The sequence below is a fragment of the Arachis ipaensis genome, chromosome B1 (assembly GCF_059453495.1).
Source record: "Arachis ipaensis isolate K30076 ecotype BB chromosome B1, ASM5945349v1, whole genome shotgun sequence".
NCBI classification, from domain to species: domain Eukaryota; kingdom Viridiplantae; phylum Streptophyta; class Magnoliopsida; order Fabales; family Fabaceae; genus Arachis; species Arachis ipaensis.
The window spans coordinates 16,282,099-16,354,187 of record NC_142436.1 but is presented as its reverse complement, the minus strand read 5'-3'; the positions used below and the strand labels follow the sequence as shown (position 1 = coordinate 16,354,187).

The 72,089-nt window shown below is 34.1% G+C and overlaps 5 protein-coding genes, 1 long non-coding RNA gene and 1 pseudogene across 7 annotated transcripts; 2 read left to right on the top strand and 5 right to left on the bottom strand.

The window, feature by feature from the left end:
- Positions 1-16,157: 16,157 nt before the first annotated feature.
- On the top strand, positions 16,158-20,374 carry LOC107626209 (uncharacterized). The gene is made up of 3 exons (XM_088501139.1): positions 16,158-16,429; positions 16,520-16,835; positions 16,982-20,374. Exon 3 carries the CDS (start codon positions 17,167-17,169, stop codon positions 19,966-19,968), a length of 2,802 nt encoding a protein of 933 aa, XP_088357265.1. The 5' UTR covers positions 16,158-16,429; positions 16,520-16,835; positions 16,982-17,166; the 3' UTR covers positions 19,969-20,374.
- A 9,625-nt stretch (positions 20,375-29,999) lies between these two features.
- Positions 30,000-38,472, top strand: LOC107647141 (large ribosomal RNA subunit accumulation protein YCED homolog 2, chloroplastic-like; annotated as a pseudogene).
- A 215-nt stretch (positions 38,473-38,687) lies between these two features.
- LOC107626184 (uncharacterized) lies at positions 38,688-45,033 on the bottom strand. Of its 2 annotated transcripts, none has more exons than XM_088501137.1 (2): positions 44,693-45,033; positions 38,688-39,393 (listed from the first exon to the last, which is right to left on the bottom strand). In XM_088501137.1, exon 2 carries the CDS (start codon positions 39,346-39,348, stop codon positions 38,812-38,814), a length of 537 nt encoding a protein of 178 aa, XP_088357263.1. In that variant the 5' UTR covers positions 39,349-39,393; positions 44,693-45,033; the 3' UTR covers positions 38,688-38,811. The 2 variants fall into 2 exon arrangements, with proteins under 2 accessions (XP_088357263.1, XP_088357264.1); XM_088501138.1 differs by lacking the exon at positions 44,693-45,033 and adding an exon at positions 40,888-41,027.
- LOC148575820 (uncharacterized) lies at positions 41,601-44,684 on the bottom strand. Its single transcript, XM_088501136.1, has one exon. It carries the CDS (start codon positions 42,979-42,981, stop codon positions 41,602-41,604), a length of 1,380 nt encoding a protein of 459 aa, XP_088357262.1. The 5' UTR covers positions 42,982-44,684; the 3' UTR covers position 41,601.
- Positions 45,034-55,928: 10,895 nt separating the features above from the next.
- On the bottom strand, positions 55,929-57,692 carry LOC148575819 (uncharacterized). The gene is made up of 7 exons (XM_088503353.1): positions 57,243-57,692; positions 57,069-57,155; positions 56,825-56,953; positions 56,600-56,734; positions 56,352-56,464; positions 56,188-56,281; positions 55,929-56,102 (listed from the first exon to the last, which is right to left on the bottom strand). Exons 1-7 carry the CDS (start codon positions 57,690-57,692, stop codon positions 55,929-55,931), a joined length of 1,182 nt encoding a protein of 393 aa, XP_088359479.1.
- A 1,103-nt stretch (positions 57,693-58,795) lies between these two features.
- LOC148575818 (uncharacterized) lies at positions 58,796-59,286 on the bottom strand. The gene is made up of 4 exons (XR_015902360.1): positions 59,220-59,286; positions 59,073-59,141; positions 58,923-58,997; positions 58,796-58,849 (listed from the first exon to the last, which is right to left on the bottom strand). It is a non-coding gene; the product is annotated as an uncharacterized LOC148575818 (long non-coding RNA).
- Positions 59,287-63,396: 4,110 nt separating this feature from the next.
- Positions 63,397-69,420, bottom strand: LOC107626175 (extra-large guanine nucleotide-binding protein 1). Its single transcript, XM_016328994.3, has 8 exons — positions 67,991-69,420; positions 67,752-67,889; positions 67,527-67,631; positions 67,226-67,411; positions 66,744-66,924; positions 65,949-66,184; positions 64,733-64,896; positions 63,397-64,177 (listed from the first exon to the last, which is right to left on the bottom strand). Exons 1-8 carry the CDS (start codon positions 68,939-68,941, stop codon positions 63,577-63,579), a joined length of 2,562 nt encoding a protein of 853 aa, XP_016184480.2. The 5' UTR covers positions 68,942-69,420; the 3' UTR covers positions 63,397-63,576.
- Between the last annotated feature and the right edge of the window lie 2,669 nt (positions 69,421-72,089).

The window sequence follows — 72,089 nt, the reverse complement described above, 5'->3', positions numbered from 1 at the left end:
TTTTAATCATAAAACAATACTCTGAAGGGATTATAAAATCATGTAAATCATATGAATAAGTAGGTAAAGGTTTGATGAAACCACTCAATTAAACACAAGATAAACCATAAAATAGTGGTTTATCATATATCCACACTCAACCAAATTCAAACCTACTCCAATTACACAATTCAACTCAAATTACATCAATTTCACATCTCAATCTTCCATTTCCAATTTCCTAGCAATCATTCCTACTTTCCATACATTCATTATCAAATTTCCAGTCAATCACATACATCATCACACAATGCACCCATCAACTTACCGTTCTTACATTTTCTGGCCAATATTCATTAATTCAATATACACATAACTCATAATCATGCAATTCATTATTCAACATCAATTTCCATTAACACAACAATTATGCATCATCCAAATAATCAATTTTCACAACATACCTTCTACACATATCAAATCCATCCAAATACACAATTCAAACTTAATCCTAGGAGCATCTAGCCTAGGATTTCATACTATATTGTACGATATTTAAATGAAACTAAAATTGCACCTCTTGGAAGTCAAAATTCAAGCTTTCACTTGTGAATCTCTACCAAACCTTAGTTCCAAGCTCCACCCAACACTTCCACAAGCAATTTTCAAGTTTCAAAAGTGTACCAAATACTCTAATACACACAATTTTATACATGCTTCAACCTAAGGTTCATAAAATTCATGAATTACAAGGGTTTGAGAATTTCTTATCTTAACCCACAGAATTGGTTGATGAAACTCACCAATGGCTCATACTAGAGCACCTCTAAACAACCAAAACTACAAAATTTTTCAAAACCCAAAGCCCTCAAAATTGAATGGGAAATAAAAACTGGGCATGAGTTTCGAAATTTCTTAGTACAATACCTAGATAGACTTGAATAGCTCAACGAGAGCGATGCGTGGCTGCAAACGGCTCGTCGATTGGAGCTCCATCGAGGAAGTTATGGTGACTTGAATGATTTGGGGGTTTAGGATTTCTATCTCATTATCTCTTCTCCATTTCAGCACAATGGTGGAAATGAATGTGTTTTGGTGCTGCATGGCCTTAATGAAGGCTATACATAGGTTGGGATTGGGCCTGGTTGGCCCAATTTTGGGCTAAAATCTTTAAAATTAGTATTTTAATGTGCGTTTTAATTATTTTACCATCCCAATTACAAATTTTGACTTTTTAACATTTCTCACTCATAAATTAATTTTTTCAGCTGCAGTACCGGACATATCTCAGCCGGTACTGCCGGTTAAATTTTCGATTCATGTTTTTACGCAGAAAACTATATTTTTTGACTCAGAAAAATTCATTGAGTCCAATTATCATATCAAAACGGTCAAATTATGATTGTTACATTTTCTAATCATTTTCTCCCATATTTAATTTATTTCTTAATTACTTTATGGTTTGACCGGATTTTACACTGTAAGATTTGGTAATGTGTAACGGTGATAAAGATGGTTTATTTGTTTTTGATTTGCATATTTCGTCTAATTTTAGGAGTTAAATACATACATGGCAGCTAAGCTTGAATATTTTTCCAAAGTGGAAAATTCCATTCTTTAATTGAAGTATTTCTTTTTTTTTTATTTTGTGGTTATTAGACACTAATATTTATGTCTTTTAGTTTCATTCAGATATATAGTTGGAGACCATGAAAAAATGAAGCAAAGACTATTTTTTTTACAACAAAGATTGCAAGGCTAATATGGAAAAATGAAGCAAAGTCCGGATGCCGTTTAGGAATTAGATTAGTTTTTTTCTAATATAGAATTGTAATTTTTTTAAATATTTATTTTAGAAGTTGAATTCATTTTTTCTTTAACGTTTCATTCATATTTTATTATGTACATAATTCAATAAATCAATGGAAGATTAATGTTTTAGTATTTTATTTTAAAGATTAACTTATTAATATTTCTAATTTTTTTATTTGAAAAAATTAGGTCACGCTTTGAAAGCGTGGCTGTATGTCCATTTTCGTCATGTTTTAAAAGCGTGGCTATAGAGTATATATATGGCCACGCTTTTAAGCGTGGTAATCTGTAAAAGTATGGCAAAAAATAAAGCGTGGTGATAGGTCACCAAAAGCGTGATGATAGAGCAACCGGCACCCTTGCAGATGTGATCCTTTCTAAAGCGTGCTGGTAGCTCAAAAAGCGTGGCAAAAAGTTATCTCCAGACCTTTTTCAGCTTTTCACAACGCTTTAAAAGCTTGGTAATAGAGTTATTTGCTTGTAGTGAAAGTTACAAAAACAAGAACAAGAACTATGAGAGAAGAGAGAGGAATTGTGAAGATTTTCTCATTGAAGTAGAAAAGAAAATCACAAAAATTAGTGTTTTGTTTTATGACATGGTGAAGGCCGAACACCCGGCCCACACACAGAAAGACCTAAGTCCCAGACCTACTTGACCAAATCATCCTAATTTGAACTACGTCTCCCTCTCAACATTAGTCTCTCACCTAATACATTGAAGCAATAGAAGCTGAACCAATATATGTTAATTCCCCAAGGCTAACGTCTTGAGAGATGGAAGAGGTTGTCGCTATTGCATCTCGATTATTGAAGATGACCAGGCTCGCGCCTATGCTGCAAGAAAGATGGACGACGGAGATCGCACTACTGCTTTGATGCTAATGGAATGTATGCCTCTATGTAGCACTCCTCTGTTTCTCTAATTCAATGCTGCTAGAAGTGACATGCACTATTACATTTCCAATATTATTGGATTCCAGGCTGTCGCCTCTACTCCGGCAAATGTGAATTCAGATGGGATCGCTGCAAGCTTGCAAGGCTGAGACAGCTCTATGTTGATGGTGTCTTTTCCTTCTTCCTGATCCATTCCTCAAGTACTTGAGCTCTGAGTCTGCCTTCAATTTTGCTGATGAGAATTCCGGAGATGATGTCCAATTCTTTCCCTTCTAATGATATCTGCAATTTGAGGCGCGGGGGGGGGGTGTTGACCAAACAACGGGGGTTTCAGAGTTGCTAGTGAATGTGCCAGTCTGTTTCCTTCTCGAGAGGTTCAGGTGAATTCACAATTTGAAAGTCTTTTCTGTATGGATTTTATGTCTTAAATGATTGGATCTATCTCCCAATTTGTCTTTCCTGATTTGAGAGTCTGAACAATCTGTAGATAATTTGTTTTAATGGTGGCTTTTTGAATATTGAAATTTTTTACTAGAATTACATCTTCCCTTACTGCTTGTGCTTCTGTTGACAGGCTTGAGCTTGCTTGGATCTCTGTTGCTGATCCCCCCAAGATTTTCCTTCTATGGTCTCTTATCACTGATGTTATGGCCGTTGAATTGGTCCCCTTGGAAAAAGAAGCGTCGGAGTTTATCTTGAGCCATCTTTAAGGAGGAGGTCTCCATTTTAACAGGTATTGCATTACCTTTGTTATCCTCTCTGACTTTGTAGGTATTATCATTTGTTTGGCTATTGTACTCTTGCTCTATTTTCCTTACATGATTGATGGTAGACTCTGGGTTGGGCTCTATGTTATTGTATACCTGGTTGTTCCTTGCCTTCCATATTGTCCACATAGTGATGCCTATTCTACTCCAATTCTGGTTTGCTTCTGCTCTGCTAGCTTTTTTTGCAATTCTGGAACATTTGCTGTAGCCATTCACCCACTGATCTGAAGTTTTGCTTTGATGGCATACATTGTGATTGTAAGTTGAACCACACTACTCTAGTCCATTCCAAAACAAAAGAGTGTGCTCGCTGGTCTCTTCCTCTTGCAAACAGATCGGGCAGATACTATTAATCAATAATCTCTTTTTTTTTATTTTCTCTTACCGGTATGATGTTGTGTGCGGCCTTCCAGAGAAACATTTTAATTTTTTAGTGTGCCTTCATATTCCAAATCCCATCCCATAGATCCTCCATTGGGAGCTTGATGAGAAGCTATTGTTGAGGATTCTTTTGTCTTCTCTTTTTTTTTCCACATAGTATCCTATTTTGGTTGTGAATTCTCCATGCTTCCTGAAAGGCCACAATAACCTGTCCGCCTCTGAGATTCTGCTAATTGGAGTCTGAATTATTTTTTCTGCTATAACCAGGGGGAAACTCCTTTGGATTTTCACTCTATCTCAATCTCTAGAGGATGTGAGAAATTCTTCTACTCTTTGATTGTCAGTGCTTCCTCTATTGAGTGGTTTGTTGATTCCATGAATCCAGTTATCTCCCCAAACTTTCACTCCATTTCCTTTCCCTATGCTCCATTTTTCTTTGCATTTTAAAAGCTCCCTTCCTTGCAATAAGTTGTTCCATACCCATGTACCCTTTTGGTGTTTTGGCGCTTCCCAAAAATTACAATCTAGAAAATATAGGGCTTTGAGCACTTGTACCCATATAGCTTCCAGGTTCCTGATCACCCTCCAAGCCTGCATGGCTAATTGCGCTCTGTTTTAGTGGTGAAACTCTTTAAAGCCGAGTCCTCCTTCTTTCTTACTCATGTATAGCTTCGGCCAAGCCTTCTAATGGATCCTTCTTTCTTTTCCTTAGCTCCCTTACCAAAACTTCGTGACTTTAGCATTTAATTTATTGCAAAAGGACTTGGAAAACCTTAGAATACTCGTGGCGTATGTTGGAACTGCTTGTATGACTGCTTTAATGAGAACCTCCTTCCCAGCTTGATTTAACAGGCTTTCTTTCCATACTTCTATTTTTCCTTCCACTTTTTTCATGATCAACTCTAGAGCCTTAGCTTTTGCCCTCCCCCAATGTGCCAAGAGTCCAAGGTATCTCCCCGGGCTATCCCAAGTTGGGATACTAAGAATCTCTTCTATGTTGATTCTGGTTTGAATTAGAATTTGGTTACTAAAGATTATTCCTGATTTTTCTAAGTTGATCACTTGTCCAGAGGCTGAGGTGTATTGGTTCAGAATTTGTACTAGTTGATAGATTTCCTCCTCCTTTGCAGCTGATATATATACAGAGCTTAAGACTAAACCAACTATGGTTAAGCTAAGCTAGGTTAACTAACTTACTAGAGATACAACTTCTAACTACAGTAACTTACTAGAGATAACAATCCAAGTTTGCGATAACATGAGTTGAAAGGACTAGAGGCAAGTGTCTTTGTAAGTAGATTTACTATCTAATTTGCAGAGGTGACAGGAAGCAACTTCAAAATTTCTTCATTTGCCTTGTCTCTCACGATATGATAGTGGGCCTTTATATACTTATTACGTTCGGAAAAAAAACCAAATTAGCAGTCATGTGTAAACCTGATTGGATGTCACTATACAAGGTAAAAGGCTTGTCATGTTCAACTCCTAGCACTCTTAGCAATCGTATGAGCCATAGACCTTCGCAAGTTGTGTTTGATAATGATCAATATATATATTCAACCTCTGATGATGATCTTGAGACTGTCTGCTATTCGTTATTTTTTCATGACACCAGTTATTTTGAAGAAACAATATCTAGATACTGATCTCATAGTGTCATGATAGGATGCTCAATCTGCGTCTGCAGAACTAGTAAGGTAAAATCATTTGCTTTTTCAAAAAATAACAATTCATAAAGTGCTTTGTTAGTTCTATAATATGATATTTGGAATCATATTTATCAGAAAGATAGCATGGCTAATGGCATAGGTCTACAACACTACAAGAAAAATGGTGAGTACCGTCGAATTTATCGTTGTAGAGTAGCAGTGGATTTACCAGCGGTGAAGGCATCGAATTCGTCAGGTTAAATTATTATCGACGGATTTACGTTTCTGATGGTAAATTCGCCGGTAATAATTAGAGGAAAAAAATAGGTGCGTAAGTTAGTATCGGATTTACTATCGGATAAATCCGCCAGTAGACCTAATGAAAATATTGTGTTTTGGTAACCCGCAATAGTTTACCGTCAAATTTTTCTAACAGTAATTTTGTCTTAAATACAAAGCGCGAATTCTCTCCACTTCATTTTGAATTCGTCTCTCTTTTTTCTATACCCTTTCTTCTCCCCCTCTCTCTCTAACCCTCTCCCTCTCTGCCGCTCTGTCATCCCCGCCGTCAACCCCGTCGCTGCCTCCTCAATCTGTCTTACTAGTGCAAACTTTCAACGCTCACGTACCATATCAAAATCTTGAGTTGTGAAAGGTTACAAGAACAAGAACTGTGAGAGAAGAGAGACTGAAATGTTAACAAAAAAATAATTATTATGAAACAAAAGTAGAGTTAACACCTAAATTATCTAAAAGAGATTGGATCAAACCAAGTCGACCTAATATTTAATTAACATATATAGTTTTGAATATTATACCTGGCAAAGTAACAAAATCTTACATTTAAAATTGAAATTTTGATAGATATTATACACTATACAAAAATAAATGATATCATAATTATGAAAATAAATGATAGATATTATATTAATATTTTATTTTAAGTTACTATGTTAGTATTAAGTGTATTAGAATTGACAAACAATTTTAAATTTTTAGAATACAAAAAATGAAAACTAATAATATTGTTGAAGTGGCAACACTACAAGAAAATCATTGAATACGGTTAGATTTACGGATAGATTTATTAAAAAAATCTGTTGGTAATCTATTTATTGTCGAATTTAGCGGCGGAATATATTCGACAGTATAAATCTTATCGGTAATTATTTATCGGTAGATATTAACTTTTAATTAGCAAAATTCTGGAACTTATTACTGTCGAATTTATCTTCCGGTAAATTCGATGGTAAATTTAATTTTTAAAATGTTTAAAAATTTAAAATATAATTTTAAATGTTTAAATTCAATCATTTTTAAACTAACAAAATTCAAACTTTTATAATTTTACATAATAATTTGTCTATAATTTTTTGTTAAAAGTTCATAAATAAGTTCACACATCAAAGTTTAAGACTAAAAAAGAAAAATAATAATTATTCGTGTAAGGAAAAATGTAGCACTATAAATATATACTCTAAATCCAGAAAAAATGAACTTACATAAAGTTTGATATGAAAAATAAGATACCTCATAATGACTAAGTAAATTACATAGTTAAAGTTTTTTAGATAATAAAATGTTAAAAGGAAAAATTAATTATACAAATAAGACAAATTAAGATTATAAATAATACATGTTTATTTCAAATGGGACAAATTAATTATACAAAGGGGAGTGCATCAGGGGTGAAGCTACGTATAAAACAGGGGAGGCAGTTGCCCCCCAAAAGAAAAAATTTGTTTACAAATATAATAAAAAATAAAAGAATGCCTCCCACCCCCAAAATAATGTCTAGTCTTCCTCTCTTTTAAAATATGTATGGTTGTCCTAATTCTCATTCAATGCAGCAAAGAATAATTAAAAAGTTGTGTTATTTAGGCTATCGGTCATATACTTAGTTAAAAAAAATCTTAATTTATATTAGAAATAAAGAATTTGAAAAGGCAGCAACAACAAGCCAACAAATTACTTCTTTCATTCTTCTCTCTTTTTTCAATTAGAAAACAAAACATCATTCGATATTTTTATTATTATTACAATTTAGAAAATAATAAGTAGTTTTTGATCTTCCATTATCATCTCTCATTTTTCTTTTTTTTATAAGTTATTTTTTATTTTTTTTTAATAATTTATATATTTATTTATTTATTTACTTTATAATCTTATAATATTAATTTAGGTTTTAAAAAAAATTGAAGATGATGATCATGTAATTATAATGTTATCCTTGTATTATTTTTTATTTTTTCTCATTATTAATTATTTGTGACATTGATATTATTAATTTACAAAAAATAAAATAAATTGAGTTTAGTTAAGTTGCATAAAGTTTATCTTATTATCTATGTAAATTCTCAATAATAGATGACTTTGAATCAAGGAAAAAATGTCGAGCTCAATTGTGTATGTAAATTACAAATTTTAACTTATTTCAGCTCTAATAATATTATTATTAATTTTTTCATTGCATAAGTTATGGTTGTAATTTAAATTATTTACATGAAGTATAATATATTTTTTTAATAATTTTGTAGAAAACGTCTAAAAAGAAATAGAATAGTATTTGAAGATTCTAAAAGCAAGTATGTAACCTATATTTACAATATTTAAAATTAGTTTTGAGATATTTGTGTTTAATTATTTTAATATACGATATATTCAATTATCTTATAAAAAGTTAATTTTAAGCCTAAGTTGTTATTTTTAATTAAAATAAAAAACTAAAAAAAAATATTACCCCCTACTAAATATTGTCTAGCTTCGCCCCTGGAGTGCATGTTATAGGCGAACGAGACAAATTCACAAAGAATCAATTAACATATCCTGATACATTAAGATTTCAAGTAATCCACTAACATGCATATGTATATCTCTCAAATGGTATATCTATTTAAACTTATACAATTTTAGTAACTTACAAACTTAGTTAGAGGTTTTGCATCAGAAACCATTAATCTGTGGACAAAGAATTACTAGTACTGTAGACCTACCAGCTACAAGCGCATTTTCTGAAATAGCAAGCTGTACACTTTCAATTGCAAACTATAAATATAATCAACATACAAATTAAACTATAAACATAATTAACACACAAATTATAATTAAACAAATAAATCAAAGTTCATATATTCAAATGAATAAATTGCAACTCAATAAAATTAACAACAATCAACTCAGCAAAATTAATTCAGAAAATAATTAATTCAGATAATAATAAACTCAGAAAATTAACAACAATCAACAATAAGTCAATAATTAACTTAGAAAATTAACAAACTAATATTAACTCAGAGAATTAACAACAATCAACTCTAATAAACTCAAAAAATATTTAACTCAGATAACAATAAACTCGAAAAATTAACAATCATTCAAAACACCATCAACTCAGAACAAATCCTAAATTACACCCTACCTAACCTAAAATTATTTAATTTCTAATTATACTAAATTAATATAATAAACTCTAATCACACACTTCATTAAAAAATTTAATAAAATACCTCACAAAATTCTAAACAAACAAAAAAAATCTGAAAAAATACAAAAGCTATAGGAAAATTATCTCTAATGGTAGCTGCAATATGGTGGAAGCATGGTGGTGACAGGAGGTGGTAGTAAAACCTATAGTAGTGGAGCTAGGGTTTAGTAATATAATAAACAACCAAAAGAAAAAAATGGATAACAACCTTACCTTTGGCGCGGTGACGACGATAAGGTGACGACCTCCAACGGCAAGGGACACCAACAGCGGCAGTACGACAGAGGCTTTCTACGGAGACTCTAGCAACAGTGACGACAACGTGCTGATCTGCGATGACAATGTGACTTACTGGCGGTGATGATAGCTCCAGGTGGTTGCAGTGCAACCTTCTTCAATGGAGTAGAGCGAGAGAGATGAGAGAGAGACGTGAGAGAAAGAGAGAGAGAGAGAGAGAGAGAAAAGAAGAGAAGAGAGATAGAGAGTTTGTAGGAGTGAGGGGGAGGGATTTTTGAGTTTGAATTTTACCCAAATTTACCAGCGGATTTACCGCTGAAAATCCGACGGTAAGGTATTCGTTATTGTCTAAACACCGTGTTTTACTAAATCTTATTATTGTCAAAATTTTCGACGGAAAATCCGACACTAATAAAATTAATTTTCGCGCCTCTATTTACCGTCGAATTTAGTTATAGGATTTTAAATCTGATAATAGCTTATTCGAGGGACAAATTTTCACTTATAACCGTCGATAACGTCTGCCGCTAAATCCAACGATATTCAGCGCATATTTTGTAATATAGACAAAAACACCTCAAGTTAAGGGGTTTTTGTGATAATTAGTAGAAGAAAAGATTTTGAAAATTAATATAAATCTTATTTGTTTTGAAAATTAACTAATTTAAATATTTTGTTTATTAAAGAAAAAACTCTATTATATATACATGTCCTTTGGAAGAACTTCAGGGCATCACCAATAGCCTAAGTTACAGCAGTAATTCTTTCCTTGAAGAACTTCAAGTGCAACTTTGGAAGGATTACGAGGAAGTTCTAGCCCATGAAGAGCTCCTTTGGTACCAGAAATCTAGATGCAAGTGGATAGAGTTTGGAGATAGAAATACAAAATTCTTTCATGGCTCAACTATGGTTAGGCGGAGGAAGAATAAAGTTCGTTCTCTTCTAGATGATGGTGGTATTTTAATTACTGATAAGAATACTTTGGAGAGTATGGCCTTTTCTTTTTACTCTAACTTGTATATGGATTGCCTCCCTGAGTGCCCTTTTGTTCTCACTAATGGTTTTCCTACTCTTTGTGAGGAGGACCGAAACAGAGTGGGAGGAGATATTTCTAATATGGAGATTAAAGAGGCGGTTTTTGCTATGGGCAGCTTTAAAGCACCAGGAAGGGATGGTTTACAAGCTGTCTTTTATCAGAGCCAATGGGATAAAGTCGGGTCTGATCTTTGTACACTTATACATCGTATTTTCCATGAGCCTGAGAAAGTTCAAGAGATCAATGAAACTCTTATTACTCTTATTCCTAAGGTGGAACCTGTCACTAGCCTCAAGCAAATGAGACCAATCAGTTTATGCAATGTCTCCTACAAAGTTGTCACTAAAGTCCTTGCTAACCGTATTAGAAACCTCATGGAAAAGTTAGTCAAACCCACACAGTGCAGTTTTGTTCCTGGCAGACATAGCTCAGATAATATCATCATTGCTCAGGAAGTCATTCATACGATGAGAAGCAAGAAGGGTCCAAAAGGGTGGATGGCTATCAAGATTGACTTAGAAAAAGCTTATGATAGAATCAAATGGAGCTTTGTTAGAGATACTCTTTTGGAGGTTGGTTTCCCAAATCATATTATCAAGCTCATTATGTCATGCATTTCAACAGCAAGGATGCGAGTTCTTTGGAATGGTGAAGAATTAGATGAATTCTTCCCATCCAGAGGTATTCGCCAAGGCGACCCCCTTTCACCGTACATTTTTGTACTGTGTATTGAACGCCTCTCTCAACTGGTTAATGCTGCTGTTGATCATGGGTTCTGGAAGCCTATCAAATTGAACAGGGATGGTTCTAAGCTCTCCCACCTCTGCTTTGCCGATGATTTAATTCTTTTTGCGGAAGCTAATCTCCAACAAGTGGATATTATCAAGAAATTCCTCAAAGCCTTCTGTGATAGCTCTGGCCAGAAAATTAGCAATGAAAAAGCTCGGGTGTACTTCTCCAAGAACGTGGGAAACCAAGTTAGAATTGAGATCAGTGAAGCTCTTGAATTCGCTAGAACAGATAACCTTGGAAAGTATTTGGGTGTTCCTCTTCTACATTCCAAAGTATCCAAGCATACCTTCAATGACATCATCAACAAGCTCAACTCCAGACTAAATTCTTGGAAAGCCTCCTCTCTTTCGTTTGCAGGCAGAACTACCCTGGTGAAATCTGTCCTTTCTTCTATTCCTCTTTATACTATGCAAACTGCTTTATTACCTGTCTCTACTTGTAATGTTATTGATCGTAAATGTAGGAGTTTTCTTTGGGGCGATACTGACCAATCAAAGAAGATTCATCTCATGAATTGGGATAAAGTTTGTCAACCCAAGAAAGCGGGAGGTCTTGGCATTAGACATGCAAGCAAAATGAACCATACATTCATGATGAAAGCTGGATGGGAGCTAGTTGAGAAAAGAGATTCTTTATGGATCACTATGCTCCGATCCAAATATAAAGCCGGGAAGGATATCATTCCTAATGTTGAGCGAAAGCCTAATAGCTCTAACATGTGGAAGGGAATATGCAAGTCATGGCCAGATGTGAAACAAAACCATATCTGGCGTATTGGGGATGGCTCTGTGATTAAGTTTTGGCAACATAACTGGGTTCCCAATTTGGGTAGTCTTGATCAGCATGTGCCGCAGGTAAGAACTAATTATGTAGAGTATTCTAGTTCATTGATGGACTTCCTTGATGTTTCAGGTAATTGGGATTTGAACAAACTCAATAGCTGGCTGCCGGAAGATATGGTGAAGAAGATTGCTGCCATCTCTCCACCATCTCCATGGAAGATGCCGGATCATGTGGCATGGAACTTGTCATCGGATGGCTCCTTCGATCTCAAACAATCCTATCAAGTACTTTGCAACACTCCTCCTTCCTATAATGGGACGTTCAATCTGGTTTGGCGTTGGTGTGGTCCCGAACGTGTTTGATCTTTTCTTTGGTTAGTTGCCAATAATGCAATCCTAACCAATGCGGAAAGACAACGACGTCACCTCTCAACCGCGTCATCATGTCCAAGATGTAACATTCACAGCGAAACGACCCTTCATGTCCTTAGAGACTGTGCATTTGCATCAGCGGTCTGGGATAACTTGCTGCCTTTGGCATGGAATCAAAGCTTCTTCAGCTCAAATCTTCAAGATTGGCTGAGCTCCAACCTCTCTACTTCAAGAAATTGGCAATGTCTTTTTGGGGTGGTGACATCCTCTCTTTGGTTTTTTCGAAATAAGTTGATTTTTGAAGGAAACTTCACTACAGTGGCCTCGACTATAGCTCAAATTAGAGTAAGGTTTGATGAGTTCAACCGTTCGTCAAGATCTAAAGTGCACCTGAATGCTCCCTATGCCAATCATGCTCGATTAATAAGCTGGAAGCCTCCTAGCGAGGATGCTGTTAAGTTGAATGTAGATAGCTCCTATATGGCAATAACTAATAATGCTACTTGTGGTGGGATCCTTAGAAATTGTCTTGGAGGGTTCATTAAAGGCTTCTCTTGCAATCTCGGGAGCTGCTCCATCATGCATGCGGAACTATGGGGGATTGTCCATGGTCTTCGGATTGCTACTTCTCTAAATCTTTTTTGTGTAATTGTGGAATCGGACTCGGCTTCAGCGTTAAAGTTCATCACCCAAAACTGTCCAGCTACTCATTCTTGTTCCTCCCTTATTGAGGAAATCAAGCTCCAAGCAAACCGCATCCCTCATGTGTACTGGGATAATGTGCCTCGCGAAGCTAACTCTGTTACAGATCAACTAACAAAGAAAGGGCAGCATTTACCTCTTGGTCTCCATACTTTTGATTCAGCCCCTTGTGAAATTTCTCATATTCTAGCTTCCGATATAGCTTTTATCCCTCTGTTTAGAGGCATTTAGTTTTCTGTCTTTTTGGGTCTTTGACCCCCACTATCACCAAAAAAAAAAATATATACATGTCCTTTCTTTCTTTTACAACTATTTTATAGTTTATCCCTATAGTAGTGAAATCTAAGGTAAATTTAGCTGGCTTTAAACATTTTGTACATCCAAAAAACATTAACGTGCGTGGATTTGCCGTTACCGTGTTTAATACACTAATGTTAATGTATATTACAAAAAAAGTGGGTGGACATGGAAAATTCAGAAGTTATGACTTATCTGGTTTGTTACATTGATAACAATAACAATTAATTAATCAATAAACTTTGTGGTTAACATCAAAGAAACGTCACAACTCATAAACCAAACAAACCGATTACTGATTGATTGTGAACTGGGCATAGGCAGGCATATCTTACTTTCAAAATTTGTAGTTTTATTGTTCCCAGTTATCACCATCCCCTTCCTAATGTTGACCCAAATATCAGTTACGAATGCAATGCACTCAGATTGTTCCTTCAATTAAAAAAGAATCATATAATATTACTATATAGCTACAAGCCTACAATACAATCAACTTGAATATATTTTATTTTGCTCGTTTGTCTCATCCAATCAAAAGAAATCGAAATTATTGATTTCTCTCTGTAAACAAAATCCTCAAGCACAAAGATACTGACACAATCAGACAAGGAAAATGGCTATAATTGTGTAAAGTCTTACAAAAGTTTATTAATGTTGTTTCTTTCAGAGGGTTAATCTTCAAAATAATGTTTTAGAAATCAAGCATAAATTTATTTACTTTTGAAAGATATTAACATTCATCGAGTTGGTCGTTCCATTAATTTATTGTTAATATATTACTATTATTACTGATGTACATTGTGCAAGGTAAAAATTATCAAATAATATCGCTTTTTTAACATGAATAATGTTAAAAAATAATAATATAAAATTATTTTATTTAATTTAATATCTATAATTATATGTTTATTATATTTAAAATTATTTATTTATTTCAACAATAATTAAGAAATAAAAAACAAAGCACTAAAAAAAGCCAAAGAAAAAAGTTATCCGTTCCTAAACTAACTCTCAAACATTTTTGTTTAATATATTATGTAATATTTAATAGTGACGCATCAAAATAAAAACTTAATGGAACTACTAAATTAAGTCATATTTATATTATGTACAGTTTTGTTAGATAGACAATAACTTTTATAAATAATATGAATAATAAATTCTAAAATTGACTAACTAAAATAAAAAAACACTCCATTTTTAAATTATTTTCTAAATTTTAACATTAGGATAACCATCTGCACACTTAGTGAATTGAACATCCAATTGTTAACTGTGTATGAATAAATCGAATCAAAAGAAATAACTATCCAATTAAAAATAATAAACATAATCATCTGCATACCTATTAAATTGAACATCCAACATATCAATTGTTCACATTGTTTAATATTCTCATTGTCTACCTATACTTTTCTTATTATTTAAAAGAGGAATGCCCAATGAACAAGTTATTTTTGTATCCAAATTCAACAAAGTATTTTTTCTTTTTTTTTTTTGTGTATTTTCATTTTTTTTCAATTAACTTTTTATTGTGTTAATAAGTTATTGGACGAACTTAGTTACCAAATTAACTTGATTGGTAGGCTAAGGATTAATTCATTGTGGATTTGAGCTACATTTTAAAGGTCTATCGCTGGCCAATAAATTACTGCTTATACAAGACAGAATTCTAATACTTACTTAAGTGAATAAGTGAGTTGACTACTTAACCAACCCACATTAATTACCAAAATTCTAATTAGTGAAGATCTAACTTGGCTAAATATCCTAAGTGTAGAGATAATTCATAGGTCTTCTTTTCATTCCTTTAAAAATTAATATTCTAACTAATTATACTTAGGTTAGTAAGAATACTCCATAAAAAATAAAAAAAATAATTACTATTTAAATATATTATACATATTATTTTATTTTATTTTTAGTAAAAAAATAATTATTAAAATAATTAAATACGATATAATATAATATAATAATAGATAAAGTATATTTTGTTTTTGAAATTTGCTAAAAGTTTTAAAATTATCCGTAAATTTTATTTTATTTTAATTTTGTTATAAAAGTTTTCAGTTTGGATAAAAAACACACTTGACGATTAATTTTTTGAAACTTTAGGACTAATTCAGTAACAATTTTACTGGAATAATTTTCAATATAAGCAAATAAGACATAATTATCATGTATTATTGTTGGATTGGTCCTAAATTTTTTAAAAATTTAACTGTGAGAATATATTTGATGTAAATTGAAAATTTATAGAATAAAATTAAAACAAAAATAAAATTTAAAAGTATTTTTAAAATTTTTGACAAATTATAAAAAAAATATGCTTTGCCTTATAATAATTAAATATTTTTATAATAATATAATTAATATTTTATAAAAAAAGCACACAGAGAATATATATATATATATATATAATAGTTGACTTTAATTGTGTATATAACATGAGTTGTAAATTAATAGCAGCTGAAATATTTAAAGGAATTTAACTAAAAGTACTTTTAAGATTTAGTTGAAAAAATTATTTAAGACTAAATAAAATCCAAAATTTTAATATATTTATTAAAATAAAAATTTAAATATTTTTATTCATAATAATTCTAAAATTTTTTTAACGCATAATTACCTCAATCCTATTTTAAATAGTAGAAATTTACTCCATTGGACTTTGGGATTGGAGAGGGTTTGGACTTTGGGCTGTGTGGTTTTTGCCCCATTGAACACATAACACATAACAGCTTTTACAAGGTAGCTGATTGTTTGACTTTTGCCATGACTTCAGCCCGTGAGCCCCACCACCCAACATAGACAAAGGGAACCTCAATTCTTAAATTATTATTATTATTATTATTATTATTATTATTATTATTATTATTATTATTATTATTAATTAACTAATCATTAATAACGGAGGCAAAATCAGAAATTGATTTTAATATCACTGACCATTTGGCGTTTGCGAGAGTCAATGTCCCCTTCTCCCTTGTTGTTAAGCAACGGTTGAAACATAGTGGAGGCAGTGTTTTCGATCAAAGGGAGAGGGAGGGAGAGAGAGCACAGAACGGGGGTTATGCTTTAATTGAAATTTCTATTCTTTTTTTTTTTCCTTCTTACTTTTGTCATCTTTTTTCTTTTTTATTTATTTTCTTTGCTGTTTCCTTCGCCTTTTGGATTTCAATTTCAATTTAGAGAAGAAAATCCTACTGTGGAAGATACGAACCTACTTATCAATTATCATACCGGTATGTTTTGTATTTACTTCTCTTTAGTAAAAGAGCATTTCATGTTTTGAGGCGCTTTGCTTTAATTATGCTGCTCTGAAATAATTACAGATTGAGAGAGAGAGAGAGAGAGAGAGAGAGAGAGAGAGAGATCCTTGTGGAGTGCCTCTCCCTCCTAATTGAAGCTCCATAGTTACTGTTACTTGTCCTAGGATTCTTCTTCAAACCCATTTCTATTTATTTTTTGGTTGGGGAGAGTTTCTTCTCTTGTGGAGTGCCTCTCCCTCCTAATGTGAGAATTGCTCTGCAAAGTTTTGGGATCTGGATTTCTAGGGTTTGAGAGTTATGAGCTTTTGACTTTTTCTCTCTCCATCTTCGGCATCACACTTTCCTTTTGTAAGAAGTTGGGTATTGAAACCTATTCCAGGTAAAATGAACTGTTTTTTCTTTATTACTTTCCTTTTTCCCCGTTTTTTTTTTTTTTTTTTTTCTTCTTGGTGATTGGTGTTCACTTTTCACCGGAAATGGTGAGCTGAGTTGTTTGTTCATTCTCTCAAAAATCACACCTTTCAGGATTTCGATCGTTGGGGAAATCCAGGGTTGTGGTCTTCGTGGAATTAGGGAGTTTTAGCTTAATTTGTTACAGGTCGATGGGCTGAACTTTACTTCTTGTCTGTGTTGTGTTCGTTCAAGTGACTCAATTCAAGCTTCCTGGTTCTCTCATCTGAAATTGATTTTTGAGAGCAGTGGAAGGTATCATGCATCTCTCACTATGGAAGCCCATTTCCCACTGTGCTTCTCTGCTCTTGGACAAGAAGAGCAGGAGGAAAGATGATGATTCCGTGGTCGAGATAAGGAGGAACCCATCAATGCTTCAGAAGCTGCAAGAGAACAAGCTTAGGGAAGCTCTTGAAGAAGCTTCTGAAGATGGATCACTCTTCAAATCTCAAGACATAGAGCCAGAGACTGTTGCCAACCAGGATGAAAGCCTTGGGAGATCCCGTTCCCTCGCCAGGCTGCACGCCCAGCGGGAGTTCCTTCGCGCCACTGCCCTTGCCACTGATCGCACTTATGAATCCGAGGAGGAAATTCCCACCTTACAAGAAGCATTTTCGAAGTTCCTCACTATGTACCCCAAGTACTCATCGTCAGAGAAAGTTGATCAGTTGAGGTCTGATGAGTATTCACATTTGGCACCTAAGGTGTGCCTTGATTACTGTGGCTTTGGTCTCTTCTCTTTTGTTCAGACTATTCACTACTGGGACTCTTCTACATTTAGCTTGTCTGAGATAACTGCAAATTTGAGTAACCATGCACTTTATGGTGGTGCTGACAAAGGAACAGTTGAACATGATATAAAGGTTAGAATCATGGATTATCTGAATATTCCTGAGAATGAATATGGCCTTGTTTTTACTGTTAGTAGAGGGTCAGCTTTTAAATTGCTGGCTGAATCATACCCTTTCCATACAAACAAGAAATTGTTGACCATGTTCGACCATGAGAGCCAGTCAGTTGCTTGGATGGCTCAGTGTGCCAGGGAGAAAGGTGCCAAAGTATGTAGTGCATGGTTTAAATGGCCAACCCTCAAACTATGCTCTACCGATTTGAGAAAACAGATTTCTAGCAAAAAGAAGAGGAAGAAGGATTCAGCTACCGGCCTGTTTGTGTTCCCAGTTCAGTCCAGAGTAACTGGTGCTAAGTATTCGTACCAATGGATGGCCTTGGCACAGCAGAATAACTGGCATGTCTTGCTTGATGCTGGATCATTGGGGCCTAAGGACATGGATTCACTTGGGTTGTCCCTATTCCGGCCAGATTTTATAGTTACATCATTTTACAGGGTGTTTGGGTATGATCCAACAGGTTTTGGATGTCTTCTGATCAAGAAATCAGTTATGGCAAGCCTGCAGAATCAGTCTGGGAGTACTGGCTCTGGAATGGTTAAGATTACTCCCGAATTTCCAATATATTTGGGTGATTCAGTTGATGGATTGGATGGATTGGCTGGTATTGAGGATGAGGAAGTCATTGCTGCTGGTGATAAGACTTCTGAAACTCGTCAGGGCTCTCAATTACCTGCCTTTTCTGGTGCATTTACGTCTGCTCAGGTCAGAGATGTATTTGAGACTGAAATGGATCAAGACAGCTCAGAAAGAGATGGAACTAGCACTATATTTGAAGAGACTGAAAGCATATCTGTTGGGGAGGTGATGAAGAGTCCTGTCTTCAGTGAGGATGAGTCATCGGAAAATTCATTTTGGATTGATTTGGGTCAGAGTCCAGTTGGGTCTGATGGTGTTGGTCATTTAAATAAACCGAGGATGTCTTCTCCCTTACCATCCATGTGGTTTAATGGGAGGAAGGCCCAGAAGCAACATTCTCCAAAACCAACATCCAAGAAATATGGAAGTCCTATGTATGATGACAGAGAGGTAAATCTAGGTCTTCATGATGATCGCCATGTATTGTCATTTGATGCTGCTGTCCTAATGTCACAAGAGCTAGACCGGGTCAAAGAAGTTCCGGAAGAAGAGCAGGATGAATCTAGTCACTATTCTAGAAATGGTAATTCATCAGATCATTTAGAAGCCAATGGAATATTGGAAGAACCTGGAACCAGTGAAGCAGCTCAAAATGGATCTGTTGCTTTGAAAGGATCCTGGCTCAATCAGCATCAAAGCTTCGAGAACAGCTCTACGTCTGAAATATGTGCTGATGTTAAAGAAAGTGCCATAAGAAGGGAAACTGAAGGTGAATTCAGGTTATTGGGTAGGAGAGAAGGGAATCGATATGGTGGTGGCAGGTTTTTTGGTTTGGAAGAGAATGAACACACCAGCAGGGGAAGAAGAGTGTCATTTAGCATGGAGGATAATCGTAAAGAGTACCTAAACCAGACCCTAGAGCCAGGGGACATATCTGCAGCTAGCTTGGATGATGAAGAGGCTGTCACAAGTGATGGAGAATATGGTGATGAGGAGGGTTGGGGCAGGAGGGAACCAGAGATAGTATGCCGGCATATAGATCATGTTAATATGCTTGGTCTCAACAAAACGACATCCAGGCTTCGGTTTTTGATCAATTGGCTTGTGACCTCCTTATTGCAGCTAAAGTTACCTGTTTCTGATGGGGATGAAAAAGTGAATCTTGTCCACATCTATGGCCCTAAAATAAAATATGAGAGGGGTGCAGCTGTAGCTTTCAATGTCAGAGACAGAAGCAAGGGGCTGATCAATCCAGAGATTGTCCAAAAGCTTGCTGAAAATGAAGGGATCTCTCTTGGTATTGGTTTTCTCAGTCATATAAGGATCCTTGATGGCTCAAGACAGCAGCGGGTATCCCTGAATCTTGAAGATACAACTCTTTGCAGGCCGATGGAGAATGGTCGGCGTGATGGAAAAGGCAGCTTTGTAAGGCTTGAAGTTGTGACAGCTTCACTGAGCTTTTTAACCAACTTTGAAGATGTGTATAAATTGTGGGCTTTTGTGGCTAAGTTTCTTAACCCGGCATTTATCAGGGAAGGTGGTCTTCCAACTGTTGAAGAAGGGTATGAGACATAAGTTAGCAGTGACTTTATCAGATTCTGGAAACTGAAATTGAACCTGAAACATCATTTATTTGAAGATCCCAACCGGGAGCAGCAGCTGGAAGAATGAATGTGATCATTTGTATGCTCTGCCAAAATGGACAGATGTTCATCTCTGCGTAAAGTCAGATGAGGCAAGCAGGTGGATTTCTTGATTTATGTTTCTTGTTGCTTAGATTTTTCATTTTTCTGTCCCCTTTTTTTTAGCTTCTTGTAGAGTTGGCCTTATCAGATTTGTTACATATTGGGGAGCCATGGTGTTGTTTGAAGCAATATTTTATGGGTAGAATCTCTATTGTTTAAAAACTGTTCTTCTGTTGCATACTCAACTTTTGTAAAAAGGGTAGTGTTCATTTTATGCTATAGTTACAGATCATCAATTTTGGTGCTTTCTTTGTTGGTCTTATATTTCATTATTTGTGCTAATCTATTGCATACTCAACTTTTGTAAAAAGGGTAATGTACATTTTATGCTATTGTTACAGATCATCCATTTTGGTGCTTTCTTTGTTGGGCCTATATTTGTGCTAAGTAGAAGAATCGAAACATTGAATTTGACTGGTAGATTATATTATAGAAATAGATCCAGAATGAGCTTATTGTGGCTGCTGATTGTTGGTAGACATTGTCTAACTGTTTGGTATTGTTGGAAATCTATTCTTTAATCCATCAGTATAATGGTGGAAAATGCTAGTTTGATGTGAGTAGGAAATGCTAGTGTAATGGTAGGAAATTAAGTCTAGTTTCATGTTTTGGATCCTTCAAATATTCTAATATAAGGCATAGCTTTTTATGGAATAACAAAAAGTCAATAGTTAAGTAATCTATAATGCCTAATTGCATGTCTCTCTTATGTCTTTCTCAATCAGATAATTAATTAATATATTATTGGCCATTTATAACTGTCGGATAATTGGTGGTTCAAATGATTGGATATTTAGTATTATTGGCGATGTATAACTTTTGGATAATTGGTTCAAATGATTTCCTTTCTGAGTAACAGTTAGTTTATTTATTTTATTATTTTCTTAAAATTATTGGCACTCTGTAAGTTTGTAATTAATTTAATTGGGCACCTCAACGCTCAACCAACGTGAGTAACCGAAGCTTCAAGAATGCATCTTTTGGCTTTTTCTGTAATTGATGCACCTTTTAATCTTTTGCTCTTGGTCATAGTAATTGCATTTTTCTCAAGAAAAAAACACTAACTACGTTTCTTGTTCCCTCATGATGTGTTTTTTTCTGCTTTTTATGTAGTTTATGTATCATTGTCAAAATAGTTTATATATTTTGTGGAACTTTTTTTTTTTTTTGTTATTTCTTATGAGTGAAAGTTATCATCATGGTTGGGCCTCACCTACTAAAGTATTGTTTCATAAAGGCCATTTGTCAACACCAAAAAAGATAAATACACAGACAGATAAAGGACAATTGTCAAAGATTACATTATGCATTTATGCTGTTTTTCCAACCAGCAATTGACAAATCATTGAGCCTACTCTTCAATTGGAATGAACAAATTGTTGGGTTTGGCATGAACTGCATTGGGCATCGAAGCCAACTCATGAGACGTGACGTGACATGTGTGAAAAAAAATAAAAGGAAGGAACGTGGAGAAAAAGAAAGGCCTTTGGCATCATCACTCGAGTGTTCCACTGTCCAATAATGGTCGTGTTATCAAAATTTCGACTTTTGTCGTTACAGTAAAATTCAATTTTCACTCAGTAGATGATATATGCGAGACATTAGAAGGTTTGATTATTTGAAAATAATCCGTATTTAACTATAGTTTCCGCTCTATGATTATCATGATATTGTGCATGGTGATGTGTGTTAAGTTAGAAATAATTTTTTATTTATTGTGATGCACATATATTTGGTTGGGTTAATTAAAGTTGGCTCCAATTTGTGTTATAACTAATTGTACAATTAAGAGTTTTAGGATTAGTAATTGGTTTCAATATTGATTTGGTTATAATTAGAAAAAATCAATCATCAAGAGCATAATACGAAAAGAATTTGGAAAAGATTGTTGCTGCTAATAAAAAAAAATTATCATGACAATAATGAAGAGTGATTGACAGCAATGGCTAGTAAGAATGACAAGCTACGGTTTTACTATAAGAAAAAGATCAATTATCAAGAAGCGGCAAGGAGAACATTCAGATACACAGCCTGCACATTTGAGTGTTATTATACTTTTTCATTGGGTTTCAATTTCACATATTTAATTTTATTTTTGGAAGTTTTATAGTTAAAAAGAAAAAGGATTATATTTCTGAGAGATTATTTTGAAAAAGCCTATGAAAGAAAAAACATGAACTAGGAAGAAAGGCCAAAATAATTTTAGGGGTTAATAGTCAAATTAGTCTCTGGAAGATAAGACATTCTTCAAATTCATTCCCAAAAGATTTTTTCAATCAAATTGGTCCTTCAAAGATTGCGAATTAATCATATTTGTCCTCCGGTCACTCCATTAACAATTTTCTTCAAAGGTTGATGTTGTAAAACATTAATTGATAGCATATATAATACCTAATATGTCTAATTCGATATTGACCAAATATGTTTATGAAAATGTATTAATTTAGTCATTTTTTCAATTACAAAAATCCTATTCCTAATATGACCTAGTGACTAAATTGATAGATTTTCATAAACATATTTAGTCAATGTCTAGTTGAACATGTTATGTGTCATGTATGCTATCAATTAACATTTCACATCATCAATCGTTGACAAAAATTGTAAGTGGAGTAACTGAAGGACAGATATGATTAATTCGTAATCTTTGAAGGACCAATTTGATTAAAAAAAATTTTCAGGGACAAATTTGAAGAATGCCTTATCTTTTAGGGACTAATTTGACTATTAACCCATAATTTTAGCTTAAGTTTGAATCTTTGTCATTAATTTTGTTTGGTTTTAGCGTTTTGGTTTGTCTTGATTTGTGAAACTCGGAATTATAGCTTCATTAGTCTTGAGGCAAAACATGTTTGGTTCATTTGTTATTGGTCTTGGTCCTTGAATTGGTGCTTGTGATCTTGGTGGTTGACATAGTAAAATTCTGTCATTATTATGGTAGAGACTAGACGTAGATCTAATTGCATTTCGAGATTGAATCAGAATACATGCTAGCGTCACTTTCTCTACTCTTTCATCTTTGATATTTTATTATTGCAAGAGACTAAACAAAAAATTTCTACTAGTTCAACAACACGTTTCAAATTTGAAAAGAGTGCCTTGATTCAAATCCTTTTCTCAAGGCCTATAAAACCTATAATTGGCATCAGAACTTAGGCTATGGGAATCAAGGTTAATAGTTTTCAAAGAAGACAGAGAATGGATAGAAGATGAGAAGAAAAAGTCTAAGTCAAATGCTAAGGCAGAAAACATAATGCATTGCGCCATAAGCTTCGAAGAATACAGAAAAGTCTCTCGATGTAAAACGGCAAAGAAAATACGAAAGAAATTTCAATTAACTCATGAAGGAACAAACAAAATGAGAGAAGCTAGAACCATGGTTCTAAAATTCGAACCAGACTGGCCGGTTCAACTGGGTTAACCGGGAACCGGTCAGTTAGCCGGTCCGGGTAAGCCTAGAAACCGTCTGGCAAAAAACTGATAAAAAAAATTGGTCGAACCAGAGATTAATCGGTGAACCGGTAGAACCGTCCAGTTTTTTAGAGGGTTTCCAGTTGGGAAATGCATCCTCTAAAACGTCGCCGTTTTTGTATAAAAATTAAAAAAAAAAGGGCAAATGCTGAAGTGAAAACCCTAAATCACCAATTGTCAATTGAAGCCACTCATCTCTCCTCTCTTCTCTGAGAAGTGAGAAGCTGAGAACCATTGCAGCCACCAACCCACCACCACCAGTCGAGCAGCCCACCGCCACCGCGTCCCGCAGCCACCGCGTCCCGCAGCCTTCGCGTCCCGCAGCCTCCGCGTCCCGCAACCACCGTGTCCAGCAGCCTCCGCGTCCCGCAACCACAGCGTCCAGCAGCCTCTGCGTCTAGCAGCCTCCGCGTCCCGCAACCACAGCAGCGATGGGTTTGACCACCGCAGCCTCCACCGCGTCCCGCAGCCGGTAAGTAATACTCTGTTATTCTATTCCTCCTCGCCGCCTTCTGATTTTCTGTTTCATAATTTTGAGATTTTCTGATTTATTTATTTGCTGGATTCATGATTTGATTTATTTGTTATTTGTTCATGATTTACTTGTTTGCTGGATTTTATGATTTTGGTTGCTGAATTCATGATTTTCTAGGGTTATTTTGGATTCATGATTTGCTGTTTTCTGAGGTTATTTATTTGTTTTTGATTTTCTGAGGTTATTTATTCGTGATTTATTTGTTTGCTGGACTTCATGATTTTGGTTGCTGAATTCATGATTTTCTTAGGTTATTTTGGATTCATGATTTGCTGTTTTCTAAAGTTATTTTGGTTGCTGAATTTATTTGTTTGTAAATTTGTATGTTACAGATGGAACAATCACAAAGTAACCCACAACCACAAGATAATCCTGTTCAAGATTCTCAAACTGGTTCTTCTAGGGGTAATTATTTCTTGCTGTTGAAAACTTGCTTGTAATTATTTCTTTTGAATGTAGAACATTATGTGCTTTTTTTTGTTTTTAGTAACAAACTTTGATGTTTGAAGTTGTTTGTGAACCTCTAATATTAAGTTATGGATAATTTATTATGTGAAATTTTAAATTTTATTAAGTTAGAAATTATTGAATTTATATATTTAAAATTATTTTTATGTTTTTTAATAATTTTATTTAATATTTAATTACTCCGGTTGAACCTCGATCGAACCAGTGAACCATTGAACCAGTAATTCCACCGGTTTATTGACCGGTCCAGTTCTTACAACCTTAGCTAGAACCGATATGCTAATGAAAGAATATGAATTATTCTTCATAAAAGAGGAAGAGTCCATAGACGAGATGTTTGTGAGATTCTCAATCATAATCAATAGTCTCGATGCAATGGAAAAATAATTCATTGAAAAAGAGCTGATTAGAAAAATTATGAGAAATCTCACCAAGACAAAAAGCTACTACGTACAGAAAGGAAATAATATTAACAAAATTTCTTATGATGAGTTAAAAGGGAAATTAGTAGAATACGAGACTACTCATTTGAAGACAAAAAAATTAAAAAAAAAAGTGTTACTCTAAAGTCAAAGATTGAAGCTGAATCTGATGATGATCTACCCAGTGACGATGAGATCGTATTCTTTGCAAAGAAGTTGAAGGGATCTCGAGACATAGACAAAAAAACAGGTTTTTCATCATCCAAAAAGGACAAGAAAGAAAATAACAAATTCAATTGTCACCACTACAAATAACCAGAACACTTCAAATTTGAATGCCTTTTGCTAAAAGAAAAGAAGAAACAAAAGGGAAAAGAAGACAATTCTGATGGCCTCTTAGAAAAACTTAAAAAATTACTCATCCGAAGATGATGAGGAAGAACAAAAAGCACATATTTGTCTCATGGCTAGGGACAAAGAACCCTTGAAGAGGTTTTTCTATCATCCGAAAGAAAGACATATTGTATATGGACAACGAATGTTCACGGTACATGACAGAAAACTCTGCATTCTTCATCAAATTTAATGAATATGAGGGTTGCTTTGTTACTTTTAGTGATGATGGTAAGGCTAACATAATTGCTATCGAAAAGTTGGTAAAGATTTTTCAACTTTTATAGACAATGTTCTTTTAGTTGATGATCTAAAGCACAATTTAATCAGTATTAGTCAATTACGTAATCTTGGCTATTTAGTTTCTTTCAATCATTTTGAATGCAATGTTGTAAATGAAAAAACTAAATCTGTTTTATTTACAGCCAAAAAGTGTGATAATGTGTATAGTCTCAACCTAGATGATTTGGAAAAAGAAAATGTACAATATTTCACTTCTTTTTATTCTAAAAAATAGATTTGGCATAAAATATTGGGATATGCCAGCATGTTTCAAATTTCGAAACTGATCAAGAAAAATTTAGTTAGAGGTCTTTCTAACATCAAGTTTGACGAAGACATTATTTGTGATACTTGTCAAATGAGTGAACACATAAAAATCTCTTTTAAAGTTAAGGAAGATGTCTCAACTAAAAAATTTTTGGATAAAGACAATCATAGTTGTAAATATTGGATTGGATCAACCGGTTCGACTAAAAAATCGGTGAACTAAATTCCCAACTGGTCCGGTCCAGTCTCAAGACTATTTAAGGACGAAAATCGGTAAGAACCGGTCAAAGCCAATGAAAACCGGTCAAAATCGATAGAAATCGATGAAAAACCGATCCAATCGAACCGCTCAAGAGAAAATTCCAAAATTGATGAAGATGTGGTTTAAACCCGGGTCCTCCTTGTTACTACATACTCCCCTTGCCACTAAACTAAGTTATTCCTTGTTATTTTATATGCTAATTATTAATTATATAGTAAAAATGCACAATAATTTTTTAGATATTATTTTAATTTTATACTCACTTTTATTTAAATTAATTATATTTTTTATTATTCATAATTATTAATATAAATTTTATTAAACATGTATAAATAAAAAAATCAAATGTTTTTATTAATTACAATATAATTATCTTTTTATGATTATATAATATTTATTAGGTGAATGCTACCCAACCCCCTCTAAAATAACATGTAAGTTACCCTTCATTATGTGTCACATTGTAATTGGTCCTTATCTTAACCATAGTTGGAGCGCCAACGTTATCGCCATCTACTGCCCTCCCACACAGCCTCTCTTCCCAGTATAGCCAGCGCCTCTTTTTTGCCATGGATCACTCCTTACACACATAATTAATGGTTAATTTGGTTATTAAATTTTTTTATTAAAAAAATATATCTTTATTTAATTATGTGATGGAACATATATTTATATGTAAAATATAATTAAATAATAAAGTACGAATAAATTAAAAATTAAAAGAATAAAAATACTATAAAAAATACTTGTAAGAAAGTTAGATTTTATCATTTTAAACTTGTGTTATTAATTTTAACAATTTATTTTTTTAAAAATAATTTATGTACGATAAAAAATATATTTTTTCTGATTTTAATTATACTTTTAAGTACTCTAAATAGAGTTATTATATTATATTTTACATATGAATATATGTTCTATCGTGTAATTAAATAAAGATTTGTTTTAATAAAAAAATTTAATAACCAAACTAAACATTACTTAAGTATGTATTTCATATTTATCTCTTAAATATTTATACAATTTATTTTTTAAACTGTTATATTAGTCTCTTCTCTAATATAATACATAAAATAAATTTTCATAAAAATAATTTGTTTAATTATTAATTAAATAATAAAGTACTAATAAATTAAAAATTAAAAAAATAAAAAATACAGTAAAAAATACGGTAAAAAAGTTAAATTTTATCATTTTAAATTTCTGTTATTAATTTTAATAATATATTTATTTTTTAAATAATATATGTATCATAAAAAAATATGTTTATTTGTTTGGAGTACAAATTTTATTATTATATTATATTATATTTTACATATAAATATATGTTCTATTACGTAATTAAATAAAGATATATTTTTTTAATAAAAAAATTTAATAACCAAATTAACCATTAATTATGTGGGTAAGAAGTTATCCATGGCAAAAAGAGGCGCTGGCTATACTGGGAAGAGAGGTTGTGTGTGAGAGGGCAGTAGATGACGATGACGTTGGCGCCCCAACTATGGTTAAGATAAGGACCAATTACAATGTGACACATAATAAAGGGTAACTTACATGTTATTTTAGAGAGGGTTGGGTAGCATTCACCTATTTATTAATATTATTTTTAATAAATACATATCATATATAACAATATAATAAATATAAATTAATTAATTAGTTGTTAAAATAAAAAATAGTTACTTTAATATAAAAATAAAATTAAAAATCTTTTATTATGATAAAATACTAGAATTTATATATGTATTTAATAATAACCGGATTATAATTTGTTGATATTTGATTGTTTTTAAAATATTAGTGAAGATATGTATTTTAAATTTTAATTTTAGATTTTTGACTATTTTATATATTTTTTTAGATGCGACTGGTTCTGCCGGTTTAACCAATAACTCATCGATTAAACCAATAAACTAGTAAACTAGTAGTCTGATTGGTTCAACCATGATTTAGTTCTGACAACTGGAGACAATTATATCTTTAGATTATTTTCTCATTTATTTCTTTCTGATAAACATATTTCCTCTTTAATTACCTTCGATATTCAAATTCTTATTAATAATATACCTTCATCTACAATAAAAAAATTTGTTGCTGGAGATCTCTAATTCAGTGTGATGGATGCCTCTGTTATTTATCATCTCCTATTCTTTTCTAGTGTCACCAAACTATTTGTAAATGATAGATAGCATTTGAAAGATTCATGAAGAGAGGGTGGGCTTCCATTGCACAATGCTTATGGAAAGACTTCCTTTAAATTCCTACGTGCAAATCCAAGGTTCAATAGCACTTTACCATCATAATGCACAAGACCCTTAACAATTACATTGACTTTGAGAATCTCTAATCTCTCGTTGATGGTGGTGGTGATACCGACGTTGTTGTTAACATAATTCAGTTCAAATATCTTATTAAGGCCATTCATTTTGAGTTATCCCATGTCATTGAGGAAGCTCTCTCTATGTTGTTTAAGACATGTTTATTAGAAGACTTACTGATGGTGGATGAATAGGTTGCAGCAATCTTTTTGTTTTTTTTTTTTTGGATTATAGATAAGGGTCACTCTCCGATACAGATCAAAGTTGATATAAATATACAGAGACTCGTTATTTGGTTGACGCGTGTACTGTCATTGCAGGATGGAGCAGGCTTTTACCAGCAATTGTCCCCCTAATCCACGGCTTGATGGTGAAGCCAAATGTAACTCACCCCTCTGTGTGTTGGCCTCTGTAACGGGCAAATTGGTGAGTTGGTGAGTTTGGGTTATGGGTCTCTTTGTTCGTTCGTTTTTGGGCCATGGGGATAGTCTTAAAAAAGGTGTTGGGTTGGGGAGGAGGATAATTGATGAAGTCACCGTTGTGTTCCGTGGATTAAGCAGAACCGCTAGCTTCGTCGTCGTTCTTTGCAGGAACTCTTCTTCTCCCTCCTACATGGATATGCACCAGAGCTTTTTGTGTTGGAGGAGACCATACCCGGCGACTTGGAGCATCATCGAAAGACTCATCTTTTGTCATGTTCAACTTCGGCATTTCCGGCCTCGCCGCGCAGAAGGTGAGAACATTTACTAAACGTGGAGCAGATTTGGTGGCAATGGAAACTAAATCAGAGCTACTCCTTCTTCTGCGTTGTAAAGAATGATAGAACGAGACAGAAGCACGGTGAGGGAGAGGAGCAGACGGAGTCGCCAATTGAAGGAAGAGCGAGCAATCATTGGAGCGCATCAGAAAAGGCACGGGAAAAATGATAATTTGGGTTGAGGTTTGTTTAGGGATAGCAACAGATCCTACTCATGGGGGACGGAGACATGCCCCCCGCCCCGTGGCTCCAAAAAGCCCCCGTCCCTGCCCCACATCCGCGATGGGTAATGGATACCCGATATCCGCCGGATGGATATCCCTCAGATCTTTCTTAAAAAAAATTAAAGAATTCAGATTTAAAAAACAATGCAGATTTCATAATAATGCAGATTAACAATATAGATTTTAGAAAAATTTAAAAAATCCCAAATCTATCATCTATATAATGCAGATTAACAATAGATTTCAAAAAAAAATTAAAACACACAGATCTGTAGATGACGAGGCAGTTGCAGTCAGCAGTGACGAGGAGCAAACCCGAAGATGAAGTAAACGGTGACAAAAAATCGGCGATGCGCAAATAGCAATGCACAAATCTGTGGTGGAGACGGCGACGGGCAAATCTGTGGCGCTGATGATCTAACGAGGAGGAGGAGGGATGGCGCGCGAGGAGGAGCTCTGATGGGAAAAGGGGAAAAGGGAAGGCAGAACTTGATGAGAAAAGGGGAAAAGGGAAGAGGGAAGGTGAGGCGACCTTACCGAAGGAGGAGGAGCTCGCCGGCAAGTCTAGGAAGTGAAACGGAGGTGGCGGCAGTGATGAGGAGAGGATCTGAGAGTGAGGCTCGGGCAGAGAGCGTGAGTGAAATGGGAAATTGGGAATAGGGTTTGTTAAAAATATATGTATATACTGGGAATATTTTGGTAAATTGATATTTATGGGTATTAAACGGGTATCCATGGGGTGGGTATCTCTATCCCCGGCCCCGCCCCCGCCCCGTTTACTAAATGGATACCCATTCTCCGTCCCTGCTGGGGGAAATTACCATCTCTAGGTTTTTTGGGGATGGGTCTTTTTGTCTGGGTCAGGTTCTTCTTTGATGTTGTGATCCGGCCCAGTTGGACTTCTCTAACTAGGTTGTACAATTAATGCTGATTGTGTTAATACTTTTGTTAATAATACTGAATTTAATAATACTGGATTTATCGATTGTCAGATTCTGAGTTGTCGAGTTAATAATAGTTAATACTGATTCTGTTAATTTTTACTTGTTCCAAGCTGCTGATTTTTTAAAATAATAGTTGAATTGAATAATTCTATTAAACTTTTCTTAATACTCGAGTGATACACAACTATTGAGATTGTTGCTTCTTAACTTTGTTGAACTTGTGATTCACTGAGATGAAATTTTATTTGTATTCCTTTTTTTCTGAAGCACAACAAATTTTTCATTTTAAAGCTCTTGCATTTTGACTTTGTAAACAACTATCATGGAATATTACGTGTTGGAAGTTAGGTTTTGCTCTTTCATATTAATTAAGGCTAATATTAGTATATTATCCTTCTAAATATTTATTCCATTTCTGAATTGCCACAATGCATACATATATATCTTTTGTTTATTAAATCTACAGATTTGGTAGAAGAAGATATGTTTTATTTAATTAAATGTGAGTGTTGTAAAATTTAAAAAAATAATAAATAATTAGTCAATAAATTAATTATTTATTCAAAAAAATAGAAAATTAAATTTGATAAGTTAGAAGAATAGAAATATTTAAAATATGCATTTTGACATTAATTTTAAAAGTTTTGACCAAAAAACGGGCTAACGGGCCAAACTGCTTAAATTGGGCCCAAGGCCCATCATATAAAAGCCAACACTTACATCTTCTTCCCCAAATGAAAGTGAGGCACGCTGAAGAAGAGAGATTTCAGCTAGAACCCTAACCCCAAACCTTTTCCAACTTTAATCCCACATATCTTCCAATCCGAAACTCTGACCGTCGCACCGTTTGTGGCCGCGCGACCACCGCGTCGAACTTCTCAAATTCATCTTAACAAAGTGGTAAAAACTTTGCAATTCCTCACCCATCCTCTTTCTCCCTAATTTCGGAAATTTTTAGGGTTTTGGTATTGAGGATTTGTGTTTTGGTGATGTTAGGTGTGAATTAGTTTTGAAAAATCATTGGGCTTTACCCCCAATCATCTGCAGGAACGGTAAGAAACCTTGAACCCTTGTACCCTATTAAAATTAGTAAACCCTGTGTTGATTTTAGTGATATTTGTGTGGAATTAGATTTAATTCTGTGTTTTGGAGACAAATTGACGATATTGGGAGCTTGAATTTGAGTTTTTTTTGTGGCTGAAAATTTTCGTTTGGAGAGGAATTAGGCTTCGAATCTTGACGAACAGTGAATATTTGAGGTGTTCTGGGTTTAGGGAGGAATCGGTTAAGGTATGATTTTGGTTTCTCGTAGATAATATATAATTTCACATGAAAACTTAGGCTAGTTGACCGTTGGATAAGTTGAATTATATGAATTGTTGAGGATTAGTGATTATTGTTGGTTATTGTGAATGGTTTGAATAGTTGGAGTGATGAACTTAATGTTTATATGTTGATGTAGGTGATGTTCATGATGATTGGTGTGTATATGAATGATATTGGTTAAATTGTAGATGATATTGTGTTGAATGAATTATTGTATCAAGTGGTTGGAAATTTAGAATGTTGATTATGTAAGTAAATGAATGTTTGATATAGAGTAGGAATGATTATGTTGGATGGGATATGATTTGGTTGGTTTTGGATTGAGGTTTTGGAAAGAATGAGGTTTTGAACTCTTTGGTAAAAACTTATTTTTGAGCAACTTTGGCAGGCTATAATTTGGCTTCCGGACCCTCAAATTTTATCAAACTTATTTCAAATAAAAATTGGGTTCGTGAAGTTTACGACGTTCGAAGAATGGATTAAAAATAATTTTTAACAAAAAAGTTATGCGCGTTTGAGATTTGGTGTCAAAATCTGAAATTTTGCAGACTTAACAGCTTTTTGGAACCTTGGTTGGGCTTCTGTACGCAAACATGCACGCGACGCGGACCCTGGGCTCTGCCTAGATGTCACGTGTATGTTGGCATGGTCTGTGTACGCGAATCTGATGAATTTTCACCCATGCGTACGCGAAGATGATGTATTCAAACTCACACATACATGACTAACAAGCTACGTACGCGGGAACCCAATTTTGTTTCATGAGCTCGCGTACGCGGACGGTACTTGCATACGCGACTTTGGCATTTTTACACCCATGCGTACGCGAGCATGGGCATGCGTACGCATGATCCCTGATTCTCTAAAAAGTGTGTTTTTGAATTTTTAACCTATTTTCTAGCTTTTCAAACCTCTATAACTACCTTCTAAGACTCAATCTCTAGTTTCTAAGCATAGGGAGAAGAGTGGACCCATAGAGAGAGGTTGTGAAGGGAAGACTTGAATTGAGAATTTTAAATGGAGTTAAATATGGTATGAATGATGATAATACTAATATTGATTGATTGAGGAAGTGCGAAATGTTGAGATTATTATGAATGAATGTTGTATTGATAATGATTGATTGATATTGAATGATTATGGCATATGCACTTCTATTATCTGAGATACAAATTTTTCAGGGTAGACGTAGTGGCTTGCCACCACTTACTCCAAGTCAAAACTCGATACTCTGTTGATCTTACGTTGCAAAATGTGACCGGACACTTTAACTTCCCGGATTTTTTTTCCCAATGAGATGATAATGAATGATTGTGGTTATATGCATAGACTCTTAGGGATGCGCGCACAGAGTGACTGTCTAGGGTTAGCTACCGGACATGTCGGGTTTGGCTATATAACCGACAGATGAGACTCATTAGCCATAGGACAGGCATACATCATATGCATTTGTATGTTTTGCTTGAGTGTGCATTACTTGTTTGCCTAATTGATTAGTCATGCTTATCTGCTATTTGTCCTACTTGCTGTAATTGCATCATATCTGTGTTTTCTTTGTCTGTCTTATATGTCTTTGCTACTGAGAGATCCCTCATGTTGATAGAGGTGACGCTGAGGGTAGTTCCACCGGTGATTAGGAGGTTTGGGTTGACAGGAGGTGAAGAGTTAGATTAAACCTAGAATCCACAAATAGATTCCCGAATTTATGGTTTAGTATACTTCTTTAAGTTTAATTCTGGGTGTCAGAGTTCTACGAATGCCTCTAGCTTTTCCGGGACCTTATGCATTATTTATGTGGGCACCTTATGCATTATGTGGCTCACTCGATACATATATTGTTGTTTTTCAGATGCAAGTCGAGAGGCACCTCGCTGAGCATCTAGAGATCTCCTGAGCAAGCGAAGCTTTATTTTGGGGATGTTATATTTTGTTTTTATGCTATGTATATATGTAAATAGATATTCCTCTGTACATATTTTATGTTTGTCCCTCTTAGAGGTTGACTTGGAGAAACATGTTATCGCTTTTCTGTTATTGGGATATTTTGGGTTGTGTATATATATAGTTTCACTTCGACCGGCCTTAGCTTCGCAGGTCGAGTTTGGAGTTTGATATTTTGTATCTTTTGGTATCCTACCCTTTATGTATATGAGCTTTATCTTTCCTTTTTATCTGGTTATCCTTTTATGTGTGCGATGTGCTTTTCTTTTTGCAATTTTTGTTTAAACTTTTCTTCAAGGTTCCTAGTTACGAATTCTTTCAACCATATCTATCTATATATATTTTACTTTTAGAGGTCATACCTCACCACCTCTGTTTTACGACTTAAGCGTAAGGTTCTGTGTGGTAGAGTTTTACAAGTGTGCCTTGATGAAGATATTTATGCTCGTGATAGAATAGAAGTGTTTTTATATCTGAAATCTCACTCTTTTGATGGGTTGTTTAACACCTCAAACCTCAGATATAGTTGTTCAGTTCTAGACTCTAGTTTCCTTAAACTTTTCTGTTACTGAAACAATGAAGAGAGTTTTTCAAAATACATGTATTTGTATCACAATATGTAATTATTGGAAAAAATCAGGGGTTGATTGTTATTTTTGTTTTGCTTCAATTATTGTTGATTGTTGTTAACTTTCTTACTTAATTTTGTACTATTGTTCTGATTCTGTGTTAATTTTTTAGTTGTTGCCTTGTTGATTAGAAACTGATTAGAAATTTTTTATTTTGAAGATGAAACATTATGTATTTTGAAATTATATATTGAATTTTTAATAATTTTGTTTTATATTTAATTAAATTGGTTCAATTACAGTTCAACTTCGATTAGACCATTAAACTATTGAACCAGTCACTTGATCAATTCATTGACCGGTTCGGTTTTCACAACCTTGATTTCAACCCATAAAACCAAACATAAATATCACTTGTGTTGTTCTCTTCTTTTCGGTGAGTCCTTCTTTGTTCTGGCCAAAGCTTCAAATTTAGTGTCCCAAGGATCTTCAATTCAGTTTTCAATCCATGCCATCATTCCAACACCATCAGGTTGCACTCTCAGTTGAACTCTCACTCATTCCAACAATGCCGTCGCCTCTACCAAAAGAAACGATAACTTCCACTCTCCATTGGTAACTAACTAATTAACTATTTTCTTCACTCGTCATTCTTCACTACCTTCTCTTTAAGTTCTTCACCCTTGTTTGTTTGTTTGTTTCTATGTGTGCTTATGTATCTTGAATATGTTGAACAGTTGATTATTAGAGTAAATTTGGAAATTTGATACATTTATAATTCAATAAATCTGGTAATAAATTGTATAATTGACTTATGAATATTCCAAAATTTACAAAGTGATAGATATTGTGAAACACAGTAAGTTGAGATATATATTTAGATGAGAGTACAACACAGTAAGTGATAGATATTTCCAAAACTTATTGAGATATATTTATAATTCAAGTATCATCTAAATATATATCTCAATAAGTTGAGAGTACAACACAGTAAGGTTGCTTTTTCAAGCAAATTGGTCACCTTAAAAGATTCAAATTTCTATGCTAATAGTGTATCAAAGTTGATCTCTATGATATATATACAAAGCAAAACTTGTAATACAAGGTGGTGTCTTCCATCTTCTCTTTTTCTGCTTCATATTCTGAAGTTAGCAATTGTGTGTCATCAAACTTAGATTGGCAAGAACGCAAGCAAGGTGACTCATCACCGTCTGATCACGATATCACCAGGTGACGGCAGATATCATGGGGATTGGACAAGCAACTACGATGTATCATTGCAAGACCTACAGTTACAGGATTTGATTGATGATAATGAGCAACACAAGGATGCATAACTATTCATCAAACTCAACATTCAAAAGGTGGTTCCAGAGTATTTCATTTTGATGTTTGAGTAGCAACTTAGATTCAAATTTGTTACTGACATGGTATTGAAATATGTTTACTTGTGTGTTCATACATTGACCTAGAATTCATGCTCCAAAATTTTCAAATTTAGTCTGATTAGTCACTTGTCAATGCTTGTGCATGGTAATGCCAGCATGCAAGCTTTGGCTTATTAGTGGATGGAGAGTTATGACATCATTCATTAGAAAGTGTGGCATCTGTATGTTCACAATGTGGCATTCTCTTTCTTTTTTCTTTTTTTTTCCACTCAGATTATTATGCATGGATCATTGTTGGTTGTTATATTTTTTTTGCAGTATTTTTGATATTATGAATTTGATCTCTACCCTCTTCTCTTTCCCATTTAGTATTTGAGAGAGTTATATTAGAGTTTAGAGATGTAGGCCTGCTACATATACAAGCATTTTTGGCTTACAAGTTATACAAGTTGGCCCAAGTCCAAGAAAAAAACACGTGCACTACTCCTTTAAATTGAGCGTCCAACGCACGCGCCTTACAACACGTTCATTATGCTGCACTTTTCCTCTTCTTCTTCAATCAAAACGCAAACCGTCAAGATTCAAGCGACATTCGAAACAAACTATGATTCTGCGAAGAGTAGAAGAAATCAAGAAGAAAAGATACAAATCTCCATAAAAAATCACCAGAAAAAATGAAGAAACATTATTCAAGGTACTGTTTTACTGTTCTTCTAGGTTTTTTTTCTAGATTGTCTCTGCCATGTGCCTCATCCTTAACCAGCAAAATATTAAAAGATTTCAAGAAGAACTGTCTCCCCTTAATATTGGGTGTATTTCTTAAATCCTTTGGGTGTATTTCTGTAATCCTTTGGGTTTATTTCTGTAATCGTTTGGTTTATTTCTGTAACCGTTTGGGTGTATTTCTGTAACCATTTGGGTGTATTTCTATAATCCTTTGAGTGTATTTCTGTAATCGTTTGGGTGTATTTCTGAAGTTCCATTATCTTCAAAACAATTTCAAAACTTGATTTCACAAACCATGAAAATCGAAAAAAACAGAAGGAAATCGAAGGCAAAGAGAGAACGCACAAAAGAGATCGAACAAATTTGGCAAGAAACTTGAAAAAGGAAACAAAATCTTTTGAAAAATGGAAGTTATATATTCACGCGTTAATTGATTTGGATTGATTTAAAAGTTTATTAAAGAGGCCCGTAACATAAGCAGCGCGTTTATGTGGTTTCGTTCTCTTCAGACTTGTAAAGCTTGTAAGTGCAAAACACTTATATGTAGAGATTAATTCTTAGATATATAATATTAGTGTACTTCTTCTTGTAAACTTAAACTTTTGGAAGAAGTAGTTCATGACATACTATCAAAACTTCTATGATCTAAAGGTTTAGTCCTTTAGAGTTTGATCATTGTTATTAAAAATCTCAGCATAAAACAAACAAAAAGAGAAAGAAAAGAAAACCTATACAAAATTTATGCAAACCCAAAAAGAGGCTCTTGCATGAAGGGACGTGTTTAAGATTTAACCATGTATGATCTCCTTCTATAAACCTAAGCTTTTGGGAGAAGTGGTTTTATGATAAGTCATGCCTACATCTAAACCATTTCTTTCCCCTAGATGAAGTGATTTTACCAAGCCATATTCAGGTTTTGGTACAACTAAGGATAAATATCTATGTGAATTTGGTAGAATGAAAATTTCATATATTATTTGGCTACTAAAGTATTATTGATTGGTGTTTTTGATGAATTTATTCTATTTTGTCCCCATTTCTTTTTTGATGATCAAAGATTGACGCAAACTTTAACATATGGGTTCTCATGGCAAATAGAGATAACCACAAGATACAACTACCTGAAATTGGTGGTGACCCTTCTGTGAGTCTCTAAATACATTGAGTTTCATCATTTTTGGGTCTCGCTTTATGCATATAAATTTGAAAAGCTTGCTTTGGTTTTTCCTTCTTCGCAATTCCAAAACTTAGTAAAACTTTTCAAAAGAATATAATATTTTATTGTCAACTTAAGCTATTATCTATGTTGTGACATACTATGCTTTGAATGGATACAACTTTTACCACCACTATATTAAAAGATTAAGGCGGAATAATTATGCCTCGTTATGTATACTCATTGTTCAATCATTGGAGGCTTTTGAAGCTATCATGCCTCACAACAAAACAGCAAAAATACCTTGTCCATTGTTTCAGATTCAAATATGATTAAGTCAATCTAACCCAGCTGATCTTTTCAATACAGGTGATATGTCAGACCAGGATCTGAAGTTAATCTGGATTCTCTTGTACAAGATGCTATCAGGCTAAACTCCACAGTAAAAGGTGTGTTCATTAGAATTTCAAATCATTAAAAGTTCTTATTTTAAAAACTTTAATTTCTTTTTTCACGTATTAATTTGCAGGATACTTGCTCTGAGTTGTGCGAGAAATCTGAGGGTACAATACTATGTAAGCACCTCCAATTTTCAAAATGAAAAAATTGAAAACTTAACAATGAGGCCACTGTTTATTGCTTTTCAAATTTTCTTACCTTTTTTTATTGCTATCATACATACAAGAGGCACCATGTAAAATATTTAGCTAAAACTAATGAAAGTTTGTTTTGGTTTTTCAGTTTCAAGTGGACAAAGTCAGGCCTATGTTGATAAAAAGTGGTTTTCTAGATTACTGGAACTGAAGAAAAAAAAAAAAGAAAACTCACGATTTATACAGCATGGAAATTAGAAGTTCCTTGTACATAGTCAATTTGCAAATAGATTGTATGTATAAGTAATGACTCATCAACAAAATAATATCACACATTTACTTAAATTTTGCATATTTTCATACTTACAGAAGGTGAATATCATACTCTAAATCCTTACACTTAGCCATGAACATTCTACTCTGAGTCATTGTAGTAAGTCAGCATACTTAAGACTGAAATTAACTTCATATAATCCAAATACTACATTTCAAATGGCACTCAAGTTTATGCTATAGGAACTTTTATCCAAGGAGGAGATATTATTGGTTTGCTCTCTTCATATAAAAAATGTTAATAACTTCAAATTCTCAATCATTGTCATTACCACAAAAAAATATGTAAACAATTTCAATGTCCATCCATATTGATTACCAGACGAGCTTTTAGAGAACATGATCTGCAGGGAAGAATAAGTGATCCCAGCAAAGAATTATTGTTCAATATAGATATTCTACTTTCATCCCTCAACAAGGAATACCCCATTTTTTGCAATTCCAATGAGTCTATAGAGAAGTAATCTCCACATCTGCACTGATAAAACAGTTCTAATGCTTCTCCGTCATCTTCAGCCATCATATCCTCTAAGCTTAAATCTTCTGCAACATCAACAGCCGAGACATCACGCCTTGAACTTCGAAGCTCATTATCATAAAATAAACGAGAGCTTGAATCGCCAAGAACTTCCCATGCCTTTTGTACTTTGAGAAATCTATCTCCACTAATTTGATTGCTGCCGGATGCATCAGAAGATTTCAATAGCTTATCAGGATGTAAACTGAGTATGGCGGAGCGGTAACTAGCACGGATTTCTTCATAACTTGAATCTTCCTTGACATTGAGAACCTCATAATGCGTTTCATGAATGACATTCTTGTCCAGAAGCATTGTTACTTGTTGGACGTTAATTTTTACTCAGAAAGGCAAGGTTCTCTGCATTCAAGAGAGAAACATCAGCAACAAGGAAAATGACATATTATTATCAATTTAATGTTATTGTGTGGACAGTTTTCAGATTAATCTATTATCTATTATATATTACTAATTTTACAACCAAAATGTGCCACATGTCACGCCCTCATTACAATTAAAATCAAATTTTTTCCTCCAAAATTAAATAGTTCTTCCCTCCTTCCTACTAATTTTATAACTAAAATGTGCCATATATCATTCTCTCATTATAATTGAAATCAAATCTTTCCCTCCAAAATTAAAGAGTTCTTCCCTCCTCCCTCTTCTTTTATCTATCCCTTTCATTTTTTCAACCACTCTCTCTTTTATATATAGTTATCAATGACTAATTATAAATTTGACAATCAAAATGTGCAACATAACATTCTTTATTAAAATTAAAATTGGAATATTAAAATTGAAATTGAAATATAACTATATTATATATTATATTATATTATATATTACTATCTAATTTAATAACAAAATGTGTCACATGACACTCTTATTAAACTTAGGAGAAAATATTTTCTTCCAAAATTAATAAACCCTCTTCCTAAATTCTCTCATCTACCTCTCTCCCTTTTGTTATTTCTCTCTATCATTCTCACTCTATATATAATTAATTATATATTTATATATTATTGTCTAATTTAATAACCAAATGTGTCACATGACATTTTCTTATTAAAATTAAGAGAAAATATTTTCTTCCAAAATTAATAAACTCCCTTCTTAAATTCTCTCATCTATCTCTCTTCCTTTTTCTATTTCTCTCTATCCATCCCACTCTCTATATAATTTATAATTTATATTAGTAATTTGAGAAATCAAAATCTATCACCCGATATTTTAATTATAATTAAAATAAAAATTTTTTCTTTCAAAATTAACAAACTTCCTCTCTATTCATTTTATTCGAGGCTAGTTCATTTTATTGTCTTCGTTCTTCTTGGTCTTAGCTTGAACGAGTGTTGCTGATACTAAGTTTGATCTGCCTGCGTGCTCCCACTCCCAGGGGAAGATGCACGTCTTCGGCTGGACTCGAGGGTAGTTCATTTGATTGTCTCTGTTCTTCTTGTTCTTAGATAGGACAAGTGTTGTTGATACTACCAAGTTCGAGGGAGATGCACGTCTTCGGGTGGACTCAAAGGTAGTTCATTTTATTGTCTCTGTTCTTCTTGTTCTTAGCTTGGACGAGTGTTGCTGATTTTGTAATCATGTGCGGGGTTGTTTAAAGAATATATGAAGTTTTGTCTCTAATGGGTAAATACAAAAAATAAATTGGGACAATTCTGTAAATATTTAAGGCAGCTCCATCAAATGTAACTCTTATAAAAATATGCATCAAATACTTTGTCCTCGTAAGTATATCACATGGATATATATGGTTCTTGTAATCTTGTCATTATTGACATTAGTTCCACAAACATTGGTGATAAATGAGGGAGGAAAAGAAAAAGAATAACTACTGACCTCTACTAAGTAGTTAGGTTTATAAAGTTGGTCCATCTCCTCTGGCTCTTTCTTATGCATCATTTCCGACTTCCCTGAACTTCAAAGCATGTATCCGATCAACCTGAATCCCTGGCATTCCAAATGCTGGTCCGTTCTTCCATTCCTGAGGAATTGAAGTTGCCGTGAGATGTGACATCCAAATTCCAAATAGCCCATAAATTGTTTTCAATAACAAAAACAATTGGCAATTTCCATGAAGCTTCCATGTTAAGGCATTTTTAGAACCATCCATTATTACAAGTTCTAGCTCCGGCAAACACCAATGTCACATGAGCAGAATCTTCCTATTTCAGCCACTAGCCAACTACCTCTATAGTCTACACTTACAGGAGAATGCTGCACAGCTTCTCCAGTAGTCCAGTATCTACGGGAACACCTTCACTGATGCAAGTAGGCCCATCAATCAAATTACGCTAGTCAAGAAGACAAGAACATTTGCCTTGAGCCACATTGTCCTCTACAGCACCTTGTGGCCTTTCCAAAGTGCTCACTCCTGATGTTGCATGTTGGGGCACCCTTACTGAGGACAGCTTGTCCTAAGACGTCCAAATGTCTCCCTCTTATGATTCTGAAATTGCCTTTGCTGAGCTGAAGGCCATCAAGCTGACTACATTTTGTTCTGCATTATAATGAGTTCATGCATCTTTGCAACATGGGGGACAAAAACCTGCATTAAGATGCTCTTGGATTGGCTCGTATCTTCCTAATTAAGTAGTTCTCTAAACCAATTCCAGCATCCACTATTCTAGTATGACCTGTTATTTCAATCTTGAGAACTTGCTCCAAAACATCTCTGCTCCTCACAACATCATCCACTTCACATATTAAAGGTATTATGATTGCCCAGGTATCCATATGAGGAGCTTCCCCATGCTCAAGCGATTTGGTAAGAACTCCACAAGCTTCCTCAATCTTACCAACATTGCAGAAACCCTTTACTAGGCCATGAATAACAGCAAAATACGGAGAAAAACCCTTAGACAGCATCTCCTTCATGTAGTTATTTGCCTCATCAAGCATTCCTTTGTCACATAACCCACCAACCAAAGTTCGATATGACACAACATTAGGCAAGCACCCATTGTTCTGCATATCAGCAATAACTTTACAAGCATCATGGGCGCGCCCTTCTCTGCAGAACCCCGATATAACAGTATTATAATGAACTATGTCAGGATTGCACCCTTTGATCTTCATCCTACAAAGAAGCTTGTAAGCTTCTCTAAGCTTCTTCTTCCTACACAAACTGTTCAACAAAGTGGTGTAAGTCAGAGCGTCAGGAACGAACCCTTTGTTCAACATATCCTCCAACAAATCCACAGCTCCATTCACTTGATTCTTCCTACACATTGCCTGCATCAGAATCCGGTAACACTCGATATCAGGAACAATATCTCTCTTAAACATTTTGTTGAACAGGTGGAAGGCAATGCTAATATCTCCATTCAAACAGAAAGCCCGCATGAGAATATTGTAGGACTGAGTATTGGGTGACACACCGTGCCTATGAGCATCCCTGAAGAGATCGAATGCAGTTCGAACAAAGTTACGGTGGGATACAAGAATCTCAAGAATGCGGTTGAGGTGTTTGGGCAAAGGTTTGAAACCGTATTGAAGCATAGTGTAGAAGGTTTTGAGGGCCTTATCGGGTAAATCAGCTTCGCCATAGACTCTGATCAAGTAGGAGAACAAGGTAGGAGTGATTGGGTAGGATTCGGATTTGAGGCGGCGAACAAGGTCATCGACAAGGGAGAATTGCCTTGAGCGGCCCAATTTGAGGATGAGAATGAGGTAGGTAGAGTAAGAATGGCAAAAGTTGGGATGGCGAGAGGCGCATTCGAAGATTTTTTTGGCAAGAAGAGGGTCCGATTGGGAAGCTATGAGCTTCTGGACTCTAGATGGAGACCCAATTGGGGAATTGGAGCGAGAAGAATAGAAAGATTGTTGGTTTGGGTTTTGTGAAAAATCGAAGGAGATGATGCGATGGGAAGACAGGGTGATTAGGGTTTTGGTGGAACGGAGAAATGATCTGTGCAGACTCGGTGAGGTCATGGTGGTGGCTCAAGAAGGTGAGCAGGCGAGGGCAAGTCAATGCTAATTGTGGGTGTATATTCGTGGTTAGTGTCCTTTGTTTCTGTTGAGGAGATATGGACACTGTGGGTGTTCGCAACGCGGTTTGGTTTGGTTTTTAGGGAAAAAAAAAAACATCCGATCCAATTGTAAAAAAATTAATTGGTTAGGTTTGGTTTGATTTTTTCCGAGGCCAACCAAACTGAATTGAAATTGATTGATTTGATTCGATTTTTCGATTTTTCACCATGACCTTCATCAACTCACCTTCTGTTTCACCAATGTTGTCACACTTTACTATTATCAAATTGCAGAAATATCACAAAAAAATAAAATAAGAACACTAGAACAGAGAACATTAAACTAAAATTAGAACTGCACAAATTAAAATTAGAACACTAAAATTAAAACAGCATAATTTGAAACCTCAAACCACAAATTAAAATTAAATAATTGAAAAACAGCAACCACAAAAGTTAAGTTAAATGAGAGAACGTTAATGGGGTCGAAATAGTGTTTCTTCGACCTTGTTTAATAGAAGACCTTAACATTCAACAAAGCATGATTTTCTTTGATTAGTGTCACTAACAAATAACGACGTACTAACACAATCACAATTAAAAACCTAGTTATCAAAACTAAACCAACAACCGATCGAGTTAGAGTACTTGGTTAATGGGTTACTGATTCAACCGTTAGATAACTGGTTAAGCCGGTTATAATTAAATAATAATATATGATATTTTTTTTCATAATAAGTTATTTTTATTTTATTGCTTTTAACATTGAATACCACTGAACTACTTTAGATGTCTACCTGATCAACAAAGTATAAACTAAAGAGTGCATATAAATGTTAACAAAATTTTTAAATCAATATTTTAGAGCCATACAAAAAATACAACAGAGATCAGTTCAGGAGACAAAACACAAAACTCCAATGCACATCTTTAAGTATTTATTACTAAAAGGTTGTGAGAATCGAATCGGTTAAGTGACGGATTCAATGATTCAATAGTACAACCGAGATCGAATCATAGTTGAATCGATTTAATTAAATATACAATCAAATTATTAAAAATTTAATATATAATTTCAAATATCCAAATTCTATTATTTCTAAACTAATAAAATTTAAAATTTTGTAATTTGACATAATATCTTATACATATTTTATCATTAAAAATTCACAAAATAAAACATTTCTAAATAATTTCTAAGTTCTAATTAAGTAATCAGCAACAATACTTATCAATCAACAACAAAAACTTAGAATAAAAAAATTTCAACGATAAAAAATATAAACTTACACAAAAACTTAAAACATCAGCAACTAAACTCACAAAAAACTTTCAACAGACTTCTAATAAGTATTCAACAAAAAAAAAACTGAGAATCCAAAAACAGAAAACTCAGCCTCCAAAGCCAGAAAATCAAAAAAATTAAGCAAAAAATCTAAACCAAGCATCCAAACTAAATTCAGAATAACATTAGTAACAACCCCAATTCAAAATACAAAATCAACAACAACCATTCAAATCAACCATCAACCCCAATTCAGAACCCCATCAACAAGATTAACTCAGACAAATTAACTCAGCAAAAAAGCAAAAAAATTCAACAGAGTCATTTAAATCAACCATCAACCATTATTTCAGAAAATCAGCAACAACAAAAATTGAAGCGTGCTTACCGGCGACGGAAGGAGGAAGGAAAGTGAGCTCGGAGAGAGAGAGAGAGGGGGGCTCGAAGACAGAGGCTTGATGACGAGGACAGAGAAGACGAGTTCAGGGCCGACGACGGAGACTGGCTTGACAACGACGACAGAGACTGCGACGCCAAGAACTCTGAGCAGACCTTCTGGCGATGTCGAAAAGAAGGGGATCCAGGAGGCGAGGGCCAATCAGACCTTCATGAGGCGACGACGGCAACCGCTGTCTGTCACCGCCGGCGGCGAAAGTGGTGGCGTTCTGATAGGGTTTAGCATGGGCAGGTGAATTGTGAGAGAGAGATAAGGGGGGTTTTGGTTGGTGAATTGTGACTTATGAGAGAGAGAAGGCGTGTTCTGATTTTGTCTTTTAGAAATTCAAAAAAGGTCAGGTGCGAATTGACTTTACGTGAATTTGATATCTAGCGACTCTTAGTTATTAACTTCATGTGAAATCGACTGCACCTAAATTTTCACCTTCAAAAAATCAAAAATCTTTAAAAGTGGGTTGATTTTTAGCTATTAACTTCATGTGAAGTCGACTGCACCTAAATTTCCACCTTCAAAAAATAAAAAATCTTTAAAAGTGTGTTTGAAATACCTTTGAATAGAATTTTCAAAGGAAATAATTTTTTAGTTTGGAATGCGTATTATTTTTGTTGTGATAAAGATGCATGGGGTGTGGATACTCGTTAATATTTGGATAGCTAATTTTTTTCAGTAAAAAATTCACACTATTAAAAAAAGACTGAAATTAATTATATTTAAAATTTTAATTTTTGTACTTATAAATAGAGAGTTTGATATAAAGTATAACACACAATAATAAAATAATTTCCTTTTTCTTTTATATTACCAAAACACTTTTTTCTTTTTTTATATACTTTACTACATATATTAGTAAATATATATATATATATATATATTATATTGAGATATTAATTGTAGTGAATATTATTACTAAAATTATTTAAGTATGTTTTTTATTTTATATTGATTACCTCTTCTTTATTTATTTATTTATTTATTTTACAACATGTTATCAGTACGAAATTCTGATCAAATTTTAGGAAGACTCAGGTAATAAATTTTTAATATATCGAAACTCTCTCATCTTAAATTTAATGCTCTTGATATATCTGGAAACAAATATTTATCATAGATACTAGATGCTAAAATCTATCTTGATTCAATAGATCTTGAAAATACCATTAGGGCTGAAAATAATGCATCCTAGAAGAATAAAGCTAAAGCCATGATCTTCCTTCATTGTCATCTTGACGAAGGATTGAAAAATGAATATCTCACATTAAAAGATACTTCAAATCTGTGGAAAGACCTTGAAAAGACCTTGAAAAAAGGTATAATCATCAAAAGACAGTGATACTTTCTTAAACCCGATATGAATGAACGCACTTGCGTCTACAAGATTTTAAATCCATAAATGAATATAATTCAACAATGTTTTGAATCATCTCACGAATGAAATTATGTAGGAAAAATATAATTGATAATGACATATTAGAGAAAACTTTCTCGATCTTCCATGCCTCAAATGTACTCCTGCAGTAGCAGTATCGAGAAAAAAGATTTAAAAAATATTCTGAGTTAATTTCTTGTTTTCTTGTTGCTGAACACAACAACGAGTTGCTTTTAAAAAATCATGAAACACACGCTGCTGGCACCGCCCCATTTCCTGAAGCGAATGCCGCAAATCATTACCTCAGAAGAGGTAAATAGCAAGGTGTTAGTAACAAGAAAAAGTATGAAAGGAAGAAGAATTATGTTCACAAGAAAGGATCTCACCAGAAGTGGGATAAAGAATGAAACACTGGGTAAAATAAATCAATAGAAGATAAATATTTCTGTTGTGGTGAAAAGGGTCATTGGTTACATACCTGTCGTACCCCAAGGCATATAGTCGATCTTTATCAAGCATCTTTGAAAAATGACGACAAAGGAAAGGAGACGAATTTCGTTTCAAATGATGCTGAAAATGCCACCACTCATTATGATGTATCTGATTTCTTTGATGATCTTGAAGGAAATATTGGTCATTTGATCAATGATAGAATAGTTTAATATGTGGGATTTATTAAGTAGTCATGTAAATAAATAATGTAAGAAACTTATTGTTAAGTTTTATTTTTTATGCATCTGAATTTCAAGTATGATGTATAATAAAATATTTATAAATTTTAAAATTACTGAATATGACAAGAAACTAATAATAAAATTTTTAGTATATACTATATTACTTAGAAAAATATTTTCAAACAAGAAAATAATTTTACTGCACAAATATTTTTACTCATTTTATTATTATTTGTCTTTGAAGAAAATAGCAATGATATATAACGAAGATGTATGCTTTGCGAATAGTGCAAGTTCGCACACCATTTTTAAAAGTAATATATACTTTACTCATCTTGTGCCAAAAGAAGAATATGTTAATACTATTATTGACTCAGGCAACGTGATAGAAGGCTCCGGAAGAGCTATAATTTTATTTTTCGGAGGAACAAAATTCATAATAAATGATGCAACTATTGTCTACTAAGTCTATAAGAAACTTGTTGAGTTTTAAAGATATTCGTTGAAATGGATATCATATTGAAATAATGAATGAGAAAAATTATGAGTACTTATGTATCACAACTCATGATTCAAGTAAAATGTTATATTAGAAAAGTTACCCTCACCTTCATCTGGGTTGTATTATACTAGAATTAGTGCAATTGAATCACATGCCATTGTAAACTCGAAGTTTACTAGCCCAAATGAATTCATAACTTGGCATGATCGATTGGATCAACCGGAAACAACCATGATGCGGAGAATTATTGAAAACTCCTATGAACATTCACTAAAGAACCACAAGATTCTTAAATCTAGTGAATTTTGTTGTGCTGCATGTTCTCAAAAAAAGCTAATTTTAAGGCCATCACCAGTAAAAATTGGATTTAAATCCTCTAAATTCCTAGAAAGGATTGAAGGCGATATATGTGGACCTATTCATCCACCATGTGAATTGTTTAGATATTTTATGGTCCTAATAGACGCATCTTCGAGATGGTCACATGTGTGCTTATTATCTTTTCGCAATCTGGTGTTTGCGAGATTACTTGCTCAAATTATTCGATTAAAAGCATAGTTTCTAGAAAATCAAATAAAAACAATTCGTTTTGATAATGCTAGTGAATTTACTTCCCAAACTTTTGATGCTTATTGTATGGCTAACAGAATAAGTGTTGAACATCTAGTAGCTCATGTTCACACACAAAATGGGTTAGCAAAATCACTTATTAAACGCCTCCAGTTAATTGCTAGACCCTTACTTATGAGAACAAATATCCTAACTTCGGCTTGGGGGCAAACTATTTTACATGCCGCAGTACTTATTTGTTTGAAACCAACAAGTTACCATCAGTTCTCTCCTATGTAATTAGCTTTTGGCCAGCAGCCAAATGTTTTCCATTTAAGAATATTCGGGTGTGTGATTTATGTTACCATTGCACCACCTTCTCACACCAAAATGGGATATATGATTCTCCCTCTATAGTGAGGTATCTTGAGATACAAACTGGAGATGTATTTAAAGCCTGATTTGCAGATTGTTATTTTGATGAATCAAAATTTCCAATATTAGGGGGAGAGAATAAGCTTCCTGAAAAGGAACTTAATTGGAATGCATCGTCCTTGATGCATTTAGATCCTCAATCAGGGCAATGTGAAATAGAAATTCAAAAGATTATACATTTACAAAGAATAGCAAATGAATTGCCTGATGCATTTTCTAATACAAAGAGGATAACCAAATCTTATATACCAGTTGAAAATGCCCTAATTCGAATTGATGTCCCAGTTGGACAAGTGGCCACTGAAACAAATTCATGCTGAAAGCGTGGTAGACCTGTCGATTCTAAAGACAAAAATTATCGAAAAAGAAAAGAGATAAATACTATTCATGTTGAAAAAGATATAGTAAAGACCCCTGCAGTTGTCCAAAATTTTGATATAATTTTGACACCAGAAGACGTTCAGATACCTGAAAATTGTGAAAATGACGAGATCTCGATAAATTATGTCTTTACAGGAGAAAAATGAGACCGAAATAAGACAATTGTCAATGAAATATTTGCATATAATGTGGCATTAAATATCATGCATGAAAGTAAGGATCTTGAGCCAAGAACAGTCGAAAAATGTCGACAAATGAATGATAGGCCAAAATGGGAAGAAGTTATGAAGGCTGAGCTAGACTCACTTGCAAAACGTGAAGTTTTTGGACATGTAGTCCGTACACTAGATGATGTAAAACCTGTTGGATATAGATGGATACTTGTGAGAAAACAGAAATGAGAGAAATGAAGTTGTATGCTACAAAACTCGACTTGTGACACAAGGTTTTTTACAAAGGCTCGGTATAGATTATGAAGAAACATATTCCCCTGTAGTGGAGGCAATAACATTGCATTATTTGATCAGTTTATCTGCATACCATAAACTACATATGCATTTAATGGATGTGGTAACAACCTATTTATACGGATCATTAGATCGTGATATCTATATGAAAGTCTCTAAAGAACTAAAGATATATAAATCATCCAATGAATATTCACAAGGGTTATACTCAGTCAAATTGCAAATATTTTTATATGGTCTAAAGCAATTTGGACGAATGTGGTATAATTGTCTTACTGAGTATCTGACCAAAAACAGATTTAAGAATGATGATATCTACCCATGTGTTTTCATAAAGAAATCTGCATCTGGATTTATTATAATTGCTGTGTACATTGATAATTTAAATATCATTGGAACTCCTGAAGAGATTCCAACAATTATAAAAACTCTAAAAGAAAATTTTGAGATGAAAAAACTTGAAAAGACTAAATTTTGTCTCGGCCTGCAGATCGAGCATACAAAAAATGAGATCTTTATTCATCAAACAATATCCATAGAAAAGTTCTTGAAGAGATTTTATATGGATAAATCACATCCACTAAGTACCCCAATGATCGTAAGATTTTTAGATGTGAAAAATGCAATTCCGTCTTAAGGAAGAAAATAAAGATATTCTTGATCCTGAAGTACCATATCTTAGTGTCATTGGAGCACTAATGTATCTTGCAAATAATACACGACCCAATATATCATTTTCCGTGAATTTACTAGCAAGGTATAGTTCTTCTCCAACCAAAAGACATTAGAATGAAATTAAATAAATCTTTCGAAATCTTCATGAAACGGTTGATATGAGATTGTTTTATCCCTATGGATCCAAATCACACTAGTTGGCTATGCAGATGCAGAATACTTATCTGATCCACATAAAAGAAGATCTCAAACAGAATACTTTTTCACATGGTGAATTCTATCATGTAGAAGAGATATTCTTTCTATATATGTAGAAATTTGTTGTCCTTCTCCTAGTGGAACAAGTGTCTAAAAAGAGAGTGCATTTAAAATTATAGTGGAAGACAAAAGCTGCTTTTGGTGCAGGGTGTGAACCCACTGCAGTAAATGAATTAAAATATTTAATAATGTAAAGTTGATTAGTTATTAATTATGAATGATAATGATGGGCTGATTTTTGTTTTTGTTTTTTAATGGATTTAAGTGTTTGGGCCAGGCAATTTTTTTTCCTGAATTTGGGTCTTAATTGATTCTTTTTTATGAAAAACGAAAATAATAAACATAATATTTTATGGATTTGGGGGTATTTGAATTTTTTTTTGTTTGGGTCTTAATTGATTTTGTCTATGTAGATGTAAGTGTTGATTGTTTTTTTTATGAAAAGTGGACAATTTTTTTTTGTCATGAAAGATGTATTTTTGTGTTTTTGAAAATATTAGTTTAGTCTTATTTTCACATGTTATTTTTATTCTAATACTCTCAACAATCTTATTCTTAATAATGTTTTAGACTATAATCATTCATTAGTTATGATTTTATTATTAGTTATATGGTAAATTTTTGTAGCAGGATAAATATTTACGTTATAAAAAAATTATAAGAGTGCACAAAAATAAAATGCTTTAGCATTTATAATAGTGCACAAGAATAAAATGCTTTTGTCAAAACCATTAAATCGAAACCTATGAATTTGATTTACCTTGAGTGTGATTTGATTTTTATAGTTTCGATTTATCTCCATGGAAGTTGCTCCTATTAAATCGAAGCTATTGGATTTTTATAGGTTTTAAATTAAATTCAATAGATTCGATTTACATGAAATAGTCTTCACTAAAATATTTTTTCATAGTAAACTGATTCCAATGAATTCGATTTACTAGTACACTTACTAATTCGAATCATATGTAATTGAAACATTCATATAATCAGTTTGCATTTAGGACATTCATGTAAATTTAAAACGCATTCCGTTTATTTATGTGATTTATCCTTAAAATGAATTTGTTACCACTTTTATACATTCAATTAGTTAATATAGAGATTAACTAGAGTATTATCTATTATCGAATATGATATGATATCATTCCTTCATGATTTATTTAGGTGAATTTTATTGTTATTTGCCTATTTCTTTTATTACTCTTTTTTTTATATTTAATTTGTTCTAAAATTATGAAATGATAAGTATTATAAAAATGAATCCTTTTAAAAATGAGCCTTATAAAAAAATTTTAAAAAATAATTATTTACTTTGCATTCATAATATTTAAATAAAGTCTAACATATTAAAATTGGATTAAAAGTCATTTAAATTATTTTTGTTGTTTCATTATTTTTAAACTTGTGAATAAAATGGTTGAGTTATTCAAATTTATTGTTACTTGATTTAAGGTTAGTGTAAGATGCTTTAGGATTTAGGTTTTAGTGTAAAAAACTTTATTAGAATTCAGAATTTAGAAATATATTGTTTAGAATTTAGGGTTGGATGGTTTAGAGCTCAGGATTGGATAGTTTAAGTTTCATGACTAAAATATCAGAGTTTGTGGTTTATTGTTTAGAGATTAAAATTAGATGGTTTAAGTTTTTCATTTTAAAATTGGATTGTTAAGTATTTTACTATTTAATGATAAAGGATTTATTAGTGTTTAGATTCACATTTTCGATAAAATTTAAAAATTAGGTACAGTGTTGATGACTAGATTTTTTATACTTAACAATGTTAATTTAGTTGTTAATTCATTTATGTGTAGGTTAATTTAATAATAACGTAAATTATGTGTAGGTTAATGGTTAATGTGAACAAAAATATTTAAGTAATTGTTATTTAAATTTTTACTTGCTAGTAAATTAGTTTTAAAATAAAGATACGGTGAATAACTGAATTTGTAAAAAATTATTGTTTTATTGGTTAGAATGGTTATTTGAATTTAGAATTTAATTTTTCGGAAAAGCTCTGCATACAAGCCCTAATGGCTTGTATGCTTTACAAGTTCATTAAACAATAAAATCAAAATACGCGCTGCTTCAGGTACGTTGATTACACGCGCTATATAACATCGCGCGTATATCTAACTACCAGATTTAAAATATTTCTTTCCTTTTTCGTTTTCATTATTTTGAGATTTCGTTGTTCTTCTTCTCGCGCGTCTTCCCTCCTTCTTCTCCATCGTTCTTTTCCTCTCCTTTTCTCACTAGCATCTTCTTCGTTTAGGTTACCTTTTTCTCTCTCTGCAACTCGAGCTTCGTTTTCTATTTTTGATTTGTTGTTTTCTGAAATCAAAGTTTGATCTCGTTTTGAAGATAATGGATCATTCAACCTCAGATTCTCAGCTGAATGCAGGCGAAGTGGATTATGAGTCAGAATCTAACGAAGTTCCTGAGGTTTGATTTACATAGGATTAGTATGAATTTTCTTTCAGTAATTTGTATAGCATTGTGTAGTTGAAAAATTGCTGAACATTCACTGTGAAAGTAACACGTTTACCTGAATCTGTCGATTCAATGTATTAGTTGTGATTAATTACCTGGAATTTGTAGCAGACGCTCGGGTGTAGATCAATTCTTGTTTGGGTGTATTTTAGCTAGAAGTGTGGGTGTATCTACACTTTACTGGTTTTTTGTTATTTTAATTGACTTGTTGTTGTTCAGGTGTATTATATCAGACATGATTGGGTGTGTTTTTAGTTTTTGAGATGGTGTATTCTGCAACCTGTGTATTTACAGTTTATGGCTTTAAAAGTCATTCTGTAGTTGAGTTGTTGAGGTTCGGATGTATCGTATTAGACATGATTGGGTGTATTTGAATCATATCTATGGGTGTATTCACAGTTCTGACACGGTGTATTTTGCAGCCTCTCTCGGTTGTTGATGACGAGCTTGTTCCAAAGGTCGGAATGACCTTTACCACCCTTGAAGATGCTGGAAAATTTTACAGGAACTACGCCAAGGCTTCAGGTTTTTCTACAAGAGTTCGGTGCACAAATAGGAAGGGAAACGAGATTAAGAATCAACTGATTACATGTAGCGGAGAGGGAAAATGGAAATCTAAAATATCTCCGACCGAGAAGACCAATCCGACAGCCGGTCTAAACTGTCCTGCAAGAATTTATATACACACATTGAAGGATGTCGGTGCTTGGATCATTTCAAAGGTTGTGCTGGATCATTCACACCCCTGCTGTCAAAGCAAAGCAGAGATGCTCAAACAGCACAGGGAACTAAGCATGTCCATTCGTTGTACGATAGAGAACAACGAGGAGGCCGGTATCAGACCAAGCAAAACCTACCAATCATTTGTTGCTGCTGCCGGGGGTCACCGTGAGTTAAATTTTATCGAAAAGGACGTGAGGAATTACATTACCAGGGAAGTGCGGAATGTTTCCGAACAAGAAGATGCAAAGGAATTCGGGAAATATTTGTTAAGAATGAAAGAGAAGAATCCGAATTTCTTTTTTGAGCTCCAACTCGAAGAGGATCAATCGATTAAGCTGGCTTTTTGGGCCGATGCAAGAAGCAGAGCCGCCTTTGAGTATTTCGGAGACGTCATTTCATTCGACACCACCTACAATACAAACAGGTAACAAACTGCCCCTATTTATGATGCTAAATTAATTTATTTTTACTAATCCGCATCAGAGGTGTATATTGGCTGTTTCATTGGGTATATGCTAACTAATGATTTTGCATTTTGGACCATGGTAATTTGTTTCAGGTATAATTTGGTCTGTGGTTCTTTTGTCGGGGTGAATCACCACGGTCAGTCAACACTTCTCGGATGCTCTTTGATGAAGAACGAAGAAATTGAATCATTCAAATGGTTATTTCAAAGCTGGCTTCGTTGCATGGGAGGAAACGCTCCGAAAGGGTTTCTCACCGATCAGTGCGCATCCATGAAATGGGCTTTAGAGGCCTGTATGCCAACAACAGTTCACCGCTGGTGTATTTGGCACATCATGAAGAAGCTTCCAAGCAAATTAAACGGGTACAAGGGACATGCCGATATCGAACAAGAAATGAGCCAAGTTGTTTGGAACTCTCATAGCAAAGACTCATTCGATAGGAATTGGAACGATTTTCTGCTGAATTTTGGTCTTGCGGACAACAAGTGGCTTTCAGGTAATGTCTTTTTAAAATCTGCAGCAGAGGTGTAAATTGTATGTCCCCTCGGGTGTATTTACAGCCTGTGTTTGGGTGTATTATGCAGATCTGTACGAAGATCGTCACATATGGGTTCCTATCTATCTGGATCACCACTTCTGGGCAAGGATGAGAAGCACACAAAGGAGCGAGAGCATGCATTCATTTTTTAACAAGTATATCACCCGGAACAGCTCGCTTATTCAGTTCGTCAAACAATACGATAATTGCCTCGGAAGCAGGGAGCAAGCAGAGAGAGAATCAGATGCTGCAGATTTTCATACGCTTATACCGTGCGCAACCAAATCCTGCATTGAAGCTCAGTTTCAAGATGCGTACACTCACGCAAAGTTTAGGAAAGTCCAAGCGCAATTCAGAGGAAAGGCGAATTGCATCACCAGATTAAAGAATTCCGCTCTAGGCTATTCAGTATACGACGTCGGAGAACAAGTTTCCAGCTCAATATTCAACAAGTTCGTGGTTACTTACGACTCAGTGGCAGCCGAGGTAAAATGCCAATGCTTATTATTCGAGTCGAGAGGGATACTGTGCCGTCACGCACTAAGCGTGTTAAGCTTCGAACAAGTAAGCCAAGTGTCACCGAGATACATACTGGAACGATGGAGCAAGAAGGTAAAGAGGCGACACACACACATCAAGAGCAGCCACGACGAGCCACTAATAGAGCCAAGAAGCAAGAGGTTCGACCAATTGGTTTTTCATTCGCAAAATATCTGCGAATTTGCCTCCGAATCGGAGGAGCTGACTGCAATTCTGCACCGTGCGTACGATAACGTCATGGCCGAGATGGAATCATTAAAAGCCAAAAGGAAGGGGACATCTTCTTTATCCCACGAAGACGCCAACTTGGAATCCGTTAACGAGCTTCAAAGCCCGCCAAGGATTCGAACAAGAGGACGTCAAAAAAACAGGCTAGGTTCAAAGCTGGAGAAACAGATCGCAAATGCCACAAAGAAGAAGAAGACGAAAGTTTTAAGCGAGGTAAAAGTACTGTTCTTTAAATTTGTGGCGATTGAGTTTATTTTTCTCGTTAATAGTTTAGGTAATGTGTGTGTGTTATATTTCAGATAAACCTGTTTGATTCTGCATCAGCGGCGCATTCAAATTGCAGCCAATATCAAGGACACGTTATGAGTTATCAGTTCAGGGTACCAGCAGCAGGGGATAACTTGTTGGGTGTATAGTTTTACAGAATATGGGTGTAAAAGCACTGTTATTTTGGGTGTATTTTCGTTAATTCACAATTTACATATAGACACATATATAGATACATATAGAACAAAAGCTGTAAAAATTCTCAGGTTATGGGTTTATATTTGATTTGATGTTTTTCTTCATATTTTAGTACATGTAATTCATACATTTTGAATACAGCACAGACAGTTTGGGTGTATATTTTATGCAATCTTGGGTGTATTATTAGACTTGCGTTGGGTGTAACAGTTTATAATTTGCGTTTATATATGCCTTGATTTTTTCCTTCATATTTTACCACCTGTAATACAGCTTTTGAATACATCACAGACAGTTTACCAGCACAGATAGTTTAACTATGGGAAAAAATATACATGGAATAGAAGTTGTTGATAAATGGCAAATATTTACATCATTTGTTCAATTTACAAACTACCAAGCAGTTGGATTACCCAGTTTCTATATCAGCAGAATTAATCTGACAAAACGGACTTAATAATACAGAGGATGGCTTCGACAGCCTTATAGCACTACTCTCTCTAATTGACCGATCTCTCTGTGTATTCATCTCACTGAATAGTATTCGGGAAGCGTACTCCACTCTATAGTGGTCCACCTCCTCCTACAATTAAAAAGTATATTCTGTTTAAACAGCAATATTAATTCAGTAAAGTAATACAGAGTTATATGGTTCTAAAGACAGTTACCTGTGGCCAATTATTCCATTGATACTTCCCCTTTTTTATGTTTTCCGGCTCAATTAACTCCATCCACTTCATAATGTACACAGCGCAGTCATAGCTGAAAACGAAAAAAATAAATTACAGTTCTCATTTACAAAAGTTTAATGTTTAGAGTCACAAATTTATACCTTGTTTTTTGGCCTGATATTTTAACATATGGTGATTTAATTTCCTTCTCCCTCTCCCCTTTCTGCAGAGGTTCCCCGCCGGCATATGTTATCAATCTTGAAAATACGTATCCCTTAAATACGAAAACAAATCAGTAATACACCCGAATGAATGGACAAGATACACCCAACTGAATGGACAATATACACCCATCAGAACTAAAGAAATAGACCTATCTATTAAAGTAAAGAAGACAGAGGCAACTTACAGTGAATTTATTAATGGCCTTTCTCTCATCGGTGGGAGCTTTTTTGTGTAGCGGGTCAAGTATTTGACATTTCCGCTTTCTTGTATTTATCAGCCATAACCACCAATGCCCCGAGTAGCAGACAGGGGCAAAAATCTGAAGGATTGCCACACGTGAACAGTGTGTTATTTTATTTTGCAAATAAGTAAATAAGCGTACTAACAAATTTAGCAAACGAAAACTTACATATGGGTGCGAAGTCAATTTTTTTCTATCTATGAAGGGAATGAAACTTGGGTAGGCTTCCACCCTGAATTCCTTTTTCGTTTTCGGTGATACGAATTCCCCGTTTGGGTGATCCGAAAGTGCCATGCACTGCAAGAATTGCGAAACAAGAAATGAAATACTAAACTTACACCCAATGGAACGTAAAAAATACACCCAAATCAATACAGAAAATACACCCAAAGTTCGGAGAAGTAACACTTACCACAATATCGGGGGGGAGACAGTATATTTGTTCTTTAAACCTCTTTTCATTTTTGTTGTTGAGGATGAGGCAGATGGCAGATACAATCTAGAAATATATGTCAAAATCAATTTTACATTAATAAGCATTGTAATTGACTTTGGTGTAAAAAGATTAATGTTATTCTAATATTACCTGAGATTCTATATCACTTTTTGCCTGGAGGGAGGCAAGGTGCATTCTCATCAAAATGTATTCTCCTTGGCCAATCAGAGTGCACATTTCCTCATACTCGTTAGTATTGCCATCTGCATCTTCCTTCAGTCTCGTCCCCCAGATGTAGCACTTTTGTTTCATATCATCTGGAATTTGATTCATTCCCCCAGGAGTTTCAAACTTTGCAGAACTTTCTCCCCCAGTCTCCCTCTGAATTTGTGGACTTGTGTTTTTTCCCTTCGCCGCACTGCTTGCTATTCTTTGGACCAAACTGTCCAATTGTTCTATCAAATTCGCAGCTTCTGGAGATTTTTCCCTTTCTGTCTCCTGTGTTGACGCCCCCTCCTGGCTTGAATCAGTCAATCCAAGGCTGAATGATGGCACCCCTGGATCTGTTTTAGGAATATAGGATGCTGTCCGTGCCATCATCAACAGGGCAGCAGCGTCTTCTACGTCTGGATGACTGCATCATCATGTATAAGAATAAGAATAAGAATAAGAATATACCGATGATAAGCAAAGATTGATTTTAGTCTGATGGACTTACATTTTAGTTGGAGTTGGGGGAACCATGGGTGTGGTCTCTTGAAGTTGTTTGGGGTTTCAGGAGTGCTGCACAGTTACAAAAAATTAATCACGGCGTAGAAAAAACTAAGCAGGAACAATATACACCCAAACTATTAGCTAATATACACCCAAACTCTAAACAAATATACACTCAATACTATTTCTTACGTTTCTGTAGTCCCTTCAATCTGTAGCATAGGGGTTGGTTCAAAATCTGTCTCAGTGGTTGTTTGGGATGCCGGCACAAAAACCTGAATCGGGACTCTAAACAAGAAGAAAAACGAAAGGTTAACAACGCCTTTGAAAATAATAAGGTTATAAGGTTGAAATATTATTGGAAAACTCACATTGCAAGCGCTTCCGACGGTGTCTGTTCCCTCACAACCATCATATTCGAATCAGACGGACTCAACCTAAAATACACCCAAAGAAATTCAAGAAATACACTAGAACAATTCAAAAAGAAGACAGGCTTTGTTTTTTTTGAGAACTTACATACTTGCAGTTTTTGCTTTTTTTTCCTGCCTTTTTTTTCTTGAATAAAATAATAAAGGGCTTTTTTTCTAAAAAAAATATATACAGAATTAGAAGTAGAAGGGTAATAAAAGAACAAAAGTAACGGTTATTTGAAAGAGAAATTACATGCTATGTGACGGCTGGTTTACACTACTCTATTCTGTGCGTCCTTGAGAGGAAGGAGCATCACTTCCCAAGTTCACAACCGGCATTCTAAAACAGATCTCATGTTATTCAGACAAAATAAGATACAGGTATAAAATACACCCAAATGAATGCACAAGATACAACCAACCGAATGGATAATATACACCCAACACAACAAACTTAATATCCCAACTTATTAAACAACATACACCCAACTTGATCCACAAAATACACCCAAATGGTTCCACAAAATACACCCAAATTATGATAACAAGATTTTATTAAATAATAAAGCTTCTTACGTTTCAGACGACACATAGCGACCTTCTGTCGATCGCAGGTCAGGTTGGTTCTCGCTGCGAAACAAGAAACAATTATTAGCAAACAACACACAACAAAATCTGAAATAGACACCCCAGCAAGACATACCCCTCTGCAGCAGATTTATCAACGTTTTCCCTTAGCCATTCATCCAGTTCGTCACTTGATATTTCATATGTCTCACTACATTCATAAAAGAAGATGTTAACAAAAATAGCTACGATGATAGACGGTAATATAGCTTACGAGGTACTGTACCCGTCAAAGTATTGGTCTTCTTTAGGAGGTGAATCCTCCACGACAACTTTTTTCTTTTTTGGTTGTGTTCTGGGTGGAAAAAAAAGAGTACCAATCAGAAATAAAAAATTAATTTTATCACAGAATATTATGCAAAGAAGTGCTTACTTTTTTGGTGTTGTTTTTGTTTTTTTTCTTTTTCTTCTCCTTTTCTGCAGGTGATGATTCTTCGCTCCTATAAGTTAATAATAGACACTTCAGTTAATACACGAAATCTTTATAATGAAGCCAAAAGAAAGGAGTAATAATTTCAGGACATTACTCATCACTTGGTTCAGATTCAGATTCTGAATCAGAATCTGACTCCTCTTGCCTCTGCTTTCTTTTTCTGGAGTCCATTCTAGAAGGCAAACAATGATTATTTAGAACATACTAAAAATACACCCAACGTGATCAACAAAATACACCCAACACGAAAAAGAAATTACACCCAAGTATGGTACTTACTTTTTCCCCTTTTTGCTGGGGTGTTTTCTTGCTGAATCCTCTGAGTCTTGTTGAGTCTCAGACTTAGAGGTAGAAGTGTCACTGTCAGTAGCTGTTTCTGTCTCCGAAGACGATGTTGGACTCGCCTTCCTTTTTTTGTTTTTTTTTATTTCTTGTTTTTTTTTTCTTTTTTTTCCTTTTTTTTCATTTTTTCTCTTGCTCTTGTCTCCGCCATCTTCACAATCCCCTGAAACATGAGATATTTTAGCTAGCAGCATTCAGGTAAATAAAATACAACCAACATATTATGTTTACTTACCAAAATTTCCTCTCTTTCTGCAGTCATTCTTTTCACCAACTGCTCCTTAGTCCAGTTCGCAATCCAAGACTTTGGTGGTCTTTCAGCCCTCTTCTTGCCTTTGTTTTCTGAAAGATGAAAGTATATTATCATCAGGGCAAAGAGGCAGCCATCAATTGCCTTCTTCTTCTTCTCCTGGTAGTCTGTGATGCCCTTGATTATGAAGGTCAAAACATGTCCCCCCCAGTTTCTCTCCGATATGCCGTCCATCTTAAAAATTGGGGCCAGGTGCACAGGTAATATTTTGTTTATCGTCGTTGGCAAAAGGAACGCCATCTGTATGTAGAGGATGAATATCCTCTTGAACATCAGGAGTTCCTCTTCGCTGCCAACGCCGATTTCCATCATTTCATTGGTAAGACTTTTGAGGGTCTTACCCTGGAATCTTCTATAAATTATTTTGTCATCGTCAGAAAGTTGCTTATACTCAACTTTCTCAGGAAACAGATTTCCTACAAAAAGGAAAACAACAAAGTATGAAAATCGGTTCAAACACACCCAAGCATCAACCTTAAATACACCCAAGCATGAACTTAATATACACCTATAATTTTGAGCTAGTTACCTGTTGCATTGATGCCAAGCGCATCACCTATTGTCTTTGGTGTTATTTGGAAAGAACCATATCCTGTCTTCAGTTTGTTCTCCCCAAGTTTGAAGTTGTTTGCCAGTTCCCTTAAGAGTTGGTGATCCACCCTTAGTGGTGGGATGTGCATCAACCCTCCAAATCCGAGATCCCTGACAATTACCTTCTTCTCCTCAGTCATGTTTCTGAACTTATCACTCAGGAGATGTGTGGCACACTTAAGGTCCTTTGTTTGGTTTCTTGCTGCCATTTTGTCTGAAACGAAAAATATACCCAAAGACATCAGTAATATACACCCATATATATGAGTCAGATACACCCATTAATAACAGTAAGATACACCCATAGATATGATTCAGATACACTCATTGATAACAGTGAGATACACCCATAGATATGATTCAGATAAATCCATATATATCAGTCAGGTATCACTCAAACATGCTTCAATATCAAATTAATTGAGATATTAGTAAGATACATGCATATATGAGTCAGATACACCCATTGATAACAGTAAGATACACCTATATGTAAGAATCAGATACACCCATTGATAACAGTGAGATACACCCATTGATATTATTCAGATACATTCATATATATCAGTCAGATATCAGTCAAACATGCTTCAATATCAAGCCACATTACAAGTTCAAGCAGTATTCACCCCCCAATCTACGGAATAAACTCCCAAAAATCAACAACAATAGCAGGAGAACTTATTAGAAGAACGTAGAACGACGTAGAACTTAGAGGAACAACGTAGAACTTGGAAGAACGACGTAGAACTTAGAACAGTGTAACAAAGAAGCAACAATAATAGTAAACCCTAGAAGAACGACGTAGAAGAAAAGTAAAATATACAGTAATCTTAATGAACTTACGTTGAGTGTTGTTGCTTTGTTTTCTCTTCAGATTCTTCACGGAGAGTTTGATGTTGTTTTGATGGAGGTTTCGAACACCGATTTGTATATTTTGAACTTTGATTTTTGCTCGAAAATGGGAGCGTTTCCTTGTTTTCGAAGCGTTTTGAGAAGTGGAAGAAGTGGAAGAAGTGGAAGAGTCTGCTATACGTAACCGTTTGTGTTGAGCGCGTGATTTTGACGTGCCATGTTATGTTTCTTTATGCGCGTGTCTTCGATTTGGGCTGGGCCAACTTGGATGCTTGTAAACTTGTATGTGTAGCAGGCCCGTTAATTTTTTGTGTGTTAGTTAAATTTAAAGCAGTTAATCTTTGATGATAGGTATACTTATTACTTGTCAAAATTTTATTTTTGCGTTGATGGAGGATTGTTGGGACGTGACAAATTATAATGATAGTAACATGTTGAGTGTTGTTGACGAAAAAATATTGAAAGTGATTCTCGTTAAGTAGGAGGCGCTTGAATTAATGAAAGAAGATATATTTTAATTAATAATTTATATTAGATACATTTAAGGTTAATTTAATAATGTATAAATATTTAAGTATTTTACTATATATAATTATGTAGATATTTGTTGTGGTGTCTAAAATTTTTGGTCAAATTGTCAAAAAAAAATTAAATGGTTTATTTTAAATTTAAAAAGATAAAATTAAAATAATTATAATAATTTAAAAATTATTAGCAAAAATAAATCAAACAAAATTAGGCATCAATTAAAAAGTATGGTATAGGTGGTTAAACTATGTATATATTAACATGTAAGTAATCACTTAATAATATGTAGATAGACATATTTATACCAATAATTAAAAATATAAAATATTTATACATATGTAAAAGGTAATATAAATTAAATTAAATGACTTTGGTAGATATTTTTGTTTAAAAAAAATGTTACAATACAAAAATTTTATCACGTACAAAAAATATTATCATCAAAATAAATCCTAAACGAACCAAAATTAAATTCTAAATGCTAAAGCATTTTATTCTTGTGTACTATTATAATTTTTTTATAACGTAAATTATTTATCCTGCTACAAAAATTAACTATATAACTAATAATTAAGCCATAATTAATGAATGATTATAGTCTAAAACATTATTAAAAATAAGATTATTAAGAGTATTAGAATAAAAATAACATGTAAAAATAAGACTAAATTAATATTTTCAAAAACACAAAAATACATCTTTCATGACAAAAAAATTGTCCACTTTTCATAAAAAAAAAATCGATCAACACCTACATTTACACAAAAAAAAAATTAAGACCCAAACAAAAAAAATTCAAATAACCCCAAATCCATAAGATATTATGTTTATTATTTTCGTTTTTTATTAAAAAAAATTTAATTAAGACCCAAATAAAAAAAAATGATTTGGCCCAAAAACTTAAATCTATTAAAGAAAAAAAAAACAAAAAACCAGCCCATTATTATCATTCATAATTAATGACTAATCAACTTTACATCATTAAATATTTTAATTTATTTACTGCAATAGGATCCACATTCTGCATCAAAATCAGTTTTTGTCTTTTACTATAGCTTTAATTGTACTCTCTTTCTAAATACTTATCCTACTAGGAGAAGGACAACAAATTTCTACACATATAGAAAGAATTTCTCTTCTACAGGCTGAGGCCTCTTGAAGCCGTCTGATCGCGGTCTCTGACTCGTGAATCTTTTTCTCTACCCCCACCAGGTCATCGAAAACGGCGTTAAGCATATTTTTTATAAAAAACTTAAAAAGCTCATCTCCAAGCCTAGCCTACTCTACATTATCATATGGTTTCGCGGGCACGTCCAACCGTATCTTTCCAGCGGAGTCGAAAGCTTTCATTTCATATTTCCGCTTTGGCTTCTTCCTATGACTGATTTGCTGCTCCTGAATTTCTAGGGATCAATGCTTGATAGAATTCACCATTATATATATATATGTAAAAATTAATTTGAACACTACACCTTGATATGTGCTGGCATGTTTTAACACAACATATACTCTAACAGATATCTAGTGTATATTACAACTCAGTAGCCTGTAGAAGGAATGTGCTTCCACGTCATTGGCACTGCTCCCTTGTAAACATTTATATGTACACAGATAGAATGCAAGTCATACATGAGTTATGTATGGAGTATGGACTAACCACCATGAACTGAACTAACATTCAGTGAAAGAGAATGAACTGTCCTCAGTGCTATACATAGAGTTATCACTTAAACTAAAGTTTAGTCTCTCTTGATTCCATTTTACAATCTCTCTAGCATATTTAAGTGCTGCATCAACACTATCTGGCTCCAAGCCTTTCACCAGAGACACATACAACTTTCTACCTGTAATAGATGAATAAAGCCTCTTGAACTTAACTGCTATGTGATGGGACGCTAGCTGAGCAAGAGAAGAGTTATTGTTAATGCTGTTTTTGTTGTTGCCAGAACATTGACAGCTAATTACAGGGTGAAAATCAGCGAACCATTCGCACCGAGTCAGTGGAACTTGTTTTATTTTCTCCTCAAACTGATCTAGTTTGTTTAGTATCAGCAGGAAGTCCATTTTCTCAAAAGTTGGATGAGTAACAATGGTTTCAAAAAGCTTCCTGCTTGATAACATCTTGTTAGTGATGCAACCATTTCCTTCGGCAGAAAATTGATCGTAGTCACTCAAGGCAACAGAGAAGACGACCATGCCAACATCCTCTAACATCTCTAGCCACTTGCAATTTTCTCCTATTCCTCTTGCATGCGCTGTAATTAGTTGATACCTGTAAACCAAACAATGAGTGAAAAGCACACTACAGATCAGAAAGCTTTCATATCCGCTCTGCACATGTCATTCTTTCCACTAAAAAACCTTTCATTTATGAGGGCATATTTAAGTTCATAAAAGTAACATTTTTCAGATGTTTAAAGGTAGTTTTCCAAACATTTAAACGCATCATTCTTGGAAACATGGATCAACTTTTACACAATAAACCTGACTGTTGCATTTTGATAGCATGCCTCTGTGATCTAAGCATCAATGAAGTAAAAGAAGAAACCATTCACCAGATGTCATTTGACTATAAATACATTCATGTTGGTAGAAAGAACCTCCATTTTGTTTGATAAACATAATAACAGCAATAGAAGAGAACCAGAGCATAACACAATCACTTTCCGATGCATTTATGATGGGGATAAACTTTCCATCAACTTCATAGACACCCTACTCCTACAGTAGGTACGCTGTATTATGCTAAAACATGATAACAGCAATAACAGAACATTTCTCACATATCATAATTGGCAACTAGTTAGGCACAAAACTTTTGGCTTACCTAGCAAAAGAATCATGTAAACCGATGGTATCAACAGTTTCCTCAGGAGCTGATGGGGGAAATGAGAACTCCACACAAGCCAGTCCATTGGATGAAGTAACTCCTTCAGCATAGAGAATATCTAAATCTGATGGCTCATAATCAGCCCTCAATATCTCAACAACCTTAACAAAGATTTTACATGTCATAAACATTATCCTTGGGCAGCACAAGATTCTCAAGCCACTCATCAAACAATAATTTTCAAAAGAAAAGTAAAGAAATATATGCAATAATTATAAGAATAGATAGAAACATGGCGCAAGAACTTCATAGACACTCCTGATGAAAAAATATTCGCTTAAAAGAAGGAGAATAAGTTTATTGGTTTGGCATCATATAGATTATTTAGCTAGCATAACTAAAAGCATAAAAGAAAGGGGTTGAGGACCAGCCAAATAATTGACCTGAGAAAGTATAAGCATATGCTAGGCTCATATAAACTCTCTATATGGAACTTAATGCTTTCTATAGCACAATCGTCACTTCCTTTGATTAAGGTTCTCTATAATAGAATGTTCTGAATGCAGTAACCAAAACCTTTGACTAGAATTAACCTAAGCAACAAGTAAAAATCATTATCCCTACCCTCCATCAGTTTGCTCATTTTTTATTTGCACAGGGTCCTAATTGATCAAAGATAAATCTGTTTGATATAATAGATAGAATTTCCTAAACTACCAGAATCAGACAAGATATTTATATATTCAAATAAATAATAATTACTCTTTGGAACAAAATAAACATTACAAAAAGATTATGTTGTGAAAAGTTATTGACATTTTGAGATTTCTTATACCCAGAATTTTAACACAATATCATCCATAAGAAATTCTTGCCTAAGCACAAATTTACCAGCCTGGAATTCTTAAAGAGTGCCTTAATTAGCTGTTCCCTTTCATTCATATCATAGAGTTTAATATTTATTTATCCTACTCAATAGAGGACTCCAGTATCTAGTCACAAAATCCACCCATGTCTTTCTTAAAGTTCTCTCACCGCCACCAACTCAAAAGACATCCTGCTCTTAGCATTTTCATCCATAAGCAAGCAATTATATAAATATGTAAATGTCAGCCATACGATCATATGCAATCAAATATGCAATCAAAGTGTCAAGAGCACATATACACACTAAATATGTTAATTAAAAAAATACAAAAAAATGAGCTCATACCCGCTCTAAGAAATAACTAGCAACACTTGGTAGCATTTCTATTTCTCTTCTTCTTTTGTAGGTAGCCTTAATGGCTGCACTACTCCACATCTCCTCAATCAATGGTGCATATTCACGAGTAGCTGCAGGAAAGATGGCATCAAGTTTGCCCGAAGCCATAGTTCTCAGCAGCCAATCAGAGAAAGCTTTTAGCCTTGTGCCAATGGAATAGATTGTCTTGTTGTTTGAACTGACTCCTGTTGTTAATCACAATGGAATCATCCAATCTTTAGTACAAATGGACAAGCAAAATTTGATATTTCTCTGCTTGATATACAGTATTTCCTTTTTACAATTTTAAATTTAATTCGAACAGCATCCCATAGTAGTAAACTCCTATGTGTGTGTGTGAGACAATTTTCAATGTTCAGTCTACAGTTGTCACTTTGGATGGAACAAGGTAAGATATAACTATTTCATTTTAGTACACACTAAAAGTTGTGACCCATAATGGCACTTAAAGACATTTTAGACACTAATAATACACACCAATTCTGCACATATAGTCTTGCATAACTGAAGTAACTACCAATTACTCAAAACAGAATTGATAACAGATTGAAAACAGAATTATGGAATTGGTAAGCCTCAGTTGCTTGTCTCTGAAGGAAGTCTCTAAGCTTCATTACATTTGGATGACCAACTAGATGGTGACCATTTGATGCATATTAAACCATGTCTATGGTGCTTTAGAAGGAAGAAAGCTAGGCCAAGTAGTCAATTTAGTAGAAGAAAAAGGAGAAATTGAACTCATACCTGTAGAAGAATCAAGTACATCAGATTGTCTTTTCTTCATATTCCACAGACTTTCTTCCTCAAAACGCTCACGACCTTCAAGTAGTAAGCCAATATAGGAATATACGTTCGTTTGAATGGTCAACTTTATACTTTCACGTTCTTCTTTTGAGAAAGGGATGTCTTTGTAAAGTATCTTGGCCTGCCATAACCATTTACAATTCTCTAACTATATTTATTTCTTAGCTTTTAGCAACAGATATCTTATTCGCGAAAGAATCAGTACAAAGTAGGAAACTGTTGCCCAATCAACAACATATCACAAAAAGAATTATGACTAACTAAGTTTGTATTTATGTTTAAACTTTAGACTACTAATCCCAAAAGCATTTCACATGTCAGTTTTATAAGTTACATGAATTATCATTTTGGTTGAGCACACTTACCACCCACATTTGTCCAACATAATCTTCCCAACTAGTAAATAACAAATGAAAAATCACCTGCTTAAAAATAGTACTTGTTCCAGATCCACCATAGCCAACTAAGAGGAGCTTCTGAACTATTCCATGCTCAAGGTAATCAGGAACTCTTTTGCTAACTGGACTGGAGGTTCGTTCCCCACACAAAATTGAACATTTAGAAGGAACTGGCAGGGACAGTAAAGCACATACAAGCTTCGTTCCAGACTATACAAGCATCAGAATAGTGTGTTATAATGAAAGAAAACAAACAAAATAAGACAAATAGTCCTCCAAAACAAAAAATAAATAAAGAAATAAAGAAAAAAAAAAGGAACATCACCTTTCCCCATATATTCCCTCTTATATTTTTCTGTCCCTCTTCTTGGTATGAACCATCCTCATTAACCCAAAAATGTGGGTTACCAGCGCATTGAACTCCTGCCAACTGCCAAACAACAACAATTTTGTTTAACAATGAACAAGTTATTAAGAGTTTAAGGCACATCCTTCTAAATTCCTTCAAAAAATATTTTCTTTTCATATAATTATGGAATATAATTTCAACCTGCAACATTCGGAGCTCGACTTTTGTTATTTCCCTGCCATTGATGTAAACCTGCGTGTTCCCATTGCTAGCATCCGGCTTGATTGGACCCCCAACATTCAGATGGGGACTGATAATTCTGCAAGGCTTCTGTCCTTCCTGTGAATTTCACAGAAAACAATCATGATCCACAACAAATCACAAGCAGTTAACCAATAATCAATGATACAAATGCATATACAAAAACAGAACAAACATACCTCTCCCCAAAGACCAGATACTTTATCATACCAATAACTCCCCGGCTTAAGCTTCTTCGGAGGAGCAGCGCAGTTCTGCAACGTAACCAGTTCCTCAAACGAAAGTGGCCTCCCATTGACACAAATATACTCCGGAGGAAGTTGATTCACCTCACAAAACCTCTCAGCCTTCATTATCTGCCGAACCTCCAACTCATTAAGCAACCTCCTGAAAATCCTAGAGCACTTCCCTAAACTCTCTCTTTTAGACTCATCAATTGGATAACCAATACAATCAACACACTTTCTTCCTTCAGGCATTGAACCCATAGCATCAAGCACGCAATTCCCACAATACTTTGCAGAACAAACCAGACACACCTCTTTCTCCGTGAACCTGCTACCCTTGAAACACCGGTAGCACAAACCTTTGTTTCCTTTAGTCACAGAAGCCGGCTTAACCGGTTCACATTCATCGACCAAAGCTTCATTACGATTACCATCACCATCAACATCATTATCTGAATCATTATTAACAGTGAAAGTAAGAATAGGTGCACGTTTAACATCACACGCATATTCACGTTCGTCGTTAAAATCTGCGTTCTTTGCAGATGACTGACTAGACGATTCGAAATCCAAACTCAATAAGGAATCGGTGAACGCCCAATTTGAATCGTTGAAATCTGAACTCTCCTTCACGCCATGCAAGTTTCTCAACTCGTGCGAGTGTTCCTCGCTGCTGAACTCGCCCGCGTCGTTGCTCCGACCGGCGCCGTGTTCGAAGGCGATCACAGAGGTCGGAGACACGGTGGTATTGCCGTCGCCGGAACCGGCGTTGCTGCTTCGGTTGAAAGCTCTCATGGAAGCAGGAGAAGACGCTGGTTCTGTGCCGTACGGTTTGAGCTCCTTGGAGAATCTCGTGCTGCAGTTCGCCGGCGCCGGCATCGGATGCGCCATCGGAATAGACATAATGTCGGAGAAACGGAGCCGATGGAGCGCAACCGCCACCGGAATCTTGTCGACGCTTAGCGACACAGCCCGGGGAATATCGAGCCAAGATTGATGAACGTAACGTAACCGTCAACATGGAAAATAAAAAATGAAGCTCTTCAAGCACATCTAAGGTTCGAACCAAAACCACAAATTAACATTTCAAAATAAAGGGAAAAAGTGTGAGTTTTCTTTCTTTCTTTCTTTATTTCTAAACCAAAAAAAAAAAAAAAAGGTCGCCTAGGAGTTTGGAATCTGATGTAAACAAAGAAAAAGAACACCGACTGTCAAGTAAGAAGAAAGGTGACGAGTGAAAGTGAGAATGAGATTTTCTCGAAAAGCAGTGTAAAGTATGTTTGTATATGGCATCATATATATACATACTGGGTGTGAAGCCGTGAAGGCTAATGTGACTAGGTGAGGCTCGAGGATTTGGGGTCAGCCATGAACCTGGCTCCTTTTGACTTGCTACTGCAAGTGGTACAAGTTTTTAGCACTTGTAGATCTACCTTTTGACCACACAAGAAAATTAAAAATAAGGAAAACACTATCGAATCAAAAGTCAATATTGTTTTAGGATAAATTATCATTTTAAAGGCTCTGATTTGGATGGTCCAAAACATATCAGACTTTTATTGGTCTGGTTACAAAAAAGAAAATTTTTTATTATTTATTATTCATTATTCAAAATTTCAAATTTTCGGCTCATTTTTTTTGATATTGAAAACCTGTGTGTGTTATGCTTTATTATGGACACTAGGGGTGCATTACAGCCATGTGGGACAGCTTTACTTCAATCTTAGAAGAGAGAAAACGTACCGTCCGTTTTCTTTGAAAAAAATTTTTGGTGTTACAAATCGGACGGTCCGATTTGTAGAAAAAATTTTTCGAATTTTGGACATTGAAATCGAACCGTCCGATTTCAGGGGATTTTAATTTTTTTATCTTGCAAAATGCAAATCGGACCGTCCGAATTTAGTATAATATGAATATTTTAACCATCCAAATACAAATCGGACCATCCGATTACTCACCCCATCTTCAGACCGTCCGATTTTAGTTACCTTGACACCATACATCAGTATTGCACCCATGTACTCCATAATAATGTCTCACACCATTCCTAGCCCCATAACAAGAATAAAAAGCGCAAATTTTCCCGGTAAGTCTGTAACCATTATTAGTGTATCAATTTAGCACTTGCTATATCATTGATTAGTTTAACATGAATCTTTTAAGGTCTCCTTTCTTTTTAATGCATCATTGTAATACCAAATCACTATCTTTTGCCATGGAAGTTTATTTCAGGATAATAATATAAGAAAATATAGGACCAACATTTTTAGCGGATAAAAATGAGAAATCGACTAGTATTGATTCATAAATATATAAATTAAAAAAGATTAATTTTATGGTATAAAAATAAATTTTTTTTTATACATAAAAAGGTCAATTTGATATGGGTTTAAGAATGACACCTATCTTTTGTTATTATTGCTTTGTTCAGATTTCACAGACAAATACATAAAAGTTTAGATTTTATCTTTTTTAATTAAACACATTGATTCTAATGAAACGTTAATTATAGATATATTTTTGTTGTATTGAGCCAAGAAAGTTTAATAATTTTTGGGTTGTAATAGATTGTTATTAAAGGAACATATTTTATTGTGTTTACTACTTTACTTTATCAATAAAATCAATCAATTTTTATTAAATATTCTAAGTATACAATAAATAATGTTAAATATTACAAACAATAAATATTAAAAAATAAACATTTAAATTCAAAATTTAGTCTCTAAATTATTGTGTATAATACTGAACATTTTTTACATTTTGCATAAGAAACTAATAGATGTTATTTTATTTTGTGAGGATAATTTTAAAAATTTTTGTCATTTGATCTATGAATGACTGATTTTTATATGGAATTATTGTTGTATTATTTTCAGTTATGGAGAAGTGGTATATTTTAATTTAGCATAAAGATAATCACAAATTAAAGAGTCTGATTTGTATTTTAAAAAATTAAAGTTTCCAAATTAAAGAGTCAAATTTGTGTTAGTTTAGAAGCCAGAGAATCGGTTCTATGTAAGTTCACAGATCTAAGGGTTGGTTTTGTATTTTAAAAATTTTAAAAAATTAAAATTCAACCAATTGGAGGATCAGATTTGTATATATTCACAAATAGGAGGGTTAGTTTTGTGTTTGAAAAATTTTTAAAAAGTTAAACTTCACAAATCGAAAAGTCAGATTTGTGATCTTCATATGAAAAAAAACAAGGTTGCAAGAACTGGACCGGTCAATGAATCGGTAAAGTGATTGGTTCACTGATTCAATAATTCAATCGAGGTTCAATCAGAGTTCAACCGGTTTAATTAAATATTAAATAAAATTATTAAAAATTAAACATACAATGAAACATCTAGCATGACTTTTTTTTTTTTTTGTTACCTTAACAATATCTGGTAAGTAAACTAAAATCTGATCTCTTCTTTTTCTTTTCAAAATTAAAATAAGGAAAATCCAAACTAACGTTTAATTTCCTAAATTTAGGGTAAGAGGAGAAATTAAAGAAAGAAATCATTGTAGAATTAACAATGCTGAAATGGAAGGGAATAAAAATGAGGGCACGAGGGTGAAGATTTTATTCTGTTTCTGGGCATGTCTTTTGCAACCTTTCTGTTGGGTCTAACAAATTTGTATAAAGAAGCTGTAACACATGTATGTCCTCATATGCAGATCATGTAAAACACCATGACAAAATTAATCATACCACCACCAACTCTAATTCAGAAGTCAGAACACAACAAATAGAAACAGAAACAGCAACAGAAAAATATCAACTCACCCCAATTCAGATTCAGAACACAACAAATAGAAACAGAAACAGCAACAGAAAAAAATATCAACTCACCCCAATTCAGATTCAGAACACAACAAATAAAAACAGAAACAGCAACAGAAAAAAATATCAACTCACCCCAATTCAGATTCAGAACACAACAAATAGAAACAGAAATAGCAACTCAAGAATCAGATCTCAGATTTCAGTAACTCAGTAAAATTAACAAAATACAGAACCATAAATTGAAGCAAACAGAGTTGAATCTTTAAAAAATAG

What these genes read in the sequence shown, in the direction of transcription:
- LOC107626209 (XM_088501139.1), top strand. Translation starts at nt 17,167, where the DNA reads ATGCATCTCTCACTATGGAAGCCCATTTCCCACTGTGCTTCTCTGCTC.
- LOC107626184 (XM_088501137.1), bottom strand. Translation starts at nt 39,348, where the DNA reads ATGCTTCTGGACAAGAATGTCATTCATGAAACGCATTATGAGGTTCTC.
- LOC148575820 (XM_088501136.1), bottom strand. Translation starts at nt 42,981, where the DNA reads ATGACCTCACCGAGTCTGCACAGATCATTTCTCCGTTCCACCAAAACC.
- LOC148575819 (XM_088503353.1), bottom strand. Translation starts at nt 57,692, where the DNA reads ATGATGGCACGGACAGCATCCTATATTCCTAAAACAGATCCAGGGGTG. An exon ending in GTCTCCCCCCCGATATTGTG is followed by an intron (nt 56,954 to 57,068) that starts GTAAGTGTTACT and finishes CAATTCTTGCAG; the next exon opens with TGCATGGCACTTTCGGATCA. An exon ending in AATTGACTTCGCACCCATAT is followed by an intron (nt 56,735 to 56,824) that starts GTAAGTTTTCGT and finishes GCAATCCTTCAG; the next exon opens with ATTTTTGCCCCTGTCTGCTA.
- LOC107626175 (XM_016328994.3), bottom strand. Translation starts at nt 68,941, where the DNA reads ATGTCTATTCCGATGGCGCATCCGATGCCGGCGCCGGCGAACTGCAGC. An exon ending in GAGGGAATATATGGGGAAAG is followed by an intron (nt 67,412 to 67,526) that starts GTGATGTTCCTT and finishes ATGCTTGTATAG; the next exon opens with TCTGGAACGAAGCTTGTATG. An exon ending in TGTACTTGATTCTTCTACAG is followed by an intron (nt 66,185 to 66,743) that starts GTATGAGTTCAA and finishes GATTAACAACAG; the next exon opens with GAGTCAGTTCAAACAACAAG.